This window comes from Capricornis sumatraensis, chromosome 2 (genome assembly GCF_032405125.1).
Source record: "Capricornis sumatraensis isolate serow.1 chromosome 2, serow.2, whole genome shotgun sequence".
In the NCBI taxonomy this organism is placed as follows: Eukaryota; Metazoa; Chordata; class Mammalia; order Artiodactyla; family Bovidae; genus Capricornis; species Capricornis sumatraensis.
Genome location: NC_091070.1, coordinates 154,509,266 through 154,581,354, shown reverse-complemented (window position 1 = coordinate 154,581,354; position 72,089 = coordinate 154,509,266). Strand labels below are relative to the sequence as shown.

At 39.1% G+C, this 72,089-nt stretch overlaps 1 protein-coding gene across 1 annotated transcript; it reads left to right on the top strand.

Moving 5' to 3' along the window:
- Positions 1-31,442: 31,442 nt before the first annotated feature.
- Positions 31,443-63,613, top strand: LRRC8C (leucine rich repeat containing 8 VRAC subunit C). Its single transcript, XM_068964901.1, has 2 exons — positions 31,443-31,580; positions 61,340-63,613. The coding sequence occupies exons 1-2, from the start codon at positions 31,443-31,445 to the stop codon at positions 63,611-63,613; spliced, it is 2,412 nt and encodes an 803-aa protein (XP_068821002.1).
- Positions 63,614-72,089: the final 8,476 nt, after the last annotated feature.

Genomic DNA, 72,089 nt, shown 5'->3' with positions numbered 1-72,089 from the left:
CAAATCACGTGTAGTATTCGTACAGGAATAGTTCTGACCTCACTGACTTTCTAAAAAGGTGCATGTTGAGGAAAAATAAAATGGTACAGACTAGACAGTAGGAGAAAAGGATGGAAACATGGAGACTGCTGCAAAAAACCACATAAGACATACTGTGGTTGGGACTATAACTGGCAGGGTAATTAATGAGAAATGGTCAGATTCTGGATATAGCTTAAAAGTTGAACCATTAGGCTTTGCTGACAGAATACACCTGGGTACAAGATGAAGAAGTCAAAATTAGCTTCAAGGTTTTAAACCAGGGGAACCGTAATGTAGAAGACTGTGGGGACAGCAGATTTAGAGTTGAAGTGAATTCTGTTTTGGACTTACTTATTTTTAAATGCCTATTCAACATCCAATTGTAAATGTCAAGTTACCAGCTGGATATATGTCCAGAATTCAAGAGAGAAACTCTGTATTGCCTTTACATCCCTCAGTACTTTTAAAAGAAAGAATGCATAAAGCTGAGTTTTCTGAACTTTTCAGTATCTGAAATATATTACTTATTCTACTTTCAGATTTGGAAGTTAGTTTGGTTGGATGTTGAACTCCAGCTTGACAACAACTTTCACTAAGAATTTCAAATGTTTCAAAGAGGACACCGCAATTTGGGAGTACTTTTAGGCATATTCCATGAATGGTAGATATAGAAAAACATACAGTAAATAGAATTTTTAGAATCCAGAAGCTTCCTAGGAGAGAAGCCTAACTAATATTTTAATTAAATAATGAGGTTGATAACTGTTATATTACTGCCAAGAACTTCTCCAAGTGTGCATGCTTTAAACAGACTGCCACAGAGTTAGATTTCAAGCCTAGGTCTTTCTGGCTTGAAAATTTGCGTTGTAGCCATTGCATTATTTTGAAAATGGTGAATGAAGATAACTTACTTCCATTTTTACTTTTTAATGTGGCTGCTTATGACTAAACGTAGAGTTCTCAGAATACAGATGTTCAGAGAGGTAGTATATACCCATAAAATAATAATATTAATACTTTTATTAGTTTTACTATTGGCATATATTGCTTTGGACTAAGGATTTTATAATCAGCCTTAATGTGTGAAAATGAAATCATTTCATAGAGAAGAGAATTTGTACAAATTGCCCTGAAGCTTTATGTTAAAATACTATTGATAACTTGTCAGTGCCACAAGAAGGAACATACCCCACCTTTATGAATGGTCTGCCTGGTAAGCTCAGTCAGCAGTGGTCAGAGTGGTTTAGAGGAAAGATACTTAGTGTGATGACAGTGTTCCTGCAAAATTTTCAGGAGACCTCTTCTTCACTAGGGGCTTCCCGGGTGACTCAGCAGGAAAGACTCTGCCTGCCAGTGCAGGAGATGCACATCAGATCCCTGGGTTGGGAGATCCCCTGGAAAAAAAAATGGCAACCTGCTCCACTATTCTTGCCTGGGAAATCCCATGGGCAGAGGAGCCTGGTGGGCAACAATCCATGGGGTCACAAAAGAGTCGGACATGACTTAGCAATTGAAACAACAACAACATTCTTCACTAGAAGGGAAAAGAATTTTAGACCCAAACTGGAGCCATGCATAAGGGACCATATCACATTAGAGTATTTGATATGCAAAAATAAGGAAGTTGGTGGCAAGAAGCAGACATATTTGTAGAGACTGAAGAATGTGAGTATCTAAGGGCATCTTTACATTCACTCAGCTGTACTGAGATTTTTTTTAAAATTGAAATATACCTTGCTTTTAAAAAGCCCCCTTGTGCCGCATCCAAACCTGAGCAGAATAGGTCCCTTATACGAGGAAACCACAAGTCTTGAAAACAGTGGTGTTCCTTGATGTTCTTTGGCTGCACCAGTGTTTGGTTTAACTAGCATTTCTGGCAGTGGAATCACTTGAGTCTCAAAATTAGTTTGCTTAGAATTTTTATGTTTTCCTGTTGACACATTCAACCTGAATCAAAATTATCTGTGTGACATCATAAGCAGTATAAGTATAGCATTTGAAAACAGTCTAAGGCTACGATATGTTAATTAATATATTTGGGTGTGTTTGCTTGGAAACCTGGAAGCCTGTTTTAAAGTGTATCTGTCATTTAGACTAATACGAGAAAGAGTCAGAAAATGTTAAACCTTTCTGACGTTTTAAAAGAGTCATTCCCTATCTTTCAATATCTCATATACCAACTAAATCATTTATTTAGTAAAATTATGGAAAGTAACAGACATACTGTACTTGAAAATAGACAGTTATATCCTTCTTTTAAGAAAAATTATACCTAAGCATCATCAGTATTTTTATATTAGAATCACCTGTAAAGATTAAAGAAATCTTCATTATCTTTAAAAAAAAACACAGCATTTGATATAAAAATTGAACCTGTATATTATCTTTCATTATCAAGTAATAAACTATAAATTTTTAAATTTAAAAATATGGAAATACAATAGGAAAATGGAATAGCTGTACGCATTTAGGATGAGATAGATTCTACTCTTAAAAATTTTTAAAGTTTAACGTTATTAAGTGCTTGACCAAGAGACTGAAGAGCTAAGAGATTTAAAGCCAAAAGCCAAACAGTTAGGAGCCAACACCAATGGAAAAGCAAACAGAAAATTAAAAGAAAACATCTCTTAATATGTTATTCTGAATAATATGAATTTAAAAGAAAGCATTGCTGATTTTATAATGTAAGTTAATAGGACTTTAAAAAAATTATTTATTTTAATTGGAGGCTAATTACTTTACAATATTGAGGTGGTTTTTGCCATACATTGACATGAATCAGCCATGAATGTATATGTGTTCCCCACTCTGAACCCCCATCCCACCTCCCTCCCCATCCCATCCCTCAGGGTTATCCCAGTGAACCGATTCTGAGTGCCCTGTCTCATCCTTCACACCTGGACTGGCGATCTGTTTCACATATGGTAATACACATGTTTCAGTGCTATTCTCTCAAATCATCCCACCCTCACCTTCTCCCACAGAGTCCAAAAGTCTGTTCCTTACATCTGTGTCTCTTTTGCTGTCTCTCATATAGGGTCATCGTTATTATCTTTCTAAATTCCATATATATGCGTTAATATACTGTAGTGGTGTTTTTCTTTCTGACTTAGATCACTCTGTATAATAGGCTCCAGTTTCATCCACCTCATTAGAACTGATTCAAATGCATTTTTTTTAATTGGACTTCCCTGGTGGCTCAGACAGTAAAGCATCTGCCTACAATGCGAGAGACCCGGTTTCAGTCCCTGGCTGGGGAAGATCCCCTGGAAAAGGAGATGGCACCCCACTCCAGTATTCTTGCTTGGAAAATCCCACGGACGGAGGAGCCTGGTAGGCTACAGTCCATGGTGTCGAAAAGAGTTGGACACAACTGAGCAAGAGTAGCTGAGTAATATTCCCTTGTGTGTATGTACCACAGCTTTCTTATCCATTCATCTACCGATGGACATCTAGGTTGCTTCCATGTCCTAGCTATTGTAAACAGTGCTGCAATGAACATTGGGGTACACTGTCTCTTTCAATTCTAGTTTCCTCGGTGTGTATGCCCAGCAGTGGGATTGCTGGGTCGTATGGCAGTTCTATTTCCAGTTTTTTAAGGAATCTCCACACTGTTCTCCATAGTGGCTGTACTAGTTTGCATTCTCACCAGCAGTGTAAGAGGGTCCCCTTTTCTTCACACCCTCTCTAGCAGTTATTGTTTATAGACTTTTAGATAGCAGCCATTCTGACTGGCGAGAGATGGTACCTCATTGTGGTTTTGATTGGCATTTCTCTGATAATGAATGCTGTTGAGTATCTTTTCATGTGTTTGTTAGCCATCTGTATGTCTCCTTTGGAGAAGTATCAGTTTAGTTCTTTGGTCCATTTTTTGATTGCTACTGCTGCTGCTAAGTCACTTCAGTCGTGTCCGACTCTGTGCGACCCCAGAGACGGCAACCCTCCAGGCTCCCCTGTCCCTGGGATTCTTCAGGCAAGAACACTGGAGTGGGTTGCTGTTTCCTTCTCCAATGCATGAAAGTGAAAAGTGAAAGTGAGGTCACTCAGTCGTGTCCAACTCTAGCGACCCCATGGACTGCAGCCTACCAGGCTCCTCCGTCCATGGGATTTTCCAGGCAAAAGTACTGGAGTGGGGTGCCATTGCCTTCTTTTGGTTGTTTATTTTTCTGGTATTGAGCTGCATGAGCTGTTTTGTATATTTTTGAGATTAATTCTTTGTCAGTTGCTTCATTTGCCATTATTCTCTCCCATCCTGAAGGCTGTCTTTTCACCTTGCTTATAGTTTCCTTTGTTGTGTAAAACTTTAATTAGGTCCCATTTGTTTATTTTTGCTTTTATTTCCATTACTCTGGAAGGTGGGTCATAGAGGATCCTGCTGTGATTTATGTCGGAGAGTGTTTTGCCTATGTTTTCTTCTATGAGTTTTATAATTTCTGTCTTACATTTAGATCTTTAATCCATTTTAAGTTTATTTTTGTGTATGGTGTTAGAATGTGTTCTAGTTTCATTCTTTTACAAGTGGTTGACCAGTTTTCCCAGCACCGCTTGTTAAAGAGATTGTGTTTTCTCCATTGTATATTCTTGCCTCCTTTGTCAAAGATAAGGTGTCCATAGGTGTGTGGATTTATCTCTAGGCTTTCTATTTTGTTCCATTGATCTATATTTCTGCCTTTGTGCCAGTACCATACTGTCTTGATGACTGTAGCTTTGTAGTAGAGCCTGAAGTCAGGAAGGTTGATTCCTCCAGTTCCATTCTTCTTTCTCAAGATTGCTTTGGCTAATCGAGGTTTTTTGTATTTCCATACAAATTATGAAATTATTTGTTCTAGTTCTCTGAAATATGCTATTGGTAGCTTGATAGGGATTGCACTGGATCTATAAATTGCTTTGAGAGGACATTTTAAGTAGTCACATTTCTAGTTTTTCAGAAACTCTTCTGTAGAGTAGGGGAAAACACCCTTGCCTGCTAATGCCTAAATTAAATCAAGAAGAAATTTAATTTTCAGTTCTGTTATCCATGAAATGTTAGGTTTAGTGACTTACTTAGAACAATTGGCTCTAAAACAGATCACCTGGGTTGTATTCAGGCTCCTCTACTTACTTCTGTGTAACCCTGGGGACATTTGACCTAGTAAAGTCTCCATTTCTTCTGTAAGAGTACCCAGGACCTAGGTTGTTTTGAGATTAAATGATATGATACATGTACATGCCTAAACTTTAGCTCATACTGTGATGGAGATGCAATTTTTTTATTTATAAAGGGATCTTTGCTGTTAAGATTCACACTCACTGTTATTCTCAAGTAAAACACCTATAAAGTTGAAATGGACCCCATCAGAACTACAGTTCTAATGTTAAAGCATCATCCTCATTTAGAAAATGTTCTGGAGGGTTTAATCATTACCATGCCTGTGGAGCTCCTTGTCATTATGCTCAGAGGACGAGGTCAGAGGCTGGGAGTGCCAAAATGAGTAAGGCAGTACCTGCCTTTATAGAACTTAACAGCGTGGGTGAGGAAAATAGATGCATATATAAATAACCAAGGGGAGTGAAGGAGTGAACAGACCAGGTAGGGAGAGAGTTGATCTTGGCCTACATATGAAAACATGCAGCCACAGGCTTCCAGAATTGAACACTGCAGTTACAGTCATGATCCTATCTAATGTTATCCTAGCAGCATGCTCTTTCTGCAGAAGGGTGGGCCACCTGGGGGAGCCTGTCAGTCCTGATGTGCTAATCCAGGGAGAGGTAAGGTACCTATTAACTGTAGACACGAAATGAAAATGTCAGTCCATAGAGTACTGAAGTCATTTAAAGTAAGCAAATTCTGCTTTGGTAGGCCAAGATGAAGCTCTCATTTTTCCTTAAGACCTTGCCTGGTTCATAGGTTTACTTTTTATCACAAAATGAGGAAGTAGGTTTCTAGGGAACTAGATCTCAATCTCAATTGCATGTTGGCATCACCTGGGCATGTTTAAGAAGCAACTTCTTGCCTGGAGTGATTTTCTGATCTAACTAGACCTGGGGTGTTAGTATTTTTAAAGCTTTCCAGCTGATTACACACATTGAGAGCCTCTACTCTCTGTACCCTGGGTTTCATTTCCTCCAAGATTTTCTATTTCAGGATCCTGGTTCAGCCCAGATGTTGTCAACAGGTTTTCCGATGGGTCATTCCTGATTTAACAGCAGTCTGTGTGACTTCCCTTTGGGAACACGTGGCGTTCTCTGCTGTTTCAATAAGTGATACTGGCTTCTGGGGAAATACCCATCCATCTTAGGCTCTGAGCAGAGCAGCAGGGGGCTTTCTCAGCTAGCACTCCACCTCTGGGTTTTGAGTGTGAGTCTCACCCATTTTTCATGTCTCCATGGCATGACCAACCCACAGGTTTTGTTCTAGAACCTTCTATTGAATCATTTAATAGCAGGCTCTCCCTGTTTACCCTAAATCTATTATGCAGCAGTTTGAGACCTGTTTTTACATCAAGATTGAAGCACTTTGTATTTGGCCATAGTCAATCCATAAACTTCTAGGTTCTTACATCATCTGTTTTACATATTCCTTTGCTATCTCGATTTTGATATTAATAACATGTCTGTATAAGTTCTGTTTCTACTGGTTTATTCTTTCAATCAAAAAGTATCTATTGAATGACAAATATGGGCCAGATACTCTCCCGGACATTAGGGACAGAGTGGTGTCCAAATCTGACAAAAATTTCTGCCTTCATAGGACTTATGGCCAAGGGGGAGGAGACAAGAGAAATATGTAAGTAAGTAAAATGTGTAGTATGTTCAAAGGTACTAAATGCTATGGAGAAAAATAAGGCAGCACAGGAAGAAAGGGACTGCTGGGCCTGGGGTGGGCTTGTAATATATTAAATCAGCTTTGCAGTATTAACCATGCAAGAGCTGGTGAAGGCTCAGACTAGAGTGGTAGTGACCAGAAAGGGTGAAAAGTGGTTGGCATCTGCATGAGTTTCAGCAGGGCCTGAAGAAGGCAAGGGATTGAACCCTGCAGGTATCAGGAAGAGGAGGATTCCAGGCAGAGGGTAGGATATTGCAAATACGAGGGCTCTGAGGCAGGAGTGAACCTGGGGTGTTGAAGAAACTGCAGGAAATGCCAGTTTGGATAGAGCAAGCCAGAGCGAAGGAGGCTGTGACGCTGGTGCTGAGGGTGGGGAGAAGGCAGATCACATAGGGCCTACGAAGATTTTTGTGAACATTTTGACTTTTTCTGAGTGGGATGGAATTATTAGAGGGTTTTGAGCACAGGAGAGACCCAATAGGACCATTTTGGTTGCTCAGGTGAGACAAATCTATGCGTCAGTGATAGAAACAGGGAGACCAGTTGTGAGGATATTGCAATAATCTAGCTGAGAGATGATGGCTTGGACCAGGGTAATAGCAACAGAGCTGAGTTGGAAATATCGAAATCTGGATATATTTTTGAAGGTAGAGTTTGTTTCTCTTAAGTGTCTAATGTATTTTCACATTTCTCTGGAAAGATAGAACTCAAACTCCAGTTAGGGACCAAGTAATGCTAATTATAACAAAAGGTTGACTTGCAGGCTCTTGTTACCACCAATTCAGTGCCCTGATTTCTTTTTTTTACAGAATGATGGTAGATGCACCATGGCTTCCCACAGTCTTGACTTTCCCATTTTTCTGCTCTTGTGCATTGCTGGGCATTTGCCATTGAGAATTCTAACCTAAACTATCAATGATCACTCTTGCCTGCTATTGTTTAACAAGTACCTGTCCTTCCCTTCTTTCATTCTTTACCTTATTCAGTGGTAGGTCCCTGGAAGGTGATTTAGACAGGCAATGGGAGTGAAGAACGTGATACCACTACCATTATTACATAAGAGCCCAAGGTTCAAAATAAATCAGGTCAAAAACACCTCTTTCTCCACTCCTCCCCTGTCTTCCCTCTTCCAACTTCCTCAACAAATCAGAGAAAATTTTCCTTTTCAACCTCCATGTAAATCTCCCAGGTGGCCTTTTATGCCTTCCTTGCTTCTCTGCCCCAAAGTAAAGTGTAGGAATCATGAGAAAAATGCAGAGTGTTGCAAAAAAAAAAAAATCTGTTGATTCTCTTCTTCAAAACTAAGTACGCCTAACTCTTAAATTCTGGTATTCATGTAAATATTTTTGTTATACAGGCATACCTTGGAGATGTTGTGGGTTTGATTCCAGACCACCACAATAAAGCAAATATCATGATAAAAATGAGTCACACCAATTTTTTGGTATCCCAGTACATATAAAATTTATGCTTATACCATACGGTAGTCTATAAAGTGAGCAATAGTATTATGTCTAAAAAACAATGTACATACCTTAATTTAGAAATATTTTATTGCTAAAAAATGTTAACTATCATCTGACAGTGCTGGGAGGCCACAAACTTTCAATTTGTAAAAAATCACAGTATTCGTGAAGTACAATAAAACAGGTATACCTGTTCATTTTTAACAACTGAGAGAATTCCAAAACATGTGTATATTCGTATTCATTATTCATTCATTTATGACATATGACAGCAACCATTTATTGAGTCCTTTTTATGTGCCAGGCACTATTCTGCACACCGGGAGGCACAAGTGAACAAAATGAAGTCCCTGTTTCTTAGGAAATGTACATTATAATGCAGGAGAAAGACAAAACACAAATAAATAAGCCCGTATGTAGTACATCTGATAAAGATAATACTGTTGATAAAAGTCACTTAGGAGAATGAAAAAATGGACTGCTGGGATAGTGTGCCACTGATAGTGGCAAGTTAGTATTAATATTTTAAAGACGGTCACCAGAGACAGTGTTACATTATCATAGTAATGATGATATGACGTTTTCACAGTAACCTAAGGGAAGTAACAGAGTGAGTCAATCTCACATCTATTAGGAATACGCTCTTCGCTGCAGGAAGTCCTTAGGTAGTTATCTTGTACTTCCTAGTGTCTTCATCCTGTCCCATGCCTTTAATCCCTTCCTGTACCCTGATGAACCCCTAATTTATATTCCTGGCCAAATCTTTCCTAAATCTAGCCTAGTATATCAGACTTTCTGGAGTCCCTCCCCTTAAATGTCTTAATCACTTCAGTTCAGTTCAGTTGCTCAATCGTGTCTGACTCTTTGCAACCCCATGCACTGTAGCACACCAGGCTTCCCTGTCCATCACCAACTCCCAGAGCTTGCTCAAGCTCATGTCCATTGAGTCGGTGATGCCATCCAACCATCTCATCCTCTATCGTCCCCTTTTCCTCCTGCCTTCAACCTTTCCCAACATCAGGGTCTTTTCCAATGAGTCAGTTGTTCCCATCAGGTGACCAAAGTAGTGGAGCTTCAGCTTCAGCATCAGTCCTTCCAATGAATATTCAGGACTGATTTCTTTTAGGATTGACTGGTTGGATCTCCTTGCAGTCAAAGGGATTCTCAAGAGTCTTCTCCAACACCACAGTTCAAAAGCATCATTTCTTTGGCACTCAGCTTTCTTTATGGTCCAACTCTCACATCCATACATAACCACAGGAAAAACCATAGCCTTGACTAGTCAGACCTTTATTGGCAAAGTAATGTCTCGGCTCTTTAATATGCTGTCTAGGTTTGTCATAGCTTTACTTCCAAGGAGCGAGCACCTTTTAATTTCATGGCTGCAGTCACCATCTGCAGTGATTTTGGAGCACAAGAAAATAGCCTGTCACTGTTTCCATTGTTTCCCCATTTATTTGCCATGAAGTAATGGGACCAGGTGCCATGATCTTAGGTTTTTGAATGTTGAGTTTTAAGCCAGCTTTTTCACTCTCCTCTTTCACTTTCATCAAGAGGATCTTTACTTCTTCTTTGCTTTCTGCCATAAGGATAGTGTCATCTGCATATCTGAGGTTATTGATATTTCTCCTGGCAATCTTGATTCCAGCTTGTTCTTTATCCAGCCCAGGATTTCACATGATATACTCTGCATATAAGTTAAATAAACAGGGTGACACTATACAGCCTTGACATAATCCTTTCCCAATTTGGAACCAGCCTGTTGTTCCATGTCCAGTTCTAACTGTTGCTTCTTGACCTACATACAGATTTCTCAGGAGGCAGGTCAGGTGTTCTGGTATTCCCATCTCTTTCAGAATTTTCCACAGTTTGTTGTGATCCACACAGTCAAAGGCTGTGGCATAGTCAATAAAGCAGAGGTAGATGTTTTTCTTTGTCTATGATACAACGGATGTTAGCAATTTGATCTCTGGTTCCTCTGACTTTTCTAAATCCAGGTTGAACATCTGTAAGTTCTCAGTTCACATACTGTTGAAGCCTCACTTGGAGAATGCTGAGCATTACTTTGCTAGCATGTGAGATGAGTACAATTGTGCTGTAGTTTGAACATTCTTTGGGATTGGAATGAAAATTGACTTTTTCTAGTCCTGTGACCACTGCTGAGTTTTACAAATTTGCGGGCATATTAAGTGCAGCACTTTCACAGCATCATCATTTAGGATTTGAAATTGCTCAGCTGGAATTCCATCACCTCCACTAGCTCTGTTTGTAGTGATGCTTCCTAAGGCCCACTTGACTTCACATTCCAGGATGTCTGGCTCTAGATGAGTGATCACACCATTATGGTTATCTGGGTCATGAAGATCTTTTTTGTACAGTTCTTCTGTGTATTCTTGCCACCTCTTATCTTCTGCTTCTGTTAGGTACAAACCATTTCTGTCCTTTATTGTGCCCATCTTTGCATGAAATATTCCCTTGGTATCTCTAATTTTCTTGAAGAGATCTCTAGTCTTTCCCATTCTATTGTTTTCCTCTGTTTCTTTGTATTGATCACTTAAGAAGGCTTTCTTATCTCTCCTTGCTGTTCTCTGAAAGTCTGCATTCAGATGGGTATATCTTTCCCTTTCTCCTTTGCCTTTAGCTTATTTTCTTTTCTCAGCTATTTGTAAGGCCTCGTCATACAACCATTTTGCCTTTTTGCATTTCTTTTTCTTGGGGATGATCTTGATCACCACCTCCTGTACAATGTCATGAGCATCAGCCCATAGTTCTTCAGGCGCTCTATCTATCAGATCTAATCCCTTCAATCTGTTTGTCACTTCTACTGTATCATCATAAGAGATTTGATTTAGGTCATACCTGAATGGCCTAGTGGTTTTCCCTGCTGTCTTCAATTTAAGTCTGAATTTGTCAATAAGGAGTTCATGGTCTGAGCCACAGTCACCTCCTGGTCTTGTTTTTGCTGACTGTATAGTGCTTCTCCATCTTTGGCTGCAAAGAATACAATCAATCTGATTTCACCATTGACTGTCTGGTGATGTCCATGTGTAGAGTCATCTTTTGTTTGTTGGAAGAGGGTGTTTGCTATGACCAGTGCATTCTTTTGGCAAAACTCTGTTAGCCTTTGCCGTGCTTCCTTTTGTACTCCAAGGCCAAACTTGCCTGTTACTCCAGTTATCTCTTGACTTCCTACTTCTGCTTTCTAGTCCCCTATGATGAAAAGGACATCTTTTTTGGAGTTAGTTCTGGAAGGTCTTGTAGGTCCTCATAGAACCATTCAACTTCAGCTTCTTCAGCATTAGTGGTTGGGGCATAGACTTGGATTACTGTGATATTGAATGCTTTGCCTTGGAAACGAGAAGAGATCATTCTGTCATTTTTGAGACTGCACCCAAGTACTGCATTTCAAACTCTTTTGTTGACTATGAGGGCTACTCCATTTCTTTTAAAGGATTCTTGCCCATGGTAGTAGATATAATGGTCATCTGAATTAAATTTGCCCGTTCTGGTCCATTTTAGTTCACTGATTCCTAAAATGTTATTGTTCACTCTTGCCCTCTCCTATTTGACCACTTCTAATTTACCTTGATTCGTGGATCTAACATTCCAGATTTCTATGCAGTATTGCCCTTTGCAGCATCGGATGTTACTTCCATCACCAGTAACATCCACAACTGTGCATTGTTTTTGCTTTGGCTCCATCTCTTTATTCTTTCTGGAGTTATTTCTCTACTCTTCTTCAGTAGCATGTTTCATATTTGTTGTTGTTTATCACTGAGTCTTGTCTGACTCTTCGCAACCCCATGGACTGTAGCCCGCCAGGGTCCTCTGTCCATGAAATTCTCTAGGCAAGAATACTGGAGTGGGTTGCCATTCCCTCCTCCAGAGGATCTTCCCAACCCAGGAATCAAACCCAGGCTTCCTGCATTGCAGGCAGATTCTTCACCATCTGAGCCACCAGGGAAGCCCTGTCTCATATATAGTATGTCTCTAATTAAATTACTCATGCCCTCCCCCAAACCAGCTCTTTCTGTTGTTTTCTTCAGAAATTGTCATCTCTGTCCGTTAAGTTTCTCAAGTAAAAAATCTTGGTGTTATCTTCTTCTGTCTCACACCTCACATCTGATCCATCATATACATCATGAGTTACTTATATTGAGGAAAACTAGAAAAGAAGGAAACTTGGGGAGTTAGGATGAAAAAATTGAGGTTAAATATTAATAGAAAGCAGGACAGTAATAGAAGTATCTGCAGGTGGTATTTGATGATATGAAGAAAATGAAGCTAAGGGATCATGTGCCCTAGAACTCAGGTTAACATAAAATCACATCATAAGTCAGATTCTCCTAAAAGAGCTACAATCTCAGAGTGGTGCACCTGTTTGGATATGTCTTAGCATTAAGAATTAGTTGGCAGAACTCAGGCTGTAACTCCACATGTTGGGATAAGACTTTAAGTACCCATGGGAATTTTTTACATAAATGGCACCTGAAGCATTTTCTGTCCCCTGTGTGACCTGAATGGGGAAGCAAGAAATTCAGAATCATAATTTTAAAAAGACAATGAACAATTGAACCATGTTTAAAAAAAACAAATCCTCTTTGTGGGCATATCTGCAGGAAAGCAAAACACTTTGCTGAAGCATCAAGAAAAGGAGGTTCTGGTGCTTTTCTAGGGGCAAGAGACGGTTAACAGTGTCTCAACCAAATTAACTTGAATAAGAACAATGAAAAGGAAGTAAGTATTCACTGTCCTTCTGTTTTAATTTGGAATATGGTTCCCAGTATTCAGGTTCTCAGTACAGAAGGTTTTTGCTGTTTTGCTCCACTGAGTTCCTAAAAGTCACATGTAGAATCCCTGAACAAGACTGGAACAGTATGAAATTGGGCGACTTTCATTCTCCACCCAGAGCTTCCCCTGTGGCTCAGTGGTAAACAATCTGCCTGCCAATGCAGAAGACGTGGGTTTGATCCCTGGGTCAAGAAGATCCCCTGGATAAGGGCGTTGGCAACCCACTTCAGGACTCTTGCCTGGAGAATCCCTCATACAGAGGAGCCCGGTGGGCTACAGTCCATTGAGTCACAGAGTCAGACAGGACTGAAGCGACTGAGCAGAGCAGCAGGTTCTCCACCCAAGGGTTTACCATTAAATGAAAAATAGGTGTAACCAAAAGTATCACATGAAAGTCCTCCTGTGGTTCTGATAAAATTCAGTCTTGCTAGCTATTTACTACAGACGTGTCAGTGGCATACTAGTTACTCCCTTAAGAGAAACTGAGTCCTTTATAAATTTTAAAAAGATCTTTCCTCAGAGCGGATGTCTCTCTCAGTGCCAGATTTTAGACAACTGGATGCTAGTCACAAATCTGACTGCCCTGGATTTAGTCCTCAGATAATAGCTAACTCCCCAAATAGGAGTCTTTGTCAATGGATGACAAGGCTGAATTTCCCATTAAGGAGGTTGTTAGAGATGTAAAAAATTTCTTTCGTGAAGTGGAATGAGTCTGAACATTGGAATCTGACAGCGGAGTGGGGAGTTTTGCTTTACCCTCACAGGCTTTGTAACCTTGGAGAAATCATTTCATCGCTCTTGCACGTTTATTCTTCTGAAGAGCTAAGATAATACCTTACCTCATGGGTTTAATGTGAAAGCTCAGCAGCTAAAACTTGATTAATACCTGCTGTGTGGTAGGCATAATAATATTAAATGTTTGTTACACCTTTCCTCTCCCCTTTAAAAAAAGTGAGCTCTCGGTTTGTTTCTTTTGTTTTATAAAGATTTGTTTTAGTGTGATACCTCAAGTTAGAGCTGAAGGCCATAAATGCCAAGCAATTCTTATTCTTCATAGTAAATTCCCTGTCACATCCACCAAATTGGATTCTTAGCTCTATTGGTAATATTAGCAGTTGTCATATCTGAGTGCTGATTTCCTACCTAGAATAACAATTAGTGTTTGCCAGAATTATATACTTCCCAGAAACTCTGTGAAGGAAAATGCCATCCTTTTCCCTATTTTAAGGAAGCAGAAGGATTGAGTAACTTATTCATGGTCATCCAACTCCCCAGTGGCAGAGCCAGGATTCAGACCCAGGTACTTTGACCTCAGTGCTACGCCATGAATACTAGAGTAATCCTTTCATACTCAAGAATTGCATTAATATAAATGTCTCTTCTTGCTTTAATCATCAGGGACATAACTTTTCCCTAAAAGTGGAGATTGGACATGGAAAATGTAACCTATTCTTTCTGTTTTTCTTTCTTTTGCCTTTTCCTATAATAAAACCAGAGCTCTAGACTTGGTGAGAGATTCTGTACCATTTGGGGAAAAAATAAGTGGGTGAAAGTAATGCATTAAACTGAACTTTTAAAATCATTTAAGATCACATGTCACTGAGAAAAGTCTCATTTGATCCCTGCACACTCTTTGCTTTCCCCCTATTTGATTCTGTGAGTTAAAAGAAAGGTACAGATTATTTATTAGATCAGCTTAGTCTTTATTACTGTGCTTCCACTCCCTTGGATATTTTCTTTCTTTAATCTGTTTACATGTTTTTCGCCTGTTGCTATGGTAAAGCTCATTCCATGATGTGAGAGATCTCAGTGCCAAAGAAGGTTTTCCTAATGTTAAATCCTGTATTTTCACTTCCACATTTTATCTTGGTGTTACTAGGGCAACCCAAATAATTTCATTTTCTCTTTGAAGTTGATACCTTTTAAAGTTTTTATACCCTCATGCTGACTCATTCATGTTCTTACTATTTTTTTTTTGGTTTAATTCCTGCAGCTACTTTCTTTACACACACATTTTCTGCTTCTCTATAATCATAATAGCAGATGGACTGCGGTGTAGTGATTAAGTATTGGGGGGGATTACAAATCCCACTGGGGATTAGAAAAAGCCTATGAACTTTCTCACCAGAAAAAAACAGCAGTTTAAGAAAAAAAGATGAATATACAGTGGGGAAAGGATTGTCTCTTTAATCAATGGTGTTGGGAAAACTGGACAACCACATGCAAAAGAATGAAACTGGAACACTGTTGTATACCTTACACAAAAATCAATTCAAAATGAGTTAAAGACCTGAGTGTAAGAAAGACCTGAAAGCATAAAACTCCTAGGAGAAAATACAGGGGATAAGATCATTGACATCAGTTTTAGCAGTGAGCTTTTGACACCCAAAGCAAAGGCAACCAAAGCAGAAATAAACAAGTGGGATTACACCAAACTAAAAAGCTTTTGTAGAGCAAAGGAAGCCATCAAGAAATGAAGAGGCAACATATGGAATGGGAGAAATTGCTTGCAAATCATATATAAGTGATTAATATCCAAAAAATATAAAGAACTCATACAACTCAATAGAAAAACTCAAACAATCCAATTTTAAAAAACAGGCAGAGGATCTGAATAGATATTTTTCCAAAGATGACATACAAATTGCCAACAAGCACATGAAAAATGTTCTTAACTTCACTTATCAGCAGGGAAATGCAAATCAAAACCACAATGAAATCTCACTTCACTCCAATTAGAATGCCAGTTATCAAACTTCCCTCATGGCTAAGTGGTAAAGAATCTGCCTGCCAATGCAGGAGACTGGGTTCAATCCCTGATCTGGGAAGATCCCACGTGCTGCAGAGCAACTAAACCTGTGTGCCACAGCTATTGAGCCTGTCCTCTAGAGCCCGGAAGCCGCAACTCCTGAGCTCAGGTGCCACAGCTACTGAAGCCTTCATGCCCCAGAGCCCGTGCTCTGTAACAAGAGAAGCCACCACAGTGAGAAGCCCTTTCACCGCAGCTGGAGAGTGCCTCCCATTTGCTTCAGCCGAAGCTGTGCAGCAACGAAGACCCAGCACAGCCAAAACAAATAAATAGTTATATTGAAAGAAAGAATGCCTCCTGTCAAAAGGATGAGAAATAACAAGTATTGGTTAGAATATGGAAAAAGGGAAATCCTTGTGCCCTATTGGTAGGAACGTAAATTGGTGTGCGCTTGCATGCTAAATTGCTTCAGTCCGATTCTTTGTGACCCTATGGATTGTAGCTTGCCAGGCTGCTCTGTCCGTGGGATTTCCCTGGCAAGACTACTATACAAAACAGTATGGAGGTTCCTCAAAAAATTAAAAATTGCCATATGATCCACCTCTGAGTCTTTATCTGAAGAAAATGGAAACACTAGCTGGAAAAGATATCTGTACCCCCGTGTTCATTGCAGCATTATTTGTGACAACCAAAAGAGAAACAACATAAGTGTCCTTTGATGGATGAATGAATAAAGAAAATGTAGTAGCTATAAATATATACAATGAAATATAATCATAAAAAAGAAATCCTGCCATTTTCAACAATATGAATGGACCTTGAGGGCATTGTGCGAAGTGAAAAAGTGAGCCAGAGGAAAAGAAACACTGTTTGATCTCGCCTATATGTAGACTCTTTAAAAAAAAAAAAAGCTGATCCATGAAATCATAGATACAGAGAACAGGCTGGTGGTTACCAGAGGCAGAGGGTAAAGGGTGGTGGCTGAAATGGGTGGAGGTGGTTTGAAAAGTACCCAGTTATAAGATAAATGAATTCTGGGGACATAATAGACAACGTGGTGACTGTAGTTAACAAGACTGTATTGTATATTTGAAAATTGCTAAGAGAGTGGATCTTAGAAGTTCTCATCACAAGAAAAAAATTTGTAATTGTGTGGTGATGGATATTAACTAAACTTATTCTGGTAATTATTTCACAATATATAATATCAATATACCAAATCATTATGTTATACAGCTAAAAATAAGACAGTGTTATATGTCAATTATATCTCCATTACAAAAAAAAATCATGGATAGAAATATTCAATAAATAGTCTTGTTTACCCAAATGTATTTGGTTCTTGGGTTTTGAATAGCAAATTGCAAGAATTTGTATAGCAAAAATCTATCTCAATCTATTCCAGTTCAGATTGTCAAAATTAAGGTCCCTATTTTTTCCACTTTTATTTTTACTTCATCCCAGGACAATTTCATGCCTGTTTTTATATCTTTGTCCTTCACTGGCAGGTCTCTTGGCAAACTACCTGCAGAGGTTAAATGGTTAGTTGGTATGCTTCTTTCCTAATGCAGGTTGGGCTCACAGAAACCCTTTGGGTTTGAATCCTTACAAAGAGCTCAGGAGCAAAAAGAAGGGATAACATTTTGAGTCTCCTTGAGAGCACATACTCAACTATCACTTCTTAGTTCTCTTTTATCCCCAGTATTTGATACAGAGTGGTTGGATAACAAATGTTGGAAGAGAGAGAATGGGAGGGAGGAAAAGGGAGGGAATAGGAAGAAAGAAGTGAAAGTAAGAAGGTTCTACCCAAGGGAGGAAAGGAGAAAAAAAATAAAACAGACTAAAGGAGATGGTCCTCTGACTAAAGACTGAATTTCTTGTGTGACTCAGAAGGCAGCTCCACAGGAGGAGCTCTAGAGAGATGCTGAGTGAGATGCTGCTCTGCAGGCTGGTGCACGTTTGCATCCAAATGCAGGTGAGAAGAGCAGCCTCTGGTCCTCACAGTTGCCACCTAGAAGTCCTCCTGACTTTTTGCCCTTTTCAGTCTAGGAACATGTAATTTGGGGGCTCCCTCTGTCTCACAGAATCTGAACCAGCTCAGGCTACCCCTACCCTCATTGTCTCGAGATAGAAAATACCAAGTTCAGCCTTATTTGAATAAACAGAACCTTTCTAAAGAGAGATGGAGGGCAAAATAAACGTCTCAAGGGGGAACAAAAGAGATCTCCTTGTAGACCTTTCATTCTGCCCGGATATTCTCCAGGCCCTGCCCTTCCAACTTTACCAGAGTAACTATTCCTACCTCTTCTTCCTATTTTCATGCAGGCTTCACTTCCTAAACCCCCAGGATCTCAGGTACCTCCATATACTCACTACCAGGGCATCTGAAACTTCCACTTCATTGTACCTGTCACAGTTGTGATTAAATGATGGAATGTCTTTCCACCATCATATATGGTCCATCGGACAAAGGTTAACAGTCTGTCTTAATCACTGGTATACCCACATTAGTGAGCTCAATACCCTGCAAATAAAAGCTACTGTGGTACCTGTAGAAAGAGTGAATAGCTGCCAGGCACTGTGTGTGGTAGGTGCAAGGGATATAATAAAGCCTTTCAAAGGCACTGCATCTATCTTTGAAAAACTCTGTGCCTCTGGAGTAGCTATCTCTAATGATAATGCATCCCTCTCTCAGCCTCCAGAAAGGAAAGATGAAAGATGAATCAAAATCCTGTGGCTTTTGACACCTCATTCCCCTAAATCCCACTTCTTTCCCACAAAAATACATCTTTCATATCTAAAAACACTGAGTAGAAACAAACCAATTTATCTTCTCACCAATTTCTGTTCCTTTGTTGAATAGACATTTATTTTGTTTTTCTGGAAACAATTTTGATTTATGTCTGTATAACTATTTTTTAAGGCCCTAGAACATTGGTCTGTTAAGTTATTAACATGGGTCATCTGAAAATAGGATTAAACATTACAGGACAAGTAAAAACAAACAAATACCCACAGTTGTTCCATAAATTTGTCTTTTCCGTTGGCCCTAAGCTACCCAAAATATCGTTCACTCGTTCCTAAATCCCATTTTACTTCAGAACTTCCAGAACTCTCTCAGCTTTGAAATGTTTGAATTTTTTTTTTTTTGGCTTACTTTTTAAAAAAAGTTTATTATTGGAGTATGATTGCTTTACAATATTGTTTCTGCTGTATAACAAAGTGGAAATGTTTGACTTTTAAAAATAACTTTTTACTTGTTTCTTCCTCACTGTTTCCAATGATTGTCTTTTCTACAAGGCTTTTCAGTATTTGTGATTAACAATGAAAGCTTCGCAATTTAACAACTCTTGAATCAATTTTGTTCCTTTCGAGCATCCTCAATCTACCTTTTCATCCTATTGATGAGGTTGTTTGAACAAAACTGCTTTAAATAACTAGATGCTTTAGATAACTAATTGTCAACACACAAGTTGATCTATTACTGAGCTTTAGTATCTTGTTTTCTAGGTCTCTGAACCATTTAAAAATGCATTTGACAGGACTCAGTATCTTTGAGATAGTTTTCTCAGGAAGACCTCATCTGGCCCCAAGCCATCTTTCTTAGTAATAATAGCGACTGTGAGTGAACGATTTTAAGATACTATACAGTTTGTCTATAAAGATGGCCACTGTTTTGGGTCTCATTCCTAGTTATCTGATGGGCTTTAAATTTTTCCCTCTCTTTTCCTTTTGCTGACAAAGTATTCAAATGAATAAATCTGAGATTTCATGCTGGGAACTGTTTTTGGAACTTTGTTTTTAATGAATTATTCATTTGTTTGATGAAGATATATTGAGCACCTGTTATGTGCCAAGACTGTTAGGTGTTGGGAAAACAATGGAGACCAACATTCATTTGGAAACCAAATAAATGAATGGGAAATGGTGCCTGTGACGGGGGCCACAAGAGAGATCCACAGTGCTGTAAGAGCCCGCAGAGCTGGATTTGACCTAATCAGGGAGACCAAGGATGGCTTCCCTGAGTAAGCAGTACTAGAAACCCACTCTGCAGGAGGCACAGGAGTCTGAAAAGTGAGGAGAAATTAACAAAACATCCCCATTATAGAGTTAGCACCACATGGACCTGCTATAGTTGCTGGTATCTCCTTTGTGGTGACTTCTCAAGAGCCCCACACAACACTCAGCCTTTGCAATCAAATAATGTATAGCACCTAGTTTCACTCTTTGCTTTTTTTGGAGTAGGGGAAATAGAGGGGTGTTTTTATTATGTTTTCTATTTTATTTTTGGTAAAGAATATATCATCTTCAGAGACAGATGTATTTGAATGAATTGGTTTATATTTTCTGTATTTTTTTTATTTAGATTTTTGGCACACTCTCAGTCTGACTGAGAGAGTCTACAGGTAGACGTTGACCATATTCTCCTAGAAGCTTCATATACGGAAACTTCTCATGCCCTTTGTCAGCTTCCGGAAGTGAGACTCGAGGAAAGTTGAATATCATCATGTTAGATTTTATTTAGCTTTGCTGTAAGAAAAAAGTTGGAAGGGGGAACTCATATAATGTCTAACTTGGAAAAGATGAGCCATTAAATCAATATGTTAACTTTAGAGCTAAACCCAACAGATATTTTTCTTTTAAGCACAAAACTTTGCATTAAATATTTATTGGCTGTATGGGTAAAAACAAATATTCCAATTTCCAGGCAGTTTTAATAGTCTGACAGTAAGATTCTGGTCATTTTCTCCTATAGTTCCCATCCACCTCCCCAGAGGCTGGAGGATCTGAACTTCTTTCTCCTATCGTGGATTTTACTGAGCACAGCCAACAGAAAAAGACAAACCAAGAGTTGACTTCTTGAGAACAACTTTCTTGAAAAGAGATTTACTCAGCATTTAATATTTTTCTGCTATTAACAACCCTACCATGTTCTCTGATCTTAAAAGGGGAATTGTGAGTGGTAGATTCTTATAAAGATGAGTTTAATAAAAATGATGATACTACAAATCCTCTAGTCTTTCAGTCTCTCACTTTAACCATCAATCTCTTTGTTTACTGAGGAGTGTTGCTTTGGCTGCTACTGTATTTAACATGGCTGGAAACTTAACATTTTACCCTATTAAACAACAACAAAAAAGAGCTTAGTGGCAAAGTTTTGATAACAGGTTACTTTAACTTCCTGGTCACTCTGGATTGGCACTCTGTTTTTATAAGTTCCAGACCATATATGTGTGTGAAAAGTGTTTGTAAAACACATCAAACTTTCTACTGAAACAGAAAAGGCAACTCCCCCACTCCCCCCAACCCCAGCCCCCTGCCACAGACCCCTGTGGAATCATTAGGAATTTAACTCAACAAACTATTGAGCCTTTTAGGCCCCAGAGCAAGCAATATGAAATAGTGATGACCCCTGCCTTTTCAATCTACTCTATTTTGTGAAAAATAAGCAAAAAACTTTAGTTTTAATGCTGTGGAGAGCAGGGATGTTTCTGTCCTCTCCACCTCTCCTCCCCGTCCTTTCCTTGGAATGTCGCTTTCCAGGTAAATGGCTTCTGGCACTTATTTTGTTTGAATTTTCTGGCCTGCGCTAAATATTCATGGTGTGTCAACTGCTTAGCACTGTTGTGCTTTCTTTATTCAAGGGGGAAACGTTAACTGGAGATAAACCTCAGTCTCTTTTCGCTCTTTGAAGGAAGAGAGATGTCAGCTTCAAAACAATCACTACACATATACTCAGTTGAAGTCTAGACTTGGTTTTTGGATGTGGAGACTGATAACTGAAATCTTGTCTAAATTACATTTGAATGATATCAACCATTAAGCGGAAACCCAGTCTTTTCAGGGGTTTAGAATCCTATGGGATGGGGGTGGGGATTAAGTATACACTAACTTCCTGTAAGACTATTCCTGGTTTAAGGAAGGCAGAAACAGTGTGGAATGAAGAGATGACTGAGAAGAGCAGAGAGGTGCAGAGAGCTGAAGCCTTAATTCTCAGAGAGACTTTAGGTGTATTTAGAACAACAGATGAGGGAGAGAATGAATAACATTTGATGATAATCTTTTATGGTCAGATTTTAAGAAACTATTAGATCACTCTTTAGCCTCATTTTTGGAAAAAATTTCTGAGTTTACTTCAAATGTATAAAATAAGCATTAAATAATCACTAGTGTCATTTGGATGAAGCTGAAGTTCTTTGACAAAAATTCCAAAGAAGTAAAAATCTCACCAAGACTTATAAATGCAGTATTCTAAACTGTTATGTTGTAAATAAGGCTTTTATGTTTGGATCTGTTTCTGTCACTTGTTTCGTAATAGAGTAATGTTCTGAGAAGGGAATCACAAAACACGGCCATTGGATACTGGCTGGTGCTTAAGAAGTCATCATCGATCGATACATCCTCTTTGTAACTAGCGACAGACATCGTACATTAAATTTTCAGTGACCCTTAACTTTGAAATTATAAATTATTCCTGACTCTCACTCTCTTCTCTTCTCAGTTTCTTCGGTAGGGGGTGTTCTTTGAATAATCATTAATCAAGGATTGTGAAGCTATGTGGTGGTAGTCACACTCTTATTGTAGTATCAAGCTATAAGAGAGGATAACAGTAGAAGAATTACCTTTACTACAAAATGCTCATTTGGGTGTGTGTCTGTTTACGACTATGTTTGCATGTTTAGGCTTTGAATTTAACAAAAATGTGTCGAGGGTCTGTTCTAAGACATTGTGCTATTTTCTAGAAGATAACAGAGATCAACAAGATATAAATCCTGTCCTCAGTGAAATAAAAACAGCAACCTTTTTAAATGCACCATTGGCACTGGAAACAGTAATCAAAGATCAATTACGATTCATGCTCTCGCGGAAATTTGTTTAATGCACATTCTCCTAGAAGCGCACACAGGGGTGAGGCAGGCACTTTGTCTGTTTTATTCCCCCAGCACCCAGCACAGTGCTTGACATATCTTAAACTTTATATTTTTAGTGTACATTTTAATATACATTTTAATATATATTTCTTATAATGCTATAATTATTTATAGCAAGTGCACAAGTAAATGAATTATGCTTGTGAGAGAAAAATGAGCTACTGATAATAGTACATAACAAAATTTTAGTAAATTAAAAGCTTATGACTATGCTAAAGATAACTGTGGATACTGGTGTGTAAAGCAATAGCCTTGTGATATATGGTCTGAAGCAGTGATTAAAGGGTTTTTCTTTAAATATGGGAAGGATATAATGAGAAAAACGTTATATATTAATTGACAAAGAACTAAAATTGCCAACTAAAATAATGTTTAAGATATTTTTGTTTATTTGGCCGCACTGGGTCTTTGTCGCAGTATGGGGGTCTTTTATTCATAGTTGCAGCATTAATAGTTGCGATCTCTTAGCTGCTGTGTGAGAACTGTTAGTTGCAGCTTGTGGGATCCGCCCACAGATGGAACCCGGGTCCCTGCATTGGGAGCGTGGAGTCTTAGCCACTGGACCATCAGGGAAGTCCCCAAGGAGTAATTTTTGTTCCCTACTACTCTTAGAAAAACAGGTTAAGCTCATTTTGAACGCTTCCCAAGTAATGTGATTGGGCCATTAATCTAACACATGACATCATGGAAATATTCAAGGAGATGATAGTACCAAAGTATCCATTGGGTTGTCAGATCAACTTGCCTTCTGAGTCTAAAAGTTCTCATTTATGAGACTGAGAGCCTAGAGCTTAAGAATCCTTTAAATATATTAATAATAGTTTGCTTTTCATTTTATGTTTTCAAAGAGAGACATGAAACAAGAAATTTTATTTAAGCCATTTGTTTCTTAGTATATATTTTAGATTCTTTGCATTCAGATCAGCGTGATGTATTATTGACTAAGAGCTGTAGAGTAACAGGTAAGGTTTGATTAGAAGTCAAGACACCACTAGCTGTGTTCCTTGGGCAAGTCACCTAATCTCTCTCGGCTCAAGTTTTTACTCATAAAATGAGAGTTATGAAGTGGATGACTTGTGAAAGTGCCTTTCAGATTCTGAACAGTTATAACCCACCTCTGAGTTTCTTTAAACTAAATAGATCTCTGTAGAACCATAAAAATCATGGTCTTCTTTAGTGGGTTTTTCTAAAAAAATTTTTGTCATGTATACTGCAATTGCAGAGTAAAATACAATCCAGAGTCATGCTCTCCTAAGAGAGAAATAAATCACTTTTACATAATTAGGAAATTTGGCTTTTTGTCGTTTTTTTTTTCCATCTTTGCATTGCTAAAGGAAAAGTAATTTGTTTTATAATTGATGTTTTGAGCATATTCCGATGACTTTATTTTGATTGGTACTGCTGAAAAGAACCCATAAATACACCATGGTACTCCTGTGCTCTTCCTCTCTGGCACTCCTCCGCACTGGCCTTGGCTGTGCCAATATCAAGGCCCTGCACTGTGGGATCTTCCTCCCGTGACAGTACTTAGACACCCGCTTTGCTTTTATAACCACTATTTCCAAACCAAAAGGCAATCACCCCTCCTTTCTCTCTCAGAATTACTAGTTACTCAGTAATTTATTCAGCAAATATTGAGTGCCTACCATATGTCAAGCATTACTTTCTAGGTGCTGAGACACATCAATATACAAAGTAAAATTGGAAAGAAAATTCCTGTCATCATGAAACTTACATTCTTTGAGGGGAGACAGACAATACATTAAGGAATGTATAATTTTTGACAGATGGGATGTGGGATATAAGAGATGAAGAAGACTCAGGATGACTCCAGAAATTTTGGTCTAAGCAACTGGATAGACGTAGTTGCCATCAAGGGAGGAAAGTTGCAAGAGGAACAGGGCTTTGCCAGGGACAGGAGAGGTAGGGATAAGGAGATGGAACTGGAGTGGGTTCCAGATATCCTGAGTTGAATGTGTCTACTGGGTGTCCAGATGGAGATATCGAGTTGGCAGCTGGGTCCACCATTTAACGCATGATGACTTCATGTGCTCACAAGGGAGTAAATGAGGCAGGGAAGAGAATTGGACCAAAGACTAAACACTGGGCACATCAAGGCCAGAGGTCAGGGAGAAGGTGAGGAAAGAGCCAAGGAGTTAAAAGAAGGAACAGCATGGAAGACAGGAGGAAAACCTAAAGGCATAGCATCCTGAAAGCCAAGTAGAGAATATTACACCAGATGCCTCAGATAGAGCAGGCAAGGTGAGGGCTGAGAACTGACCACCAGATTTAGGTAGCCACACAGATGAATTATGTATGTGGGTTTCTTTCCTGTAGAAGTCACATTTGTTGTGCTCAGGAATTATTGAAGTTTTAATGCTCATTTTCGTAAGGGGCCACTCACTGTGTTACTGATGTGATTACTAGGATCACTTGGAATTGGCTCTTGTTTTCTTGAGCAGTACTATACTGTCTGATGTCTAATGCTATTTTCCAACAGCCAGAAAAATGTGAGACAAAGCACTGGTGGTATATACCCACCTAATAGCCATTGGAAAACAGTGTTAGCAATCAGATTTGAATCAGAGTAGAATATATTTGATTTTCCTAAAGTCCTGGGTAATAAATAGTGTAGAATTTGTTCTGTATAATTAATTCTTGAGAAGAAGATATTAAAATTCTCCTGAGATGGACAAGTAGACATTGTTTCAGGGAAAACGAAATAAATGAAAGAAAGAAACTCTGGGTTTGCAACTAACTTTATCAATATTCTTTACAAAAAGGATTATAGATCTGTATATTTTTGAGAGGTAACATTTTATAAACAATGAGTCCTTTAAAATGAGTTTTAGTAATAAGTATTTTTTTTAATTTACTTGTTTTATTTGGAGGCTAATTACTTTACAATATTGTAGTGTTTTTTGCCATACCTTGACATGAATCAGACATGGGTGTACATGTGTTCCCCATCCTGAACCCCCCTCCCTCCTCCCTCCCCATCCCATCCCTCAGGGTCATCCCAGTGCACCAGCCCTGAGCGCCCTGTCTCATGCATCAAATCTGGACTAGCTAGTTTTAGTAATAAGTATTTTTAATAAAAGTAATACAAATGGATTTCTGCAAAAGGATACAGAGGCAAATATATAACAATGTAAAAGTTTATTATATATTTTTTATTAGGATACAAGAATCTTTTGATTTAATTTGAAATGCCATGTTTTTAAAGGCATTATCAGATAAGCAAAAATCTTACATAGTAAGTTAGAAATTAGAGTTGGGAGAAATATTAATATAATCATTTATATTTCTAAAATAGGGAAAAAATATAAATAGAATTATCCTGATTGATCTTTAGGGGAAAAAACTATGTAAACTTAGCAGTTTATTCAGAAGTGGCTTCTTCAACTTGATATGATAACTCTCAAAATGTCACAAATCATTTGGAAAGTACAATGATAATGAAAGAGAAATTGTGTTGTCACTATAATGCACAAAGAGGGGAGGAAGGTTAGGGAGAGAGGGGAATGTATATATAATTATGGTTGATTTGCGCTATTGTATGGCAGAAACCAACACAGCACTGTAAAAAGTTTTTAAAATATTGAAATAAAAAATGAGGGAAAGCACTGAAATTGGAGAAAGTACACAAAATTTTGTTTCAGTTAAGCAAGTGCAAGATTCCTTCACCCTCTCTTTAGTTTTAAGTCAAGAGGTTTTAAGTCAATTCCTATATTTCCTCTCTTCCCCTGCTTTTTTTTTTTTTTTTTTTGCATCAAAAATAATTCCAAGGATTAAATCTGTACTGGATATTGGCTTTAAGCCTTGTGTTATGTTAAAACAACAAAGTCTACATGTGTGTATTATACATGTGTCCACATGCATTTATATGTAGTGTGTGTGTACATACATATAAGGGCATGTACATACCACATGCACATACACACACTTACCCTAAAGAGGTTAAGTACATTAAGAGTAGACTTATAACTCTAAAGTCTGTTTCACCTTGACTGTTTCCTCCAACAATCCCTCTTAACTAGGCTGTACCAGTATTAGGAAGCAATAGACAATACTTAAGTTTCCTAGATTGCTTAGTCTGTCTTTATTTTCCACATTAAGAGAAGGATGCCAGTGAGCCACCGAGGACTAGCAGAGCCTCGCCATTATGAGTGCCCTAGGCCTTCGCTTTTTCCAGGCAAGCCACAGATGAAGGAACAGTGAGCCTCTGCCTCAGTGGTTCTCAAAGTGCGGTTTGTGGAACACCAGTCACCTACACGTTTTTAGAGGGTCCACAAGATCAAAGATCAAACCAGTCAATCCTAAAGGAAATGAGTCCTGAATATTCATTGGAAGGACTGATGCTGAAGCTGAAACTCCAATACTTTGGCCACCTGATGCAAAGAACTGACTCATTTGAAAAGACCCTGATGCTGGGAAAGATTGAAGGCAGGAGCAAAAGCAGGCAACAGAGGATGAGATGGTTGGATGGCATCACTGACTTGATGGACATGAATTTGAGGAAGCTCTGGGAGTTGGTGATGGACAGGGAAGCCTGGCCTGCGCAGTCATTGGGGTCACAAAGAGTCGGACACAGCTGAGCGTCTAAATTGAACTGAACTGACAAAGATCAAAACTAGTTTTTAATGCCAAGATATTTCTTGCATTTTTCACTGATGGCACAAAATCATTGGTGGGTAAGTCATCTTAGTGTGAATCAAGGTAGAGGCACCAAATTCTACTGTATTCCTCATTGGCACACATTTACAACTTAAAAGAAAAACTTCCAGTTTTATTTAATGTCCTGGTTGAATCCATAAAAATTATTATTTTAATAGCTCTTGACCCTTGACTACATATTGTAATAATACATGAAGTGATGAAAGGGAAGAATACATAAAGCATGTCTGCTGAATCCCAAGAACAGTAGGTAGGTATCTCAAGGGAAATCTTTATTTGAGTTGAAAGTTGAATTAGCCACTTTATCATAATGTACAGTTTTTAACTGAATAAAACAACTGATATTCAGACTTGAGCATGTGGAAGATAATTTCTCAAAATGAATGAAGCGAGCTTGACATTTCAAGAAGAACATAATATTTGCTGCCAAAAATAAAATTCAAACTTTCAAGCGATGATTAGAATTTTGGAAAATTTATACACCACCATGAGCTTGACAGGCTCCAGTTACTTAAAAAATGTTCTGATGATGTGAAGTGGTACCTCATTGTGGTTTTGATTTGCATTTCTCTGATAATGAGTGATGTTGAGCATCTTTTCATGTGTTTGTTAGCCATCCGTATGTCTTCTTTGGAGAAATGTCTATTTAGTTCTTTGGCCCATTTTTTGATTGGGTCGTTTATTTTTCTGGAATTGAGCTGCATAAGTTGCCAGAAAGAAAAACACCAATACAGTATACTAACACATATATATGGAATTTAGAAAGATGGCAATGACGACCCTGTATGCAAGACAGGAAAAAAGACACAGCTGTGTATAACGGACTTTTGGACTCAGAGAGAGAGGGAGAGGGCGGGATGATTTGGGAGAATGGCATTCTATCATGTATACTATCATGTAAGAATTGAATCGCCAGTCTATGTCTGACGCAGGATACAGCATGCTTGGGGCTGGTGCATGGTGATGACCCACAGAGATGTTATGGGGAGGGAGGTGGGAGGGGGTTTCATGTTTGGGAACACATGTAAGAATTAAAGATTTTAAAATTTAATTAAAAAAAAAATGTTCTGATGAAAGCATTAGTGATTTCAATGAATGTGATTTCTAAGTATAATTTGTCAGCATTTGGAAAATCTGCATGACTAAGTGATTCAGTATTTCCCATATTTTCCAGATGACCAATGTCATTACCAAATCATATACGGATAAAAGATCCATTTAAAGTTCAAGACTGATGAATGAGTTTTAACAGCAAAGAGTTTGAAAAGTTCATTAATACAGTTTTCAGGCTCTATAGTGCAACTTACCAAGTTAATTTGATATATTATCAAATTATAGTTATCCACAATTATATAAAAGCCTGTTAAGATAGTCTTCCCTTCTCTAACTGCATATATTTGATTCATAAATTTCAATCAAAGCAACATATCAGAGCAGACTGAAGAAGCAAATATGAGAATCCAGCTATCTTCTATTAAGTCCACTGGTAAAGAGATTTGCAAAAATGTGAAAAAATGCCATTATTCTCATTAATTGTTTTTGTTTTGGAGAATATAGTTATCTTTATAATAACATAATATATGTTAACTTGGAATGAGTTTATTATTTTTAAATGAGTTAATATATATATATTTTAAATTTCATTTTAATTTCTAATGTAGTAAGTATTGATAGGTATCACCCACCTAAAACGTGTTCTTTGAGGTCCTCCTCCTACATTTTAGGACATGAAGGGATTCCCAAGATCAAAAACCTTGAGAACCACAGCTTTTCATTGGTGTATTTTATTCCTGAAATTGTTCCTTGCATCAAAGAACAAGTCCAGTTCCCTCCAAGGTATGCAGGAAACTTATCACGAAGGAGACAATAACCAAATCTATCAAAAGATGTAAACTGTAGCACAAGTACTGTACTTGTTAGAGCTGTCACTGCAGCTGGCTCGGGTCACTCCTAATTTGATTAGGTGAGAACTGCTCCATGAGCAAGCATCTGAATCGACTCATCCATTTAACAGACAGTTGCTCAGGGCCTCTTGTTTTCCAGGCACTGTGGTAAGTGATGCAGGTGCAAAATAGAACAAAACAGCAGCTTCTAGGCAGAAAGTGGAAGTTAAGACGAGGTTCAGTGCCTGTCTGTGACTGCCACTGGACAGCTGTGACTAGAAAACACTTGGGGCCATGAGATTATAATGATCCATTGAGAAGAAAAAGGTCTTAAAGTGTCAGGAAAATCAAATTTTGAACTAGTCTGAAATGTTAATAACACTAGGAGTAGGCAAAGTTATTTAGCTTGGGTGGCTTGCCTGAAACATATGTTGTGAAAACACACATATGATAACATATAGGTTCTCCCTTCAAGACGCTTGCAACCCAGTTGGGGAACAAAGTGGAGTTAAGAAAGTTGTGTTTCAGTAAAATGAGGAAATTTTATCAAATGCTGCACAGATGTCAAGTAGGTAGATCATAGGTAAAAGGAATGCCAAGTGGTTGGATTTTCCATGTTGTGTTAAGACAAATTACTGCTTAAGAAAAAGTCAGGTAAAGCAGTGAGATGGAATGGAACATATTATAATAAGTTCCAAAGATAAACACTGGTGAACCCAAATAAGAGGCTTTCACTTTCTTTAGGCTGTTTATTGTACAGGCTTTAATTCAGTATTAGGGAAGAGAAGATCCAAACAAAAAGGCTTGGGAAGACAAGCACCAAATGCAGCCTTTCCCTGCTCTTTAATCAGACTATGTAACAAGGGCAGCTGTAAAGAGTGAGATTATTGGATCCAAAGATGGCAAAAGAGAAACTGTTTTTTTGGCCCTCACTGGCCACCCTTTTTCCTTGCCATAAGATAAGGAAAAAATATTCCTTCTCCCAGTAGCCAGACGATTAACATGAAGTCTTAAGTCATAATACAGGCAATGGGATTAAGCCAAAAGATAGAACAGTGCAGGCGAAGAAAAGGATGTATCTCTTTTCCCAGAGCCTCAGTATACCCTATTCATCTTCTGTTATTCAGAGAGAGAGGCTGGGGCTTCCCTGGTGACTCAATGGTAAATATATATATATATATATATATATATATATATATATATATATATATATATATATCTCCATCTGCAATGCAGGGGACTCAATACCTGGGTCAGGAAGATCTCCTGGAGGAGGAAATGGCAACCCACTCCAGCATTCTTGCCTGGGAAATCCCATGGACAGAAGAGCCTGGCAGGGCTACAGTCCATGGGGCTGCAAAAGAGTCAGACATGACTTAGCGACTAAACAACAACAAACAACAGGTGTTTCCAGGGAAAATTGACTTCACAGAGGATACGTTTGTGGTTCACAGTGAAATATAAAGTGTTTAGGAAATAGAGGGGGAAAAAAATCAAGTCAAAAATCACAGAGATAAAAAATAAATAGGGCAAGAATAAACTTCCCCCCAACACCTCCTTCCCATATGAGATGATCCCATTTATAAGAAGAAGATTAGTGGCAAAGTCATTTGCCTTTCAGGACTTAGTAAATAATTAATACAAACGAATGCTGAGGTTTACACTTTAAAAATAGTTCAGAGCAAAAAAACCCAAGATGACAAGATAAATAGGAAAAACATTTTAAAAGATGGGCTGTGCTCTTTCTGGTATTTTCTGGCTCTTTCTGGCACATCTTTCTGACATTAGAGGAAAGGGAGAGACCAGGAAATAACAGGCAGCTTTGGTCATGCTCTCTCTCTCTGGGCCTTTAGCTTTGGCCCATTGGAGCTAAAGGGCACCGCTGATTGGACAGGAGTTAGTAAAGGTGCTTGCTGTTTCCATGTGGGGCTCCTTATTTCCTCAAGTGGTGGATTTCTCAATGACTTGTTAAAACCCTAAAGTACAGTGACAGCTCATGGACTAATTCAGACCACTGAATACAACAGGTTGGAGCAGAATTTTCAAATGCTGTGAACAATGCAGTATGTTGTGTGTAAAGATAAAGAATTCACCAGTCACCTCTCTGTTCTCAGAAACATGATTCCGGTGACAGAGTTCCGGCAGTTCTCTGAGCAGCAGCCTGCCTTCCGGGTGCTGAAGCCATGGTGGGATGTGTTTACTGATTACCTGTCTGTGGCCATGCTGATGATCGGTGTGTTCGGATGCACTTTGCAGGTAGGTGCCTAGGTTCATGTCAAAAAAGAGGCAGAGCAAGGCACTAACCCATCAAAACCTCTTTAAAAAGTGTGTGATTTTTAACCATGTATGCATTCGTTGCTCTTTCTCTGTTTGCGTGTGGTATTTATAATCATGGCAGGGAGCCTGAAGCCTAATTTCCTGAACTTTCCTAATAAGGTAAATAGGGTATTTGTAAGATTTAGCTGAGTTCAAACAGCAGTTGAGTGTAGTCAGGTAATATTTGATGTCATGAATATCAAAGGGAGTCCTTTATCTTCCAAAGTTGGCTTTACAGTAAAATATCGCATAGATACCAACAGTGCCATTTACATTGTTAATATCAAGCTTTTTTCTTTATTACTCCTAAGATTTTCTGAAAGAACTGACATTTTGATGAGATGTTTTCACACCCAGTGCTTTAGTTCTGAATTAAAATGTAACTGAATCATAATTTATTCTATATAGATACTGTACATTCATATGTTGAATCTAGATTTTTTTTTGCATATCTATGAGTCAGGCACTATCCTTTGTGGCCATGAGCAGTTCATTTCTAGAGGGAAACTAAACAAGAGGTCAGAACAGGTTGTGATAGAGGCTTCTGAAGAGCTTTGAGTGCAAAGGAGGGGAACCAGAGAAATGGTTGCAATATTAAAACTTGAGGACCAGTCAGGAAGAGGGAGCTGGCAATAAAGAAAGTGCTAGGAAGAGGAAAGAAAGTGCTAGGAAGAAGAAAGAAAGCTCTAAGTCATGGATGTGAGAAAAGGACATGCCGCCTCTGGGAGACAGTTTGTAGGGCTGGCACCCTTTGGGTGTCTTCAGTGTGAGAGTTGAAGCAGCGCCTGGGAATGGAGTCAGACCAGGAGGATGTGCTTGGTAAGGTAACGTCAGGAATGGCGGTAGAAAGTGAGTGATGGAAACTGAGGCACCTCTGGAAAAGGCAGCCCTAAGGACAGGTGCAAACCAGGAGAGAGGAGAGGCTCAGGTGTGGTCAGTGAAGGCAGGTGGTTCAACTAACTCACAGGCTGAGGACAGAAAAACAGCCTTTAGAAAAACTAGGCCTTTAGAAACCTTAGTGCAAGTGGTTGGAAAACTGAATGGAAGTTAAAGGCTGTGGGGTAGATGGAACTTTCATGTATTGATAGATCATCTGAGAGGAAAAGTCAGGAAAGAGGAAAGTAGCTGGAAGTGGTGCAGAAATAAAGACCTTTCTGTTGTTGATTTCAATAATAGTTAACATCTAGTGCTTCCTGGGGCTTCCCAGGTGGGTGCAGTGGTAAAGAATCCACCTGCAATGCAGGAGACGCAGGTTTAGTCCCTGGGTCAGGAAGATCCCGGAGAAGGCAATGGCAACCCATTGAAGTATTCTCATCTGGGAAATCCCATGGAGAAAGATGGGCTACAGCCCATAGGGTCGCAAAGGGTCGAACATGACTAAATGTCTAAGCACAGTGCTTCCTACATGTCAGACACTCTTCTGAACACTTTACATATGTTTTAAATCATTTCATCCTCATACCAACCCTGGATGTTCTATTATTATCCCCATTTATAGATGCAAAACTAAGGCACCAAGAGATTAGGAAAACTTCCAAGGTGACTGACGAAACCCTTGTTGAAATCCAAACAGTTTGGCCCCAAGTCCGTATCCTAATCCCTAACACCAGGCTGCATTTTATTTGCAGGCTGAAAATATTTCGGCCTCCTCCCCATACCAATAAAATGATGCCAGTGAAAAACTAGAGTTTGAAAGAAAGGGCATAAATTCATTCATAAATAAAACAGTTAGTTGTTGAACAACCTACTGTATGACAGACACTGTTGTACAGGCCAGGCATTGTCAATGCAGGAGATAAAAATAAAAGACAAATCCCCTAGCCTTATAAAATTTAAGTTCTATGGGGAAAAAAAATAAGCAAAGTCAGTCAGTTATATGCTGATTCACTGGAAAAGACCCTGATGCTGGAAAAGACTGAGGGTGAGAGGAGAAAGGGGTGACATAGGATGAGATGGTTGAATGGCATCACTGACTTAACGGACATGAGTTTGCGCAAACTCCAGGAGATGGTGAAGGACAGGGAAGCCTGGCTTGCTGCAGTTCATGGGGTCGCAAAAAGTCAGACACGACTGAGCGACGGAACAGCAGCATCAGTATACATGTTAGAAGGTAATAAGAACAATGGAAAAGAAAATAAAGCATACAAGAATGGTAGGAAATCCCAGCAGCTGAGATTAGCACTTGCGGTTCTCAAACAGGGTGCCCTCGCCAGGGAGGTGACTTGTGAAGAAGGAACTGAAGTCAGTGCGAGAGCAGCCTAATCCAGATATCCGGGGAGGAGCCGTCCTATCAGAGGGAACAGATGGAGCAAAAGACACGGTGAACCAAGCAGTCACAGTACCCTGCCCCTTCTACAGGAGAAACTGGCATTTGGCTTTCTCAGCTTTCTATCTCAGTTTCCCTGAGCCTGATACAGTACAATGTGCCTGATACAGTAGAACGTTAATTGGGCTTCTAGGCAACATTGCTTATGGCATTAACGGCTGCTGATTGGTCAACTACATCTGGGCTCAGGGAATGATAAAAATGCCTGGTAGGAAGACACAGATGGGATTTCTGTGATTCTGGTGACACCTGTAACTGGGCATGTCCCTTGACATAGGAAATATCTATCTACTAAGTTACAAGAGTTGTTGGCTCCTTGGGAACATAAGGCATCAAAGTCAGAGTAAATCCAGAACCTGCATACTGTGAATCTCTCTCCCTTGCACCTGAGATGGTTGGGGAGGAAAAGCCTGGGGAGAGACTAGCTTTGGGCAGCAGTGTGGACCACCACACATATAGTTGTGAAGATTCCCCCCAAAGGGAAAGAGCCTGATGCTGCCTGGCTGGCAAGCTCTGACTCCAGTCCTGTTTCCAAGTGATTCTGGAACCACGTGAGATCTGTTATAACACTATAAGTTTGAATGTTGAGCTGATGTTACAGGCCTGAAGCAGAGGCGTTCCTCATACACTGAGGGAAAAGCCAGGAGGCCAGTGGGCTGGAGCAGAGTGAGGAGCAGAGTAACAGAAGATTGAGGCCTGAGAGGCAACAGCTGCCAGATCTTGGAGGGCCTGGAGGCAACTGTAAAGATTCTGTCTTTGCTCTGAGTGAGATGCTCTGTTTGGAGGGTTATCATTCTCTGACTTAGGTTTTGACAAGACCACTCTAGGTGCTGAGAATACAGTGTGGGGGGCAAGGATGGAAACGGGAATGACTGAGAAGGCTAGTGCAATAATCCAGGCATGACACAAATCAGATGGCTTGGACTAGGAGTGAAGCTGTGGTTCTGGATATATTTTGAATGAAAAAAAAAAAAAAAAAGAGAGAGAGTTGCTAGAAGATTGGATTGAATGAGATGAATGAGAGAAAAAGAAATCAAGAATAACTATAAGGTTTTTAGGCCTGAGCCACTGGAAAAAGTTTGTTTTTGAGCATGTTAAGTTTGAAATATGTTAAATGTCCAAGCGGAGACGTAAACAGTTAAATAGAAGGCCCAGGAGTTGATGGTAAGAGAAGAATGATCATCTTCAGGAGGAAAGAGGTGTTGGATCCAGGATCCAGGCGGGGATTATCATTGATTTGGATAGAGGAAGCACCTTCTACAAGAACAAGAATGATGGCTGCAGAGACATTTTTTGCAGGGAGAGAAAAGACATAGTAAGATGGGAGTGTATGCCTTAGAGCTTCCATGAAGTAGAAAGTGACCCATCTACTGAGAGATTGTGGGGGAAGGGAGGCAGCAAGACGCGGCAGACAAGGTGGGTATGGATTGGGGTCCTCGAGGAGAAGGGCAGATTTTGGAATGGCAAGTTGGGGAAATAGCGGGAGGAGGGTAACATAGGTCTGCAGGAAGACTCTGCATCTGTCTTACTTGATCGCTGTGCCACGCGTGACAGCGGAACTGCTGCAGGGACTTGCTTATTAACAGGCGCAGGAGTTTTTCTTGTTTACGTATTCCGTCGTAGAAAAGGAAACCACAGAGCATCTGTAAGAACTAATAGCTAACTTGGAACAAAATAAATGAAAATCGGAGTGTGTACCTATGAAAATGCCATGACGAACATCATTTAGGAATATGGCTGCTGTGAGTTCAAGCACAACTTAAGCATCTCTTCCTGGGCCCTGGTCAGAACCATCTTCCCAGAGCACAGTCCCCATCATGTCTCTCTGTTACACAGAAGCTTCCAACTTAGCACCCTGCCCAGCACATCGAGTACCTGCTTCTCAGATGGGTGACCCAACCCGGAGCCTTCATACACAGGCCTGTTTCATCCTTACCGCCTTTAAGAATATGGATGCCAGTTGACTGGATACCAGACATACAATCTGAGATGTCAAGGTTCTAAAACATCTGAAATACCCCAAAGGAAGATTGCATCAGAATGTGAAGGCTACAGAGCTCAGAATTCATATGGGGTAGACCATGGTTTAACAAACATCCCTAAGCACCCTCAGTATATCAGGTGTTGTGTGGTGTGCTAGAGACACTGAAAGAGAATACAGTGGAGCCCCTGCCCTCAGATTGCTAACGGCCTACAGACCACAGGAATACCAAAGCAATGCCATTCAGTGTGTAAGCACCTCGATGGGGGTAGACTTCAAGAGCATTAAATATGATGTCATCTCAGCTACTGGAAGTTAGGGACTTGAGGAGGTGAATTTGAGCGAATTCTCAAAGAATAAGTATATAAAACCAAAATATACATTTCTTTTGAAAAGAGGAATTAAAGGAAAAAAATCAGTAAAAGCAGTAGATTTAGTGTGATTATTTCGGAAAACTCTCATTGATGGGTCTTCATAGCCTTTTCCGGGGCATCCTGCTCTGGGTGGGGCATTCCCACAGAATCCAGGATGCTAATAGCACTCCCATTGAGTGACGCTGCTAAGGAGCCTGTGACAGAATCTGTATGCATTTTGTTTAGCTCCTATAAGGACCCTTGGGAGGTAGATCAGTCCCATCTTCAGATGAGAATTCTCATCTGAAAGGTTAGGTGATGTCCCAAAGCCAAGAGAGATGCAGCCAGGGTTCAGATCTCAGGTCAGTTCTCCACCACGTAACTTTCACTCCTGTGTACCCTGCTATGGGTGGGATATTATGGAATCATTACAGTTGCAAATTGTAATGGCCAAATTTTGACTTGTAAAACAGAATTTTAAGTATAAAAATAAGTGCAAGATGACTGAAAGAGAAAATAGAAAGTTATAACAAGACTGGTTTTTTTCTGAATTACAGCTTAGGTTCTCTAAAAGATTATTCACTGTACACCTACTATTAACAAATCACTTCTAACCTGTAGTGGACATTAAAGAGACAAGAAATACAATACAAATTACTAAAGAAAGTAAAACCACCCAGTATTCATGCTGCAAATGAAAGTAATGTTCCCGAGGGGGAGAATTTAAGCTCTTCTTTTAGCTCTGCTGTGATAATCCTGCTTAATGACTGATAAATTCATAAACAAAAGGTTCTCTTTGAAGCTCAAAATCCTTTCCCGTTTCTAAGGGGATCTTACAATAATCACAATATGTTTTTATGCCTTGATTTTCCCTTTGTGCAATGAAAGTGCAGTCATTCATTCTGATCATGTTTATAAAACAAGATAACTCTTGGGATTTGAAAACACAGCAAAGCAAAATCTCAGCAGGGTTAGAAGAGTACTCATTGGTGGTAAAATAGGATTCCAGCAGTTTTTTTTACTATTTTATAAATGGCCTCTTCCAATAGCAAACAATAGTTCATTATCTCTTTTTTTTTAATCATTATACAGTTACCCTTTCACTTTATTTTTTAAATTAATTTATTTTTTAAGTTGGAGGATAATTGCTTTACAGTGTTGTGTTGATGACTGCCATGCAAAAATGTGAATCAGTCATATATATATATATATATATATATATATATATATATGTATCCTCTCCCTCTTGAGCCTCCCTCCCACCCCACCCCCATCCCACCCTTCTAGGTCATCTCAGAGCACCAGCCTGGGCTGCCTGTGTTACACAGCAGCGTCCCACTAGCTAGCTATCTTACACGTGGTAATGTATATAATTATCTCTTTATCCCAGAAGAGATGGTATGCATATAGCTTTAACACTATGCAGCTTTGAAAATACTGGGGAAAGGAGGAAGATATTGTCTTGTCAATGGTGTGTTGATTCTTGCCTAGCGATGTGAAGGGATCAAAATCAACATTTGTCTTACTCATCTGACAAATATTTATTCATTTCTGAGCAAGTGACTATTTTCAAGGCTGCTATGGACTAAGAGCACGCATAAAGAGCATTCCTTAGATTGTATCAGTCCACATAACAAACAAATATAAACTCATTGTAAACCAGGAGAGTGTATGTATCCTATTTCTGTACAGTCACACACCCTCAAGGACCAATAGCATAAACACCCAACCTTGTGCTATAAACAATACTATTCAAGTACTCACATTCAATAAAATAGATGAAATCCTGAAAGGTCAACACGCTGCTTCCTGGAAAAATAAGATTGCTTTAGATCTCTGCTCCGTGACTCCAGGTTATCTTATTATGACCAAATCCAAAACAGCCCATGGTCAAGCTGTTACCAAATATAGAGTTAACAGTTAGAAACCAGCAACAGGAACTGGAAGATAAGCCCCCTAGAAACCCTAGGGGACTGCTCTGTGACTGCTACACAGGAAAGACATTTCCTGCTTTCTGAATTAGAGGGGAAAAAAGCCAAGAGAATGATTTCAATAACTTGAAATCACCTACAAAAAAGTCCTTATAGACCAAGCCAGTGGCCAGGAGCAAACTGTCCAGCAGAGTCACACTGAGAAGAGTTTGGGACATCGGAGCTTGCTGGTTGGAGCTGATCCTCACTTGTAGTTTTGCTTCATACTCAACTGCTCTGATTTAGAACATCAGCATCAACTCCATGGCAAATGGCCTTCAATTGAAAATACTCATAGGCAGTTCACTGGAAGGCACAGGTGGTAAAAATTAGTGATTTCGGAGTAGTTCATTTTTTAAAAAAATCTATTTGGCTGTGCGGGGGCTTAGTTGCAGCACATGGGATCTTGGTTACTATGTGTGAGATCTTTTGTTGTAGCATGAAAACTGGGATTGAACCCAGGCCCCCTGCATTGGGAGCTTGGAATCTTAACCACTGGACCACCAGGGAAGTCCCCAGAATTGTTCGATTACGGGCCCTGAATCCTTGCTTCTGCCTCTCTCCCCTAACCCGTTGTTCCATACTACCCAGGATCTCTAGTAGATTTCTCCTTTGCCAAATCTGAATTTACAGATGAAGACTCAGAAATTCTTCCTTAGACTAGCCTATTGTTTAAAGTGAAATTCAGAATCCTAATATAACAGCAGATAGTACCAGTGGGGAGGCTTAAAATGAAGACCTCATCTAAGATATGTTTTATTAAGTTTCTGTGTACCCACAACATGTCACCATTCTACTTCACTCTTTGTGGACTATAAAACAAAAATCATTTGATGGTGAAAATAATTTTAAAGAGCAACCTTTCTCATCTCATTATGGTGGTAGATGCTGTGAGAGAAACACTTTCAAAAATCCCTGTTACATCTGGTAACAAAAATATGCCTTAGTTAGGATTTCCTTGTTATGATGGTTTATTCAAACTGATACTTTTTCTTCCCTAGAACTTTATTTCTTGTCATCTATCACCTTGACAACTTAATGTGCAGTGAATTCCTGACCACAAGAATAATATATGAGTGCCTTTCACCTCCTTCTCTTGGGTTTAACACAGGACATGAATCTAAATGCTTTTCTTAGACCATCTGATGCCGCCCAGTGCCATTCAGTGAATGGGGAGCGTTTCCTTTTATTTCACTGTTATGGATTGTTGTGACTTTGTTGCCGATTGATTGTTTAATAATACATCTTTCCCTCAGAAAACAAAGCACAGACAAGAGTACTGAATTTTTTCTTCTGTGAAGCAACTGAGATTTACTTATATTTAGTCTCTTGTTAGGACTTCTCAGTTGGTAAAGAACCTGCCTGCAATGCAGGAGACCCAGGTTCAATCCCAGTCTCTTGTAGATCCTATGTTGTAAATCACCAAAGTCTGTGTTTAAAAATCTCTGTCAAGTAGGTTTATCATGAGATGGAGGGAGATAACCTTGTATTTCTAATACAAGGAGCTTTGATTTGGAGCTTTGATTTGGAGACCCTCCTCCATCCTTCATATGTCAGGCAAGCAGATTCACTCCTCCTCTTCCCTCGCTTGGTTCCTCCCCAAAACCCCTCTTTCCCATTTCACTGAGAACCCTGAGCATGTCCAGATCTTCTCGGCCTTCGCAGGGTCTTGGTGCTAAGGATTAGGCTAACACTTGGCACTACATTTTAATTGCAGGGCTTGTAAGTTCCTACATTATATCTGGAATCTTATATTTAACCTACATAATGTGTGCTATTCTTTTGTCCCCATGCTACTGTTTTTCTTTGTAAAATCCTGCACTTTTGTTATTTTTATTTTACAGTTCTTATTGTTTCGGAACATCTGGCCTTCCTATAGTATTTTTTAAATCTAGTATTATTGTTTTGTATTTACTTTAATTTAAACACTCCCAACTAGAAAGATACATGTCAACTGAAAGATTTAACAAAATATAAGATCCCACTCACAGTGGCAATGAAAGCTATTAAGTATCTAGAAATTAAGCTAATCAAGACTACACAAGAACTTCACTAATAGCTTTGAAATGCCTCATAAATGACTTATAAGACAATTTTAATGGAAAGACACTGTGGTTTTGGATGGCACAAATTTGACATTACAAAGATGTTCAGTCCTCAAAAATTAGTTTATAAATTCAAAGCAATATTAAGAATATTCTAGTTAGTTTTTTTTTAGAAACTTGGTGAACATATATAAAAATGTATATGAAGAGTGCTCACTTGTGCTGGTGAAGGGGAATAGAATGGTGTAAGCTGATAAAAGGAAAGAAAAGAGAGGAGGAAGAGGAGATGGGGAGGGAGGGACTTTGCAGGAGCTGATAAAATACTGTGCTTGGAGGACTAAGGAAAGTTCAGCCCTCTGCCCCTGAGGGTTCCCTTGCCCACCACACACATGACAAAACACCTTGACTATATAAACTAATTTCTTCAGATTTCCTTTATAGAAGATGGGTCAGAAGCTCCATCTAATTCTTATTCCTTTCCCAACTGTAAATTTCTAAATCTCTGTGCAAATATTCTATTTACAAGCAGGAAATTTCCTAACTCTAAATCTCACAAGTGGGTACATCATTAACTCTTAAGAGGTAGCATCCCATTGTTTCAAGAGCAAAACTCTAGCTGAAAGAATTATCTCTAATTGTTGGGAATAGAAACCTTGTTAGACCAGGCCTCACTTGTAAGGTTCATTCATGTGTCCCCAGAAGGAAAGACAGCAGTGGTCCTGGGTAAGTAAGTACTCACCAGAGTTCATTCTGTGGAATGACAGGATGAGTGAGGAAGAAAGCATGAGACATTTTTGCCGTGTGCTAATGTACGGTGAGCATTCGTGTGCTAAGGCGCTTCAGTCGTGTCCAACTCTTTGTGACTCCATGGACCATAGCCTGCCAGACTGCTCTGTCCATGGGATTCTCCAGGCAAGAATACTGGAGTGGATTGCCGTTTTGTTCTCCAGGGGATCTTCCTAATGCAGGAATCGAACCTGTGTCTGTTATGTCTCCTGCATTGGCAGGCAGGTTCTTTACCCATGGTGCCACCTTAACAGCCTTGAAAAAGGACTGAGACCTTTGAACTACCGAGACACTGTACTAATTTCTGGGTATTTTACACCATAACTCAAGAGACTGTGACCAGTAGAAAAAAGAGACCAAAAACCTGTACGAGACCTAGTTGAAGGTACACATAGCCTAAAGCTGAGAAAATTGATGAGATCATGAGAAAAGATAGCAGGTACTCATAGGGCTGCCATGTGAAAAGTGTAAATGGTCTAAACTGATTTCCTGTGTCCTAGGACACCAAATAGAACCAACAACAGACGTTTTAGAAGGAAGGCTTTGGCTCAGTACAAACCCAACTGTCAAAAAGTTAAGCTCTTTCTGAAAATACCATGTTCAGCTGGGAGTCTCCCGTTACTGGAGATGCACATGCAGAGAGTGAATGGCCGGGCAGAAGGGAGCCTACAAGGACAATCCACATGTCGAGAACTGTGGGCATTTGTCCTCTACATACGATCAAGTTCTAGGCAGTGAGTTTAGGCAGGGATAAAAATGACAAGGCCCTACCAAAAAACTATCAACTGATACATTTAAAATTCAATGTCAGGTGTATTTTAAGTGCTTTGTAAAAAAGCAGTGTAAGGAGAGAGAGAGACAGGGGCCCTACTTTAAGTAAGGTGGTCAAGGAAATCCACTCTGAGAAAGTAACATTGGAACAATACCAAAGGAGCTGAGATGGGGAGGCATGGGGGTATCCAGAAGAAGAACATTCCAGGCAAAGGAAACACGAGGCCAGTGTGGCAGGTACAGAGACGGCACAGGCGAGTGTGGTGCGTCCACTGTTTTCTTGCTAGGATCCACCGTGTGAGGCTTGACATCAGTCTTGACCTAAGTGGGGCATTACCACAAATGTCAGGCACCTGAGATTTAAGCTTCAGACTTGTCGGAGTTAAGACAAAGAATTTCATCCTGTAGTATGTAAAATCTGGGACCTTATGACCTCCCAAAGCAATTAGTATTACCTCTTTGTTGACAACTAATCACAGTGTGTAAAAGAAAATACTAACATATCTCATTGCCCATTCAAGACTTCAAGTTGCTCAAAGGCAGGATCTGTGACTGGTACATCTTTGTACCCACTTTTATGTCTTAGACCTAACACACAAGAAATGTGTGTTGAGTGAATGCATCAATGTGCTTCAGCAGCTTTAAGAATTTATTAACTGTCTTAGTAAAAACAATTGTACAAACTGTTAATTTAAAACTGGATCATAAACTGATGGAGGAAAGCTTTGTGTGGTATAATTAATGAGAGGTGATAAAAATCAGATCTCCCCTGCAAAAAAGTAGAAAAAGCAGCCAGTAGCAAGTAATCTTTCTTTAGGAGTATCAGAGATTAAGCACAGCCCTCTGCAGAACTGGATAGGAATGCGAGGAGCATCCTCTCTAGAACAATTATCATAAACCCAGTGCCGGAGAAAGGAGACAGGCCCTTAAGCTTGAGCAATAAACTTGAAAGAAAAAATCCTTTGAGGATGTACTGCAAAAATGTGCTAAAGATAGATCAACAATTCCTGACTTGTATATTATGTGCCCTCACGTGTTAGAAAATTACAACCAAAATTGTGTAAAAAAAAATAAAATCATGCTTTTATGGCAAAGAGGCTTAAGAAACTGTAGATATTGAGGCACCTTGGAAGAGCAAGTTACAGAATCACTGCAATGAAGCCAATGAAGTATATTTTTACTGAACCAAGAATTTGTTATGTTTTGGCCATTTGTGGTTGTTTTATAATAAAATTGAATGCCATGGTGAAAATCAGGTCTTTCTTGTACAGCTGACTGTCCATTCATACGGATGTTGGGTGGAGAAATATTTTTAGGGCATCCCAAACTAAACCTCGTTGTGAGTGTTGACTGAGTTTTGTAATGGTGTTAGTACTTGACCATGTACACGTGAAATAGATTTTACAAGCTGCCTTGAGAGTCTAAAAACCTCCATGTTGTGTTGTGGGAAAATGGTTTCTTCTTTCTAAACAGCCAGATTTCAAACAAACTTTTGAAGGCTTGCTTATGTTCATTAACTATTTAGTAAACTTTAGTCTTTCAGGAATTAAAAAAAAATTTATTTAAAATTTAGTGGTTTCTGAGTAATGGTGATATTTTCATGATATTGGTTTAATCTAAAAAGGTCATTCTAATCTAAGAAGGTCTTGCACTAGTTAAAATTCTTTTAAAGAAACAAAAGTAATAGAATTTCAGAATTGGAAAAGAATTTAGAGATGATTTAGTACAAGTTCTCATCCAATATAGAAATCTCTTTTACAGCATCCTTGACAAATTAATATCTCGTTTCTATTTGAGCAAATTTGGTAATAGGGAGAAGTGTGCTGTTTAATCACATTTTTGCTATGAAACTGCAAGTAAATCAGTACATATTTACTGAATGTTGACTAGGTTCCCAGCACTGTTAGATATTATTGGGAGTAAAAATAATTTAAGGCTCCATCTCTTGAGAAGCTTAAGGAATAGTTGGAAAGCAAAGTAACACATTCATTTATTGTGCCAGTTTATTCAGTTTACGGTGTTATAGGCACTGTGCTAAGTTCTGATAACACAAAACTTGCTCTTGGCCCTGAAGATGTTTAAACTGTTGCAAAGATAGACACTCAAATACATCTTTCTAAAACACAATATAATTGTGTGTGTGTGTGCGTGTGCGTGTGTGTGCATGCGCACGCATGCGTGCATGTTCATATTGTAATGACCATAGATTGCAATAGCTGCCAAAGAGGAAGAATAGTTATGTCTACCTGGGGAAATCAAGTTTCTTCATATTCTGTTTAGGATGGTTTAAATTATATTCCTGAAAAAAAAAAAAGTGTTGTGGTGTATTATAAAGAATAAAACTTGTAAGGCAAAATAAAATTTAATAAATGTCATTTGGAAGTGTCTAGCAAATAAAGACTTTCAACTTTTTAGATGTAACAGTATTTTATTTCCAAGAATAAAGAAATAGAGGCTTTGAAATGTATACATCGCTGCTTATTATGTAATAGCAAGTTAAAATCTTTAGGCTTCCTAAGAAGTAAACTATTCTAACTGGCAGTATTAGAATTAGCTACTTTAGATTTGAGTTGGTATCTCCCTACTCAAGGTACATTAATCTTAAGAGCTGGTGAGATTCTTTGGACCAATACCTGAAACTAAGGCTGTGTAATCTTAAATTCAAATGTGTTAGCTTATGTTTTGGGATGTTAATGTAAGCTTCTAAAGTGTTGGAGCTGGACTCGGGAAATGCCTAATGCAGGAGGAGACGATGTTGCAGAGAGCCTCTTCTGAATCACTTCTGTGCATCATTTGTATTGGTCAGTTGCTTAATTTTAAACCTTTAGAAATTCTGTAGTATCAGCCACAATCTTTTGTCTAATAAACAGACCATCAACTGTGTCATCAGTTTACCTTGTAAGAAACCTCATATGCTCCGTGGAAATCTTAAATCTGGGTTAATTTTTATAATTTCGGCTAGGTCGAGTAAAATTAAAGAGAAACGTTGAAGCTTTCCTCAGAGCTTCAAGCAAAAAAAATGGGGACTCTGCCATATGATGTTGGGTAAAACACATGGCCTTTCTGAGCCAGTTTCATTAAATGAGCAACGTTGGCATCATTTTCATTTCACAGATGATGGGAGAAACATAATGGTAAAATAGAAATGTGTTATATTTGGTCTCTAACTCTAGACTTCAAAAGCCTTCTCTTCATCTGGCATTTCTAGATGTCTTAGGTGTGATTAGTTGAGTCTCTGGCAAAGAGATTGAAAGATTGTAAGATCAAGGTCCAAATGCCCAGATCTTCCCTCTCACAGCTGTCTGCTTCCTTCTTCCAAAGGATCTGGAGGAGCTATACAGGCAAAGGACAGACAGACAAAAGAACATTTGATGAAAACTAAACTGTGGCCCCAGACCTCACTGTCACTCTCCCAGTGAGCTAGGCCAGAACTCAGATAAGTCACAAGGACTTCCTTTGGCTAAACACTGAAGGCTGAAACAGAAGCGGATGGGAGAGCACAGAAAGCCTCCTTTATCCTCTTTCCCTGTACTTTAATCTCTGTCTCCCTGGAGCAAGAAAAGGGGAAGCTGGGCAAAGAAGAGACTGGATGAGGAGGAGCTTGTCTGAGCAATCCTCCCTCAGGTCCTTCCAGGGTATAATCCACTTCTAAGAGGGGGGCAGCTCCAGTCCCACCTATCACATCAACTTCACAGAATAAGAGAGACTTCAGAGTGATGACTGCTATGAGAAGCTCTAAAGAGAGACTCCAAACAAACAAATTCCGAGAGAGCCCCTGCTCAAACTCAGAGCCTTAACCCCCAACCCCTTAAGTACCAAGGTTCAATACCTTTTCCTTTAATGTTACCATCTCTACCAGCCCTCTTTCTCCTAGAAAAGGAGGAATAACGTAGAGTCTTGAGTTCTACCCAAAGATCAACCATCAGATGAGTTAGGAAAAAAGAAAAAAAAAATCCACAGCTAAAATTCACCTTATATGGTAAAAGATCTATTCGCCTGGAATGTGTGGAACCAAATTAATGGTATTTCTGGAGTCCAGATAGCTTGACTTCCAAAAAAGCATAAAATGATTGGAAAAAAGAATTCTCCAACCATCCATCACACCTGAATGACTCAGGATTGGCATGACTCTTGCCTTACCTGCAAGCCTTCTATATCATGTAAGTTAAAGTGTTTGTTGTTGGGCACGTCCAGCTCTTTGAGACCCCATGAACTGTAGTCTCCCAGGCTCCTCTGTCCATGAAATTCTCCAGGCAAAAATACTAGAGTGGGTTGCCATTCCCTTCTCCAGGGGATCTTCCCGACCCAGGGATTGAACCTGGGTCTCAGCAGAATCTTTGCCATCTGAGCCACCAGGGTAGCCCTAGTGATGTCATAGCAAGATATAGCTGTTCTCTCCTATAAATAATACCATCTTTTCTTTCACATGGATTGACCCACAGCCTGGCAATTGACATCATTCATTTGCTGAATAGTAGAACAAATTATTCTTTGATTACTATAGAAAATTTCTGAAATAAATTATCACTTTTTAAAAGAGTTTTTTAGTACTTCTTTGTCTATTTGGTTGGTGCCAGTGGTAGAATGCTGTATCTCTGTGCTGTTTGTACATTGGTGTGAATAGTCCAGAAGATTTATGTTTCCCTGGGACTCTTCCAGTTTCTATCTTAACTCCTGCTCACAAATTTGTCAGTGAACTACAGGGTGTCCAGAGATAAGTCAGCTGAACAGAGAACTAAGATTTCAGTCCCTGAGCATTGCTTCAGAAAGAGCTTTTTCTTCATTATTTCAAGAGCATAATTTTAAATATTTCAAAATTCTAAGCAACAAAAACAAATTGCCTTGGTTATGAATAACTAACAGTATGTTCCTATTGTTTATCCATAGTTTTTGTATATGCACTGAATTTTCTCATATGGTTTTGACCTTGAAGTGGAACGCTTTCCACTTAACTCATGATAGATGAAATAATTCATTAGCCTACTTGGCTTATCTGAAGTTATTGATATTTCTCCCAGGAATCTTGATTCCAGCTTGTGCTTCCTCCAGCCCAGCGTTTCTCATGATGTACTCTGCATGTAAGTTAAATAAGCAGGGTGACAATATACAGCCTTGACGTACTCCTTTTCCTATTTGGAACTAGTCTGTTGTTCCATGTCCAGTTCTAAATGTTGCTTCCTGACCTGCATACAGGATTCTCAAGAGGCAGGTCAGGTGGTCTGGTATTCCCACCTCTTTCAGAATTTTCCACAGTTTCTTGTGATCCACACAGTCAAAGGCTTTGGCACAGTCAATAAAGCAGAAATAGATATTTTTCTGAGATGCCCTTGCTTTTTCGATGATCCAACGGATGTTGGCAATTTGATCTCTGGTTCCTCTGCCTTTTCTAAAACCAGCTTGAACATCTGGAAGTTCATGGTGCACATATTGCTGAAGCCTGGCTTGGAAAATTTTGAGCATTACTTTACTAGCGTGTGAGATGAGTGCAACTGTGCGGTAGTTTGAGCATTCTTTGGCATTGCCTTTCTTTGGGATTGGAATGAAAACTGACCTTTTTCAGTCCTGTAGCCACTGGTAAGTTTTCCAAATTTGCTGGCATATGGAGTGCAGCACTTTCACAGCATCGTCTTTCAGGATTTGAAATAGCTCCACTGGAATTCCATCACCTCCATTAGCTTTGCTTGTAGTGATGGCCCACTTGACTTCACATTCCAGGATGTCTGACTCTAGGTGAGTGATCACACCATCGTGATTATCTGGGTCATGATCTTTTTTGTACAGTTTTGTACATTTGTACTCTTGATGAAAGTGAAAGAGGAGGGTGAAAAAGTTGGCTTAAAGCTCAACATTCAGAAAACTAAGATCATGGCATCCGGTCCCATCACTTCATGGCAAATAGGTGGGGGAAACAGTGGAAACAGGCTCATTTTATTTTTATGGGCTCCAAAATCACTGCAGATGGTGATTGCAGCCATGAAATTAAAAGACACTTACTCCTTGGAAGAAAAGTTATGACCAACCTAGACAGCATATTAAAAAACAGAGACATTACTTTGTCAACAAAGGTCTATCTAGTCAAGGCTATGGTTTTTACAGTGGTCATGTATGGATGTAAGATTTGGACTGTAAAGAAAGCTGAGTGCCGAAGAATTGATGCTTTTGAACTGTGGTGTTTGAGAGTCCCTTGGACTGCGAGGAGATCCAACCAGTCCATGCTAAAGGAGATCAGTCCTGGGTGTTCATTGGTAGGACTGATGCTGAAGCTGAAACTCCAGTAATCTGGCCACCTGATGCGAAGAACTGACTCATTGGAAAAGATCCTGATGCTGGGAAAGATTGAGGGCGGGAGGAGAAGGGGACGACAGAGGATGAGATGATTGGATGGCATCACCGACTCAATGCACATGGGTTTGGGTGGACTCTGGGAGTTGATGATGGACAGGGAGGCCTGGCGTGCTGCAGTTCATGGGGTCGCAAAGAGTCAGACACGACTGAGCAACTGAACTGGCTGACTGACTTGGCTTATCTGAAAATACCATGAAGCAAAAAGAAAACAGTGTTTAATTTTATCCACTTCCTCATTTTTCTTTTCTTTTTGTGTGTGTCCTAAAGAAGCTTTCCTCAAAAGTAAATGGATGAAAACAATGTAGATACAACTGAAATTCAAGATGTAGGAAATGAAAACATTCTTGATGACTAGGAAGTCTCAGGTTAACCAGGGTTAAAAAAAAATTAACATTCACAGTAAGTATAGTCATCCTTACCTCGAAAAGTCAGGGTATGTATATTCATAGTGGTAGGAGAATTGCTTCTATTAAAGCGAGATATCAAAATGCAGATAGGATCCTAATGTAGATGTGTCGGTTTCTCTTTTTACTTGGGATTTAAATGAATGGGTAGTGCCTCTCAAATCTGGCACTCTCTTTGTGTGTCTTCAATGAGTCAGCACTTTGCTCCGGCTTTAGGAATCACTAGGCTGACATCACTTGGCAGTTTGGAGGTTGTGTGAAATGAGCTGTTTCATCTCAGACGAAGAGAGCTAGAAGGCCAGTTTTTCCAGATGTTCACTGGCATCTGATTTTATACATGTGTGTACTTGCCACTGTTGCGGTTTGTTTTCCTCTGGGGAGAGGGCACAGTGTTTGTTTATTCACCTCATATTTATTGTGCACTTACTTTGTACCAAGCAATGTCAGTAGGATGGAGCTTATCTGTATCTTTACTGGTCTAGAAGGTAAAGTGATAATAGAAAATTAGACTGTGTTTCCATAGGTGCTGCAATAGAGGGAAAATCCAGACTTAAAAAACTGCTCCCATTAACTGTATAATTTTGTTCTATACAGTAATGACCCAGGTAATTATGCTTTAAACTTTTCAGAGTTTAATTCTTACACCAGACTAGTGGCATTTGATGTTCCTCAGAGAAATTTTTGATGACACTTTGCTAGAGAAGACCTGCTTGATGTCCGGTTTTTAATCATGAACAGATGAATCCTACAGCATGTGTATTATCGCTATACCTTACCACCAAGAGAATTCATTAATTCAAAAATCTAAGTTTTAATCAGTTCATCCCTCCAATATCCCCTAGACTTTTTTTTCCGAGGACATCGATTCCATGCCTCAGAAGTGCCAGGGAATGATTTTTTTTTTCTCCTTTTCCTGTTGCTATTGAGGAAATAAGCAACCAATAAAAACAGACTTTTTACTCAGTCCTTATGTTTATTAATAAACATCTTAAAATTTGGCAATTTTCTTTATAATGTTTTTCTGTCTCTCTTTCTTTCCCTCTTTACACTCTGGGTCTAAACTTCCTCTATACACAGGGTGTTATTTCCTGACCATCACATAAGTTTTAAACATCATCATTAAATAAGGAAGATACCATGTGCATAGCAGGCAGGAAATGATGCCACACCCTTGCAGTCTTGCTTTTCCATTTCCCCTGGAGACAAGGACTTGTTTGTGTTGGTGAGAGTGATGCCGTGTGTGTGGTGGCTCATGCGTGTCTATTTTTGTTCCCCATGGTGATTGCCCCCAAGTTCACATGTATTGGGCGTGGAGACTAGCATGCTTTATGAATAAGACATTTGCTGAGAATTAAAGCGTTTAAGTCTTCACCCTTTTAGAACCATCTTCCATGCCTTTTTCAGTTCCTTTTGTTTCTCAATAAGATGTTTGGTTCTTAAAATATTCTGTGAGCCTTGAAACAAATTCTGGCATTCTGAGTTAATCCTGTCACTGATGAGGGTAAATCTTATGTCTCTTGAGGATAGATGCTTTTGTCTCCTAGCGTGTTTCTGAGAGAACATAATTAATGCAGTTTGTACATTAACTGATAACTTAGTGACATGAAAGTTAATTCCCTTCCCTTGTATCACCATCATTTTTTCCCAGGAGAAATGAGTCTACCTCAGAAAGGATGGCGACAGTCTGTCTTTTTAATCTTTTTTTAAAAAATCTTATTTATTTATTTATTTATTTATTTATTTTTGCCATGTTACACAGGCATGTGAGATCCTAGCTCCCCAACCAGGGATTGAACCCCTACCTCCTCCAGTAGAAGCACAGAGTCCTAACCACTGGACTGCCAGGGAAGTTCCATCTTTTTAACCTTATCCCTTGTTCTTTGCAAATGCAGTCCTTTGCCTCCTATCTCTGGATCCCACAGGGTTCTGACCTTATCCTCCCCCCTAAACCTATCCAGGTCCAGCAGCTCTGAGGCTCCAGTGAAGTTGCTCCTACTCCATGAATCCTTCTCCACTGCAAGACTTAGCTTATTGCGCTTACCACATCATTCCCTTGATGTGTATACAACATTGTGTGCACCCTTGTTTGACTTTTCATGTGGCTGTTTATGTTTCTCCAACAAGAATGTAAGTGCTTTTAGAACAGGGAATATTGGTTATGCCTCCTTGATTTTCCTATGATGGTTAGCATAAAGTAGATCTTCAGTAAGTTTTAGTTAATAAAGGATAGCCTGTCCTTAGCATCTCTGAATAAGCCCCAGGGAATAAATCTTTGGGCTCTGTTTCTTACTAGATCATTCTTAGATCAGCAGAGATAACTTGTTCTATCAGACTGGGGACAAATCTGCTTGGTCTTCGGGGTCTAACCCTCTGGAACCAGTTGTATCTGGAGAGTGGAGGGAAGGTAAAGGATAAAGGTAATCACCTTCCTGTTGGCCCATCTGTCACTTTGTGACTGCAGTCTACCTGTCCATGTCCAACTTGCCATAACCAAGTTAAAGCATCATCTTTTAAAAGAGTAGGCCACCATCTAAAGAATATACCTGAGTCACACATTAGCATACTGGAATGATGACTGCTGATTTATCATATGCAGCAAGTTTTCTCACTTCTTTCAGTGATAATACAGTCATAACTATGATTTAAAGTCTAAACCAGAAAAATGATTTAGGAGTTACAATTCATAGAAAAAGAGTACTGGACTTAATTGTCAAAGTTGTAGGAAAATGAGACCTCTCATATGCTGTTAACGGGAGATGTATATAAAGAAATCCAGACTTTTCTTGGTGGGAGAAGCATTTGACGTTGTAAGTTTACCTTGTTTGGTACTACCCAAGCAATATTGTTTATTCATAATGGTAGCTTGCTCATCAGTCATTTCCAACTCTTTGCAACCCTTTGGACTGTGACCCCTACACCTCCTCTGTCTATGGGATTTCCCAGGCAAGAATACTGGCGTGGGTTGCCATTGCCTTCTCCGGGGAATCTTCCTGACCCAGGAATTAAACCCATCTCTGCTGTTTCCTGCATTGCAGGTGGATTCTTTACCCACTAAGCCATTGGGGAAGCTCATAATAGTCATGAGACTAATTTTTTTTTTTTTTAATTTCAACACACTGCCTCCCTCTCCTGAAAAGATAGTAAAGCAAGAGTTATTCTTGAAAACACTCTCTGTTCAATGTGCATAGCCACGATAAAGCCATGATAAAGAGAGATATTAAAAACACATACATGGACTTAAAAGCAAGATAAACGGTTCTGTGGAGCACAAATGGAATACTGAGTGGGGCTGAGGCAATAGCCGGGCTCTCATCCAAATGTAGGCAGTAGCGGCCAGGAGTTCAGCTCCTGCCAGTAAAGGAACTAAAAATGCACCAAGCAAGATAAGAGCCTGGAGTCCGGTCACCGTAGCCAAAGGCCCTCATTTCCAAGAGGAAGCTAAAAAGAATGGCGATTAACTGACTGCTAGAGCTGGTGCTTCAGAGGAAACCATGCATCTGGGGTGCCTCCCAACCAGGAACTGAGTCAGCCCGCCTGGAACTGTGAGAGCCTGACATCACAGCGGAGCAGCAAAACATCACGATAGGTCCTGATGGTGGACTGGGAGGCTGGGTGCAGGAAACCACCGCAGAGCTCGCGCGAGAAAAAGTCTCCTCGGAATGAGCCTACCGCCCAGAACGCATGAAGACAGCTACGCTAAGAAAGTCTCTCAGCAAAATTGACAGTTGGAATATTGATTCACTCCACTCTAGAGGAAACTAAGCTTTGCAACAATAATAAAGTTAAAATAAATATATTTACTAAAGTGTAAAAAAATAAAAAGCAGAAAAAATAGATTTAGAGTGGTCAAGGAGATAAAACATAAAAAAGTAGGTCGATATGTCATAGATCAAATGAATATAAAAAATTTAGAAACCATAGAAATACAAAACTGCTGAAATTTAAAATATCAACAGGCAGAAGAATAACGCTGTACTCAGTTGCAAGAAGAAGTAATGAATTAGAATTCCGAGTTACCCAGAGCCCAGCACAGAGAGAGATGTGAATTAAAAAGTGCAGACACACCTGTGGAAAATCAGTTGAGAGACTCTAACATATATCTGATAGGGACTGCAGGAAAAAAATAGAAGAAATGATGAAGCAATTTTTGAAGCAATTGTTTAAAGAGATTTTCCTGAAGTTTTCCAAAATTGAAGAAAGTCAAGTCCTTAGCTACAAATATTGAGCAGTGTTCATCTACATACATTTAAAATTAAGGTGAAAATGTAAAAGATCTTTTATTAAAGATAAAATCTTCAAAGCTACCCTAGAGAAAGAGAGATTGCTCCTCAGAGAACAAACTCAAGCTGACAGCAGGCTTCTCATCAGCAAAAGAGGCCAGAATACAATGGAATAATATGTTTAAGTGCTGAAAGGAAATTACTGTCAATGCAGAATTTTATAATTTACTAAATTATTACTCAAGAGTGAAAGCAATATAGACATGTTCAGATGTATGAGGCATATGAATTTTCTATCCACAGGCCCTTATTAAAAGAACTATTAAGGGATACGCTTCAACCCATAGGCAAAGGAACTCGGGGGAAGATAAAGGATCTGAGACAGTGGGCGAGCACAGGATTTAATAAATATGTAGATAATCACAATGAATATAGATTATTTTTTTATAGTATGTGTTTCAAAGGAGAGCTAAAACGGATTCTGGGAAAAACAAAACAGGATAGTTCAATGGATAGTTAAAACATGCTTGGAAGAGGAGGTAAGGATTCTGAAAAGCTTTAAGTGTATACATTCTAAGAGATTATATGTAACCTTCACTACAGAAATTTAGTCTACACATTCCCAACCAGCTGAGGCAGGATGGAAAATAGGAGATGTGGAGAATGTTATCAGGGCAACAGAAAGCAGGAAGGAGGAAGAAATGGTATACACAAAAATAAAAATATGGGCGTAAATCCAAATATCACTAAATATCCAAATATGAGTGAGGTGAGCTACAAAAATGTAATAGATTAAATTCATTTGTAAGAAGAAAGAGGTGATTCGTTTAGACTTTTTTTAAAGTCCATAAAACAGATACCTAAAAAAATACCAAAATCACAAAGTTTCTAAATAGAGATTAAAGGAGGATATTAAAAAACAGGAAAAAGCTGATGAAGCTCTATTAATATTAGATAGTATTTAGACCTTCCATTTTCAAAAATGCACTCTTTATCAAAGCAAAGTATATTTTTAAATTTTAGAACATGCATAAATTCTTATAACACCACACAGGATACAAAAGAATCTCAGCACCCCAAGGAATTCCCGGGTGCTGAACCTTTGCAGTGAACCTCTGGCAACCACTGATCTGTTCTCTGGCCTGGTTACAGAATGTCATGTAGAATCAGGCAGCATGTAGTTTCTGAGGCTGGCACTGTTTTTAAATTAAAACTTGCCTGAATGCAATCACCATTGGAATATGTTTAATAAGTTATAGCACACCCACATCCTGTAGTAATGTAGCCCTTAGAATGAAGTAGATCTCCACATGTGGGTGTGCTAGGGTCTGTAAGACATCCCATGAAAGTGAAAAATGTAAGGGGCAAGAACAAGGCATGTAGGAAGATGCCACGTGTTTATATGTCGTGTGTGCAAAGTCGCTTCACTCATGTCTGACTCTGTGACCCCATGAACTATATAGCTTGCCGGGCTCCTCTGGCCATAGGATTCTCCAGGCAAGAATACTAGAGTTGGTTGGTTTCCATTTCCTTCTCCAGGAGATCTTCTTGACCGAGGCTTCGAACCCATGTCTCTTAACGTCTCCTGCGATGGGAGGGTCTTTACCACTAGCTCCACCTGAGAGGTCTTGTCTGTCAACACACAGATACAGAGTACCCACCAAACTTATCAGGGCTTCCTAAGGAATGGCAGGGGAGTGGGAAAGTGAAGGGAGTACGCTCCCCTCTATGCTAAATATGCATCTTTTTAAAAAAAGATTTATAATAGCAAAAAATAAAATGTTTAGGCATAACTTAATAAATGCCCAAAATCTATTTGAGGAAAGATATGAAACACTCCTGGGAGATACAAAATTAGCTTAAGCCAAGTGGAAACACACACATGGAGGGGAAGAATCAACACCATAAAGATGTCAGTGCTTCTTAGTTTATAAATGTAATATAATCCCAATGAAAATACCACCAAGGTGGTTGTTTTTTTTTTTTTTTTTTTTTGCATCTAGACTATAAAGTTGATTATAAAGTTCATTGTGAAAGACAAGCATGAATTTGAGCACTTACAACACTCATTACTGATTTAGTCACCTATCTCCTGTTTGGGACCTTGAAGGGTGCATTGCTCTTGGTATCTCTGACATGATGTCTGACGTACAGCAGGCCCTTCACTAGGAGTGACTTTTCCTGAGGCACACTCAAAACTAGTTAGCACTTGTGTTCTACACGTCCCACACCTCCCCCATCAATGTCATTTATGTCTCCTGCATGTAGAAGATAAGCTGGCCCTTATTTATGTTTCCCTGTCTTTGTTTTATCAAGCAGTTTCTCTGAAGCTGAGTGGTTTTGTTTGATTGGGTTTGAATCTCAGCCCTTCGGTGTCTCATTCAAGCACATGTTGAACTGCTTCAGTAGATTACCACTGGTCCCTGCTGCTTCTCACTACACTGCTTTTCTGGAAACTGCCTCAATTAAGTAGATCTTACCTTTTTACATTGTAATGATGGATGTTATGATTCTAACAAAGGGACTGAGAATCAAATAACCATCATCAAAAATACAATCAAAGATGTAGGTGAACATTAATAATTTAAAATTGTGAAAGTTACTATTAAAAGGTCCTAATTTACATTGACCGTGCAAGATATTTCAATATGTGATCGAGTGTGTACATATTCCACGTAAAAATGTATCTCTTTGCTGGTATAAATTTGGCAATTATGATTTTAAATATTTGATTTCTTTTTCTAGCTCAGAGCAGCATTCCAGGACATAGTTTAGATAGGTTGCTTCATTTTTTAAGGAAGTTCGAATTTTACCTTGTTTCTCTTAAAAACACACTGTGTAGAAAGCAAAATCAGGAAATGCAGTTTATTTCATTGACCCTACAATTTTTTTCCGAAAACAGCTGTTGTGTTATCTGAAAATAATTTGCAACTGGGAATTCATGAATTTGGCTCTTAGTGAGCCCATTTCTCCAATCACTGCAACCTTTGTGTTTCTTTTCCAGAAATATTATCCAGGTATTAGGACAGCCATGGAATGATTTTACACGTATATTTTTTATTCTTCTAGGAGCTTTAGTTGTAAAGTCTTGAAGAACATTTTATATACTTTGTTACCTGGATGTCAGCTGCTCCATAGGATATAGAGGCTATTGTATCAAATTCCAGTCCATGAGCTCTCTGCATTCTAACAGACTCCTGGAAGAATTAGGTTCTCATGGTCCCAGTTCCTGCTTCCATGGAAACAATTTAGATTATAAATTTTTAGCATCCCAGGCAAAATCTCCTTATCTGTTCAATTTTGATCTAAGCATAAAATTATTTAGTCCTTTTGCCTGTGATTTCTACAGTTCATTCATAATGCAGAAGTGTGTGTGTGTGTGTGTGTGTTTAACAGATTTTACCAAAGGTTTAGGGAAGAGTGAAAGGTATTTACATCTCCAAATGGAAATAATGAGTATACACTGCAGCCTCCTATCACATTGCTTGACCTGTTTCCTTCGATTCTACCTCTCCTCTGCTGATTCACCTCCCCCTCCCTCCAACCCTGTTCATCCCACTATAGCATGGGTGGTTTAGCCATCTTTGTTGCTGATTTCATCTCACTTTTGCCCTCAGTGACTCATGCCCTTCTGTGTAGAGCTTTTCCTTATTCTGAAACTAACTTAGGTATTTGCTTTAACTTAGATGATTTCATTCAAGAATTATTCTGAGAATTTCCCTGGTGGTCCAGTCATTAAGACTCAGGGCTTCCCACTGCAGAGCAAATGGGGAACTAAGATACTGTGCTGCACAGCCAAACAATAATTATTATTATTCAGTTCAGTTCAGTCGCTCAGTTGTGTCTGACTCTTTGCGACCCCATGAATTGCAGCACGCCAGACCTCCCTGTCCATCACCAATTCCTGGAGTTCACTCAAACTCACGTCCATCGAGTCAGTGATGCCATCCAGCCATCTCATCCTTTGTCATCCCCTTTGCCTGCTGCCCCCAATCCCTTCCAGCATCAGAGTCTTTTCCAATGAGTCAACTCTTCACATGAGGTGGCCAAAGTACTGGAGTTTCAGCTTTAGCATCGTTCCTTCCAAAGAACACCCAGGGCTGATCTCCTTCAGAATGGACTGGTTGGAGCTCCTTGCAGTCCAAGGGACTCTCAAAGAGTCTTCTCCAACACCACAGTTCAAAAGCATCAATTCTTTGGTGCTCAGCTTTCTTCACAGTCCAACTCTCACATCCATACATGACTATTCTCAAATCTGTTCTTAGGGTGGTAACTTTCTTACCTTCATATTTCTTGGATGAGATTCTCCTGTTCATCTTGCTTTTTAAATTTTTTTCTCTTCCCCTTGACCCCATTTCTTTCCCCTCTTTCTCACCCTTCGCCTACATAGACACACTGTGTAGGTGTAGCTCTAGTCTCGACGCTTTTTTCCTCCAGAGGCAGTCTGAGAGTTGTCCTTAGAAGAAAAGCATTGGATTTCTCATCTGTGTGACGCATGTGTGGTACAAGCTGGTGGTGATGGTCTGAGCCTTGATGTTCTGCAGAACAGGATATGGTGGTGGGGCTTTCTTCCTGCTCTTACCTTAAGCATTCTTCCGTAGTCCTGCACTGCAGCCTGAAACCCTATCATTGTTCCTTAAAAAAAATTCCTTTAAGGCTTATTTTGTACTCTAATCTTTAAATTTCTGGATTAGGTAAAGAGAAGTGAGGTTTAGGTTTAATTAGGCAAGCTTCTCAAAACAGCAGAAAAGTTGAAACAAAATCTTTTAAGTTCTTACAAGCTGCTATTTACAAATATCCCACAAAACACCCTTTACCCTTTTCTTTTTTAAAGGAAGCCTTTCTGTCTTCTCTCTCTTTCTTTTACTGTACCTTTGAAAACATTGATGCTTCTCTCAGTTCTTCTCAGTGTTGGAGTGTTTACACTAATCATAGAAAGTAACTTCCTTCCTCTCTCCCATGGCTATTTCACTGTTTAAATCCCCAGTCTTTTCTCTTGGGCTCTGCAGCCTGCCCTCTTCCTTCTCATAGTGCCAGATAGACAACCTGCTATCACATCTTTGGGAATTCAACTCTGAGCTGTATCCCTGCTGGAGTCTTCTTGTGATGTGTCCTCTTGGCAGTATGAGCAGCTATTTTTCTTGGTGACTAAATTCCAGCATCTTTTTCTACTCTCTGCTCATTTCTGACTAGTTAACAGCTTCTGGAAAGGATATCACTGTCTTTACCTTCCTGGGATTTAAATAAGCACATTTAAAAATGACATCTTGAAAGATTGAAAGAAATACGACCTCGGAAAGCTGAGAGGAACTTCCAGAGTTTATCTATATATTACCTTCCTACGTTGGGCTGTTCTCTTAAAGCCATCGTAGCAGAAGTTTGGAGAAATGAGGAGACTGTCTGAAGTGGTGCTGTTTTCATAGCTGTGTGAAGGTTGGCGGGCTGTTGAAGTTCGCTGAAGCTTAGTTGGGTTCTTCTGTAGAATGGGGAGAAAATGACCGACTTCTGTAGCATGGCACATGCTAATCAGTCAAGTGTGTTTGTCCTGAATATAAAGAGGTATCACAGGAGGGCACACAACTGAGCCAGGGAGACGCAAGCAGGAGTTCAGGCCACACTTGCCCCTCAGCTGGACACCCTGGTGCCCGACATAACCTAAAACCCTCTGCAGCAGCCAGGCTCAGAGGTTAATCATCTGCCCCCGTGAGAAGCCAGTCTGGAGAAGGGCAGGGCAGGAGGCAGTACTGGGACCATCTGGGTACTTGGTAGGGACCTAGAACCTCCAGAAGGTACCTACCTGCCTTTTTACCTTCTGGCTGATCTTGCTTTACACCAATGCATCTCTGTTTTCATTACATCATTAACAATGTCATATTAACATACTTGGTGAAAGAAATGGCAACCCACTCCAGTATACTTACCAGGAAAATTCCATACACAGAGGAGGCTGGTGGGCTATAGTCCATGGGGTTGCAATAAATCAGACATGACTGAGCACAGAACAGCATTAACATGCCAGCTCAAAGGTGTCACTCTTGGAGCAGGTGCTGGGGAAACATTTCTGTTCATACTGGTGTCTAGCCTCCACCTTCTGCCTGCTTCACAGATGTGTTCAGTGGCTCAGTTGTGTCCGATTTTTTGCAACTTCATCAACTGTAGCCCACCAGGCTCCTCTGTCCATGGGATTTTCCAGGCAAGAATACTGGAGTGGGTTACCATTTCCTTCTCCAGATAATTGAAGCTTCATAGATAATTGGAGCATTAAATGAGAGTACAATTTGGAAAACAGCTAGAACATGACCCCAGCCACTGAATTTCTTTTTCTGTCTGATATTTCTGCAGGGTAGACTCTAACATCCATCTAGGCTTTCTCCTACTATTTTCTGTTCCAGGGGTTTCCATTGTAGAGTGCTTGACCCCAAGAAATATAAAGGATACCCTATTGAAATATGAGATTAAAATGAAAACTTTATTTTAAACCTAAAGGAAAAATAAGCTTTCTAATATTTGGCTGATGGATTGGCAATACTTTATGGTTATAATTATAAATAGACATATGTGAGTGAGTGAAAGCCACTCAGTTGTGTCCAATTCTTTGTAACCCCATGAACTATACAGTCCATGGAATTCTCCAGGCCAGAATACTGGAGTGGGTAGCCTTTCCCTTCTCCAGGGGATCTTCCCAACCCATGGATCGAACCCAGCTCTCCCTCACTGCAGGCAGATTCTTTACCAGCCAAGCCACCAGAGAAGCCCATAGACATATATAAGCCAACAAATATGGATGTGTTTAACACTTTTTTTCTCTGATACAGGTAAGTGATTAAAATGTTTGTTTGAAGACATTCTCAAACATTCTTACACCACTGTAGTCATGGAACCCTCTGAATGCAGTCACATTTTTCTTCCCTGCCTTCTTCTGATTTCCATAGTAAATGGTAGCCCCTGGTATATCTTCTAGTCTACAGAGCATTTATATATCTTTATAAACAAAACTTCCTCTCTTCCCCCTAACCTCATTCTTTCATTGTTATCCACATAGGATATGGGAAGAGATAAGCTTTTCCCCTAAAACATGTATAACTTATAAAAGGTAATTTGTTACTTAGGATGAAGTAAAATTGAGATCTTTTTGGTTTAATCCCAGAAACTCAGTAAAATAAAATAAGAATGGGGGTTCTGGGTCCAGGTGGCTGATGGACCTGGATGACATTAAGCAAGTTGCCTAACCTTTCTGTGCTTTCGTCTCATCTGTGAAACTAGGGTAAAAAGAGTAATCTGCCTCATCAGGTTAAGGTGACAAAATAAGTAATATCTTTGACATTTTTGGAATAGAATTGCATATTAAACACAACAGAAAGTTTGTTGCTGTCATCACTGTAATCACTGTTCTTATTAACTTTATCCCTAGGAGAGATCCACGCCCAGAACTATGAATGGGAAGGACTAGCGTCGGTGTCAGTTCTAGATTCATCCACTTTCTCAGCAAATATATACTGGCGGTCTCCTATATATCAGATACTCAACTAAGGGCTGGACGCGCCACTGCATTGTCAAACCTTGTAAACGCTTCCCTCTAGGGGGCTGTATCTCCCACGTCAACAGCGTGTGGTCATATTCCTCATGCCGTAACAGTGCACTTCGTAATAGACTCAGTGTATACTTAACGTGTTCTTCCTGAAGATGATTCCTCCGGGTTGATTCAAAGTGTAGTTTGCCTCATCCTATCTCATCTTTGGGAAGAAAGTGTTCTTTCTTACTGAAATTGCAATCTTATGAGACTGCTGGACTTATTAGGGCTTAATATGATTTTCAACAAACTGAAGCATTAGTAGGGGAATAGAAGTTGATGTGATATTTTGTGTGAAAAGCAGCAAGTTTAGACATAACTATTTTACTATCAAACATTTCTATAGTCTTTCATCTCTCTCTGAATAAATAGCTTTTATAAAAGCATAGTAAATTCCCATTTTATTAAAACTAGTCATATTCATCTATGCATGACTAGGTTATGGGTAGAAAGAAAAGAGGAAATGATAAAGACAGAAATTTCTCCCATATTTCCTCCTTTTAATCCTTTTATTTCTCATACAGAAACTAATATAATGTTGGGAGCCATCCAGTTCAAGACTGAATCTGATAAGAGGATGTACTTCCCAGACCAATGACTGGTTCCCCAAGGCTTCGGTGAAAGAAGAAATGCAAACTTTTGTAAAATACGTGAAATGTTCTTCAAATATTTGTCATGAACTGTTCCATGTCCTGAGAAAACTGCTCCATTTTGTGACATGAGTTAGATGTGGCAAACAAAGATATGCATTTCATTTTCCCAACCTGTGGGCTAAGAATAAAAATCTCGGTGCTGGAATTGAACATTGTATTCTCCAGGCAAAGGAAATGGACATTTATTGGATGTTATTGCTGCTTTCCCTCTCACTAATGACATTATGAAAGCTCTTTGAGTAATATAATTTGAAAATATTATTTCTGTGTTTCAGGTTATGCAAGACAAGATAATCTGCCTTCCGAAGAGAGTACAGCCTTCTCAGAACCACTCTTCCATTTCAAACGTCTCTCAAGCAGTGGCCAGTACCACCCCACTGCCTCCACCAAAACCATCTCCTTCTAACCCGGTCACTGTGGAAATGAAAGGGCTGAAGACAGATTTGGACCTTCAGCAGTACAGCTTTATTAACCAGATGTGCTATGAGCGAGCCCTCCACTGGTACGCCAAGTATTTCCCATACCTGGTCCTCATTCATACCCTGGTCTTCATGCTCTGCAGCAACTTTTGGTTCAAGTTCCCTGGCTCCAGCTCCAAAATAGAGCATTTCATCTCAATCCTGGGCAAGTGCTTTGACTCTCCCTGGACCACACGAGCCTTATCTGAAGTTTCTGGGGAGGACTCAGAAGAGAAGGACAGCAGGAAGAACAACATGAGCAGGTCCAACACCACCCAGTCTGGTCCAGAAGGCAGTCTGGTCAACTCTCAATCTTTAAAGTCAATTCCTGAGAAGTTTGTGGTTGACAAATCCACTGCAGGGGCTCTGGATAAGAAGGAGGGTGAGCAGGCAAAAGCTTTGTTTGAGAAGGTAAAGAAGTTCCGGCTGCACGTAGAAGAAGGTGATATACTCTATGCCATGTATGTTCGTCAGACTGTGCTTAAAGTTATAAAATTCCTCATCATCATTGCATATAACAGTGCCCTGGTTTCCAAAGTCCAGTTCACGGTGGACTGTGATGTCGACATTCAGGACATGACTGGGTATAAGAACTTTTCTTGCAATCACACCATGGCGCACTTGTTTTCAAAGCTCTCCTTTTGCTACCTGTGCTTTGTGAGTATCTACGGCCTGACGTGCCTTTATACGCTGTACTGGCTGTTCTACCGCTCTCTGAAGGAGTACTCCTTTGAGTATGTCCGGCAGGAGACTGGAATTGATGATATTCCGGACGTGAAAAATGACTTTGCTTTTATGCTTCATATGATAGATCAGTATGACCCTCTGTATTCGAAGAGATTCGCGGTGTTCCTATCCGAAGTGAGTGAAAACAAATTAAAGCAGCTGAACTTAAATAATGAGTGGACTCCAGATAAACTGAGGCAGAAGCTGCAGACAAATGCCCATAACCGCTTGGAACTGCCTCTCATCATGCTCTCTGGCCTTCCAGACACTGTTTTTGAAATCACAGAGTTGCAGTCCCTAAAACTTGAAATCATTAAGAACGTCATGATACCAGCCACCATCGCGCAGCTAGACAATCTCCAGGAGCTCTCTCTACACCAGTGCTCAGTCAAAATCCACAGCGCGGCATTGTCTTTCCTGAAGGAGAATCTCAAGGTCTTGAGCGTCAAGTTTGATGACATGAGGGAGCTGCCCCCTTGGATGTATGGCCTCCGGAACCTGGAGGAGCTCTACCTGGTTGGCTCTCTGAGTCACGATATTTCCAGAAATGTCACCCTTGAGTCTCTGCGGGATCTCAAAAGCCTTAAAATTCTCTCGATCAAAAGCAACGTTTCCAAAATCCCACAGGCAGTGGTTGATGTTTCCAGCCATCTCCAGAAGATGTGCATACACAACGATGGCACCAAGCTGGTGATGCTCAACAACCTGAAGAAGATGACCAATCTGACGGAGCTGGAGCTGGTCCACTGTGACCTGGAGCGCATCCCCCACGCCGTATTCAGCCTGCTCAGCCTCCAGGAACTGGACCTCAAGGAAAATAATCTGAAATCCATAGAAGAGATCGTTAGCTTCCAGCACTTGAGGAAGCTGACAGTGCTAAAACTGTGGCATAACAGCATCACCTACATCCCAGAGCACATCAAGAAGCTCACCAGCCTGGAGCGTCTGTCCTTCAGTCACAATAAAATCGAGGTGCTGCCTTCCCACCTCTTCCTATGCAACAAAATCCGTTACTTGGACTTGTCCTACAATGACATTCGATTTATCCCACCTGAGATCGGAGTTCTACAAAGTTTACAGTATTTTTCCATCACTTGTAACAAAGTGGAGAGCCTTCCAGATGAACTCTACTTCTGTAAGAAACTGAAAACCCTGAAGATTGGGAAAAACAGCCTATCAGTACTTTCCCCCAAAATTGGAAATTTGTTATTTCTTTCCTATTTAGATGTTAAAGGCAATCACTTTGAAATCCTCCCTCCTGAACTGGGTGACTGTCGGGCTTTGAAGCGAGCTGGTTTAGTTGTAGAAGACGCTCTGTTTGAAACCCTGCCTTCTGATGTCCGGGAGCAAATGAAAACAGAATAACTTATTTTTGTTCAAAGTTTGACTGAAACATGCTTCTACCAAATACAGTATAAATAATTAGGTAGTCTAATGCCTTTCCTACTTTATTATTATTTTTCTTCTTTTTCGCACAAAAAATGTACACAAAGAATGAGTAAGGAGTATGTATTTTTTAATAAAAATTTAATTGTATTTTTTCAATATTAGTATTTTAAAGGTTTATTTGTCCTGGAACCTAATGTATCTATTATTGTTTTCTACTGACAGAGACAGATGGTTCCAACTGTTTTTGTTTGGTTTTTTTGTTTGTTTGTTTGCTTGCTTGCTTGTTTGCTTTGGTTTGGGGGTAAATTCTTGTGGAAGGAAGGGAATTTTAAGTTGCATGCTTTTGGTATTTTTTAAATCGATGAAGATACTTTGCCAAGGTCAGTTTTTAGCTTGTTTACATATCTACAGGGTCTTTTTGTTTTCATTGTATGTGTACCAAGGAATCTCTGCTAGTTATTTTAATACTAGCTGCCTTCTGCATTGGTCAAGTATTTCATTGTACAGAAAACTCTTCTCTGGCGTATAAGCTCACATAAGTGCATTGTCATGGACGATTATTTTCAAAATTTTCCCTTGCCTCCAGCAGAACCCTAAATTTTATTCTTTCACATACCTGACAGTTATTTATCATTAGGCAAGGATTTTATAAGTGAGTAAGGATGATAATCTTCCATGGTCAGCTTGCTTGGATTGGTCATTTATAATTTAACTGATTTACATTTTTACCAACATTTTTAAAATGTTGAAAATATTTTCCTTCAGTGAAAAAGGAAATGCAGAAGCTCCTCCCCTTTAATATCAATGTTGTTATGTAGTTCTGGTGAACAACCTTAGAAAAGCTAATTTATTTTAATTAAATAGCTAATTAAATTTAAAAATCAGAATCAGAAGCCTGCTTTTTAGTAATTTAATCATCTTTGATATCTTGATATGTGCATACATCTGATGGAAAAAAAAAAAGTGCTACTAAAGCACCCTGCTAAAGAGCTGGTGCACTCCAGTCAGGCACACTGGTTCCTCTGGGCAGTGTGGCAGTGGTGATCTTTATTCAAATTCTGCCTGTTACACAAACTAATCAATGTATACATATATATATATTAGTCAATCTCCCTCAAGTCTACCCTTGCTATGAATGCTAGTGGTGCAAGCACAGAAACTATCTGTTCTCTTTGGCTTAAAAAAGTTTATCTTATCTAAAATAATTCTATTCCTTTATTTTTTTAAGTGTAAAAAAATAGCTGAATGGATATCACTTAGAAATAATTTTTGCCTGGTGGTCAGCACAGCTTTTATTTTCTCTCTATACTAAAAAATCCAACATAGTGTGAAAGTGAAAGTAGCTCAGTCCTGTCTGAGTCTTTTGACCCCATGGACTCTACAGTCCATGGGATTCTCCAGGCCAGAATACTGGAGTGGGTAGCCATTCCCTTTCCCAGGGGATCTTCCCAACCCAGGGATCAAACCCAGGTCTCCCACATTGCAGGTGGATTCTTTACCAGCTGAGCCCCCAGGGAAGCCCAAAATGTATGGGTCTTGGGCAAAAGTTTTCACTGACTATTATAACAGGAAAACACTATTTGTGGCCTCAATCCAGGAGCAGTGCTATCTATCATGGGAATTTTGTTTCATGCTCCAACTTCACATTCACTGTTTTCAGAACCCTAGTCTGATCTAAGATGGTTTTGTGACTTAACAAAAAAAAAAGTAGGAAGATGGTTTGGGTTTCAAAATGCTGATTTTAAAATTTGCTCCTTGATCCTGGTAAATTTGCTTAATGACACTTTGAGTCATACATGGGACACAGCTCTACAAATTACTCAGCAGATACGTGTACCTCCACTGTATTTTAAACATTATGATACATCATGGGGTAAAGGATTTGGGGAAGAGATGCTTTTCATTTATTGAATAATTTAATCATGTAGACCAAAGTGCTTTGCTGTTTCTGCTCCATGTTTAAGTGTTAGAATGGTGATTTTGTATAGCTGGTTTATTTCGACTTGGAATTGAAACAATATGTTTAAAATAGCAACATGGTTTTACTTCTTTGATAAAATATTCAATTCTAGTATGTTTTTAGGATCTTGATTATGAACCATGAGTTGTATTTAGAGACATAGCACTACCTGTTTTAAACAAACAAACAAACAAACCTGGAAGATTGTCTGTCACTGAACATGGCAAGAATACCGCTGTTGGAAGGTGAGCTTTGATAACTACTGTTAAGACACTGGGTGCATTATTCTTCTGGATAAAATTTATAGTTGTTTTCTATATCACCCTTAAAAAGGGATCTATTCAGGTTAAACATCATATTTATGCTGAAATCTTTATCTGGTGTTAACTTATAATCTCCCATGGGTTCATAACTGAAGTAAGTCACTAGTAATTAGTCTTTGTGACAACTTGCTCAAATATCAACATAATTTTATTTACTTCCTTAATGATTTCACAGGTTGACCCTAACCTAAGTTCTAAATAACATCCAGTAAATCAGTATACTTCTGAGTTTATGGTTTAACTAGGAAGGAAAATTCATAGATGTTTGTTAGATTTTATAAAAATTCAAAATGTTCTAACTTCATCTTGAGTCTAAATTTTCCAACTTGACCCTTTTAAATATTATATATTTTTGTTCACATTCTTAAGTAAAAGCATTTAATTACTCTTTAGCCGTGAAATGGGAAACTCAGGTAAATGAACTGCTGACTTTTCTAAAGTTCTTTAATGAATCAACTCAGTGTTAAAAGGGGTATTTACCTAATCCTTTTCATATTTTTACAAGTGCTCTTGCTAAAAAGGAACAGCTAGCTCTATTTCTCCAACTTCTATAAGATTCATGAGAAACTGCTTATGTAAATATAAAAGCATCATACGTACTCAAGTCCTATGGCTACTGGACACCCTTGGTGAGTATGCTTTTTGGTCAGTTTTAATGGTTAAGTATAGATCAGTTGTTGATGGATGGTCCAGTTGAAACACAGCATCTAAGTATATCCTAGTGGAACTCACCTAAAAAGACCACACCTCAGAAAGCTAGTTACTTGTTGAGTTTTCACTCACTTTGTTTTGGTTTTAGTACGATGGTTTTTAACATGAATGTTCTTGATTGAGTGAAACCTGTTATTTACACTGGTAAATTTTCTGACTGTTCACCTTCCTTTCCCCTGCCTTAGGTTTCCCATGTAGTTAGTGCAATGAGTTCTAACAATTTCCATAGCATCCCATGTGCAGGCACTACTTTTTCAGAAAGGCTTGGAAAATAAGCCTGCTGTGAGTATTCTGTTCATTTATAGGTGCCTCTGAAGCCATCTTTACAGAGAGGGGCTTAGCAACCTGAAGTATTCCATGAGTTACTGGGGATGAACAAAGTTCACGTTTTTGCAACATACTATCTTATGATTTCTGTTACAAGAAAGGGAAGAAAAAAATATTTACATCTGTTGTTACCATTCCCCCCAAGAGTTTTGCTGCAGTTTATGTTCCTAATTCCAAGAAAAGTTCATTTTTTTAAGTAGTGTTTTACTCTCTAATGTAATGTAGTGATAGTCACTCAGCCGTGTCTGACTCTTTGCCACCCCATGGGCTGTAGCCCACCAGGCTCCTCTGTCCATGGAATTTCATAGCAAATACCTGATCAGTAGTAGTGATATATTTATTATACTTAAACAGTGATCCATCTTTATGGAAACTGCAGTATTTAGTAGTAAAGAGATAAACTTCAAGACAACTTAAATTTGTGTTTAGAAACTAAATTGATTCAGTTTGCTTTCTCCTATGAACCTTGAATGTGATAATGCTATTCAAGCAGTTCACATTTTTGGTAGGATCTCAATAACTCAGGGTAGGTAGGGTTCCATAGCAGAATAGCACAGTTATTAGTGAGGGGAATGCCTCAAGGGTTTGTAAGATTTTCTCTCTTTTTTTTCCTGTCTATTCAGACACATTGTAAGGAAACTTGGACAGTCTCAGACCTGCCATTGATTTTTTCAGATTTAGGCCTCAATGACATGCTTCTAATACAATTTCATACCAGTCTTTCAAACGAGCTATCCACTCTTACTCCATCTTCTCAGAGACTTTCACTGATAAAGGTAACATGCTTAAATTCATTTTGGGGAGACGGGGAGGAGAGAAGCTCTCCTCCCACACCAAGGAATTTTTTGGTTGTTGTTATTAGAAGACCTTAAAAAGGGGTATATAACAAACAGTTTTTTGGTCCTCTTAAATAACAGTCCCTATGCATGGTTTTGGATATGGTATAAATTTGCTTTCTGCTGAACATTGTTCACTCTCCCATATGATTCTGCCTATTTAATGAATATTTTTTGTGGGGTTGAAACTCAATGCCTTATGTGGTCACTTAGATTTCCTTTTGCTGCTTGTTTCCTCTTACTGTATATGTTCAGATTTTGTCAGTGCTGGCAAAACCTCCAAGACTGTCAAGAAAATGCTTGAAAGTTGACCTGTCATAGTGTAAATTCATGATACAATGTCTTAATGTTATTTGGCTATGTAGTACATAGGAACAGAAAATAAATTAAATAAAATCGTTTTTGTAATTTAAAATTGAGATCAGTCCCTTTCTTATTTATTTGTAGAAATCATGTTTCTCTTTTGCATTCTCTTGTGTTTTTGCATATTCTGTTACCAAGGCTCCCTGTACTCTGCAGGAAATAGGCTGCATGCATTTTTTTCACTCTGTATTTGGCTAGTTTCTGCAATTGTGACTAATGATTTCCTTCCTTAATTCTCTGTACTGCATCTACCTAAGGTGCCCCTGGAGTTTCATTTGGGTCGTTAGTGCCTTGCTGTGTAATCTGGAGTGCAGTTTCTGTGTATTTGCCAGATCAGACTGTACAATGGCTGTCCAGCCCAGCTCTCAGTAAATACTTGTATGGTAATCATTGGGTCTACTTAAATCAGAATGGTTCTGTACAACTAGAAAGACTTCCCTAGTTAAACACACACACTCTAAGCATAGGGAAGTGCTTAATAAAATAACTTCATGAACCCACTTATGCATAAAAAAATTGTGACTGGTAACTTTGAAGCTAAACTATCATTTTACAGATTTTTCTGTAGTTGTTTATGACTCAATTATTTCACTGATAATCAACTGATACTCCTTTGGGAAAGAACTGTTGAGATGAGGAGAGACTGTGAGTGCGATGAGAGAGCCCTTGCGAATATGTGTACAGAAACTTGGAATGATGGGAGAGCGCTGGAGAAACTCCGGAGACGAGCTGAGATGGGCAGCAGGTCAGAAACATCTCGTGATTCCAGCGCAAGTTGCACAAAGAAAAAGTCTCTGTCCACTGCCACTTCCTACCGCCCCATCTTCCAGTCCTTTCATTCATATAGAAAATTGAGATAAACACTAAAATTAACTCAGTTGTTTCAGTTAGCAAGGTACAGGATAAGCACTTTGATTTAGATGGAGAGATATATGAAAGTCACTAAAATAAGTAGGGTACTTAAACAGCCATAGCACCAGGCCTGTGTGTTTCTGAAGGTATATTTGAATATCATTCTAAATATCCAAGCAGGAAAAAGTGAAAAGCTCTTCATAAGCTGCATTATTTTTATGTACAAATCTTTGAACACAGGTTATAATTTAGGTTTCATATTTAAGCATTTGTGAACAAATCAAGGTGCAAGTAAACATTTATGTGATCAGGCATACCACAGTGATGACATTTTCAGAGTCTGGATATTTTGCATAAAAATCACAGCACTAGGGGACTTCCCTGGTGGTCCTGTGGATGAGAATCTGCCTTGCAATGCAGGGGACATGGGTTCAATCCCTGGTTGGGGAACTAAAATCCCACAGAGTGACCAAGCCCATGCACTGCAACTACTGAGCCCAGATGCCACAGCTAGAGTCTGTACACTGCAAAGAAAGATTCCACGTGATGCAGTGAAGAATCTGTATGCTACCACTGAGACCTGACTCAGCCAAATAAAGAATAAATAAATATTTTTAAAAACAAAGCATCAGGCAAAGATTTTATCACCAAACAACCAAGCTGGCCATTCTGATTATTGTGATTCAGGGGTATCTCTGTTGTAAAGCTTGGAAACAATTAGAAGATGGACTTTCTCTTTATTTTATTAGTCCTTTAATTAATTTTTTGAACTGAACAGTTGATTCACAGTGTTGTGATAGTTGTTACACAGCAAAGTGATTCACATATAAAGATATTGCTGCTGCTATTTAGTTGCTAAGTCTTGTCCGACTCTTTTCCAACCCCGTGAACTGTAGCCTGTCAGGCTCCTCTGTCAGGATTTCCCAGGCAAGAATACTAGAGTGGATTGCCATTTTCTTTCTCCAGGGGATCTTCCCGACTCAGGGACTGAACCTGCCTGTCTTGCTTGGCAGGCGGATTCTTTACCACTGAGCCACCTGGGAATCCCCAGATCAGATCAGTTCAGTTCAGTCGCTCAGTCATGTCCAATTCTTTGCGACCCAATGAATCGCAGCACGCCAGGCCTCCCTGTCCATCACCAACTCCTGGAGTTCACTCAGACTCACGTCCATCAAGTCAGTGATGCCATCCAGCCATCTCATCCTCTGTGGTCCCCTTCTTCTCCTGCCCCCAATCCCTTCCAGCATCAAAGTCTTTTCCAATGAGTCAGCTCTTCGCATGAGGTGGCCAAAGTACTGGAGTTTCAGCTTTAGCATCACATGGATATAAAAAAATATATATTCTTTTTCAGATTTTTTTCCATTATAGGTTATTAAAAGATATTGAATATAGTCCCCTGTGCTATGCATTAGGTCCCTATGGAATTAATTTTATTTCAACTCAGGTTACATCTAGACATCACCATTAAAAAGTATTTAGTTCCATTCTTATTAGTATAATATGATAATTACCTGATCAGGTAATACAGATCTTGGGAAAAGTGACACAAAGAGGCCACATATAAGTTTTGCATTTTATATCTCTTCCATAATTCTTCTAAGGAAAAAATCACCTCCTCAGCAGTGATTTTGGTATAGGGATAAACAACATTTTTATCTGAATTACAAAGTTCTTGGGATTCCATTGTAATTTCACATAGACTATCTGGAATAATTTTGTTAAAATCATACTCTAAGTAACATTTGAACAGCTTTCAACTTGTCAGGCTGATTTAGTCCAAGAATAAATAAAACCAATACAAGAACATGAAGTTACATCACTGTAAACTTGAGAAATAAATGTCCACAAATTTATGAAGTAGTAGGTGTGTTCCACTTATTCTATTGAGTTATATGTATAAATTATAGTTCTTAATGATCTAAATTGCTTCATGAAAAATACTTTATGATGTAGCCAGTCTCAACAAAAACCCAAGGCCATGTACATTAATGACCACTAAAGTGGTGTTAAAGAAAAATTAACCTTGATACTTGTTAGAATGGTAAGAAAGGCTTTATTTAGAACTTCTTATTTATTTATTCAAGGTTGTTTCTTAATTCTCCCAGGTTCTAGCCTCTGGTAATGTGACTTATAGACTTTCTTGGAAGTCACATTCTGAACCTTAACAGTATCAGCATGTTCAGAGGTTTAGTTGTTTTATGTATCCAGAAACAAAGACAGGATGCTAACTGCCCTTACTTTGGTGAGGAATTGTTTTCCCTGCTTTGGTTGTTTTTTCAAATTGAAGTACATTTCATTAACGATGTTGTGTCACTTCAGGTGTACAGAAAATTGAGTGGGTTAATGTATGTATATATACTCCTTTCCAGATTATTTTCCGTTATAGGTTATTACAAGAAGTGAGGAAGTATTTAAAATGAGTTCATGCTTGTGAAATTGGAAACTAGAGATTCAGCTTCAATCAAAACCATTCACTCTAAGCATTTAGCTATATAAATATTTTGTTAGTCCAGATAACCTCTCAGAGAAATTGAACTGGTGTCTAATGGAAAATACAAAAAATGTCAGAGGGATTAAATACCTGGTTTATTTACATAAGGCTTTTGTTTGTTGTGAGGGCACAGGGAATACAGGTGTGATTGACTTAACCAGGAGCCTCCTGATGAGGGATGCTCAGTGCACTTTCTAAACTTCAGGCTGATTCATTGCCCTTCAGTTCTATCAACAATGTTAAAACCATCAAATCTCAAAAACTAGCTAGATCATTATTTTCAGAAAACTTCTCCTAAGTCAGAAACTGATATAATAAACTAAATTAAAATAAATGATTTTTAAAGAGTAACTACTAGTGACTATTGAGAGCTTTAACTATAAATCTGATCAAGAACTCACATCAAAAATGCCTGAAAGTTTACTGCAAAACCTTGTAGGAAATGCTTGTAAGACAGAAGTTGCATTCTAGGTTGTTTTAAAATATTTAGACTCATAGACATTTTTTTCTTATGTGTACAAGGAGGAAACAAACATTATACAAAAATGTGTCTAGGACTGTCTAAATGCTTTAAATAGACATGACAATA

Coding starts and splice junctions, on each gene's coding strand:
- LRRC8C (XM_068964901.1), top strand. CDS start 31,443: ATGATTCCGGTGACAGAGTTCCGGCAGTTCTCTGAGCAGCAGCCTGCC. Junction 31,581..61,339: donor TGTTCGGATGCACTTTGCAG/GTAGGTGCCTAG, acceptor TCTGTGTTTCAG/GTTATGCAAGACAAGATAAT.